Here is a 72089-nt window from a genome sequence, read left to right as displayed (position 1 = left end):
ACAGCAGGAATCCAAAGAAGCAGGGGTAGTGATTCTGTTTGCAGACAATGTGAACTTTAAACCAACAATGACCATAAATGACAAAGAAGGTCACTACATACTCTTTAGAGGAAAACTCCAAGAGGAAGTGATAACTATCTTAAATATATATTCACCAAACTCCAGAGCACCCAGTTATATAAAACAACTTTTAACAAAAATGAAATCTCAAATAATCATTGCAATAATTGTAACAGGAGACCTTAATATGCCATTAACACCAAGGGACAGATCAACCAGACAAGAAATGAGCAAAGAAATAACAGAACTGAATCACACCTGCGAACAAATGGATTTGATAGACATATACAGAATGTTCCACCCAAAAACTTCAGAATACACATTCTTCTCAGCAGTACATGGATCGTTCTCTAAAATAGACCATATATTAGCTCACAGAACACATTTAAACAAATGCAAAAGAGTTGAAATCATCCCTTGCATGTTATGAGATCATAGCGCTCTGAAATTAGAAATTAATGATAAAAGATACTGCCAAAATCCCACAAACACATGGAAACTGAATAACACACTCTTGAGTAATCAGTGCGTCACAGAAGAAATAAAAGAAGAAATTAAACGATACTTACAAAAAATAAAATGCAGATACAAATTACTGGAATATGTGGGATGCAATGAAAGCTTTCCTCAGAGGAAAATTTATTGCACTGAATTCCCACATCAGGAAAACAGAACGAATACAAATAAATAACTTGATGCTACACCTCAAACAGCTAGAAAAAGAAGAGCAAGTCAAGCCCAAAGCCAAAAGAAGAGAAGAAATTATAAAAATCAGAGCAGAAATCAATGCAATAGAGACTAAGAAAACAATCCAAAGAATCAAACTATCAAAAAGTTGGTTCTTTGAAAGAATAAACAAAATTGATACGCCCCTAGTCATCATTTTTAATAAAAGAGAAGAAAAAGCTCAAATTCATGCAATAAGAAATGAAAATGGTGAAATCACTACAGACTCTATAGAAATACAGAAGATCATCAAAACCTATTTTGAAAACCTCTACTCTCAAAGGTTTAATAACACAGAAGAAATAGACAGATTCTTAGAAACATATGAAGTACCAAAGCTAGATCGAGAGGATGTAAAACTGTTGAATAACCCAATCTCTGCTAATGAAATTGAAAATGTAATTAAGTCCTTACCTACAAAGAAGAGCCCAGGCCTAGATGGATTCACTGCAGAAGTCTACAAGGAACACAAAGAAGATCTAATGCTGACACTCCTTAAACTAATCAATGAAATTGAACGGGATGCAATCCTTCCTAAATCATTCCTGGAAGCACATATTACTCTAGTACCAAATGTGAGAAAGACCCAACTAAAAAAGAGAACTGTAGACTGATCTCCCTAATGAACACAGATGCAAAAATCCTCAATAAAATATTGGCAAATTGGATGCAGCAAATCATCAAGAAGATTATACACTGTGAACAAGTGGGATTCATCCCAGGAATACAAGGATGGTTCAATATACGTATATCAATAAATGTAATCCACCATATCAATAAAGCCAAAAGTAACAGTCACATCATCATTTCTATTGATGCAGAAAAAGCCTTTGACAAGGTCCAACATTTATTCATGATAAGAACTTTACAGAAAATTGGAATAGATGGTCTTTACCTCAATATAATAAAGGCCATTTATGACAAACCAACAGTCAGCATCATACTACATGGGAAAAAATTGAAAGCCTTTACTTTAAAATCAGGCACAAGACAAGGATGCCCTTTATCTCCACTCCTATTTAATAGATTACTGGAAGTACGAGCCAGAGAAATTAGGCAAGTGAGAGAAATAAAAAAATGATAAAGTTAAAGATAGGAAAAGAAGTTAAATTATCATTGTTTGGAGATTACATAATACTCTACATAGAAGACCCCCTAAACTCCATTGAAAGACTCTTAGATACAAAAAATAAATTCAGTAATGTAGCTCGATACACAATCAATACTCAGAAATCAATAGCATTCCTATACATGAACAACAAAATCACAGAGAGGGAAATAAGAGAAACCACATTCTTCACATTAGCAAGCAAAAAAATGAAATATTTAGGAATTACTCTTATGAAAGAAGTGAAAGACCTATACAGGGAAAATTATAATACACTGAAAAAAGAAATTGAAGATGATCTCAGAAAACGGAAAAACATACCTTGCTCATGAATAGGAAGAACAAACATTGTGAAGATGGCCATTCTCCCAAAACTGTTATACAGATTCAATGCCATCCCAATAAAAATACCATCAACATGCCTTATAGACCTAGAGAAATCACTCCTAAAATTCATCTGGAACCAGAAGAGACCTAGAATTGCAAAGGCAATTCTAAGCAGCAAAGACAAAGCAGGAGGCATCAAAATCCCTGACTTGAAGTTATACTACAAAGCATCATTAGTAAAATCAACATGGTATTGGAATCTAAACAGATCCGAAGATCAATGGAATTGTTTAGAAGATACAACCACAACTACAAACATACTCAACCACATTATTTTTGATAAAGGAGCCAAGCAGGTTCACTGGAAGAATGACAGTCTCTTCAATAAATGGTGCTCGAAAAACTGGCTCTCCATTTGCCGAAAAGTAAAGCTAGATCCATGCCCATCACCATGTAGTAAATTAAAATCTAAATGGGTCAAAGATCTGAACATTAAAACAGAAACACTAAATCTATTGGAAGAAAAATTGGGTAGAAACCTTGAAGACATAGGGGTAGGTAGAGAATTCATGAGCAAGACTCAAACAGCACAGGAAATACTTCCCAGAATCAATAACTGGGACCACTTCTTATTAAACTGTTTGCATGTCAAAAGGAATCTCCAGCATAGTGAAATGAAAACCCACAAACTGTGAAAAGATTTTAGTGAACTCTCTCTCAGACAAGGGACTCTTGTCTAAAACATAAAAAGAATTAAAAAATCTCAGACCCCAAAATTCAAAGATCCAATCAAAAAATGGGCATCTGAGATGAATATGCACTTCTCAGATGAAGAAATACAAATGGTAAATACATGAAAAAATGTGTATCGTCATGGTCATTAGAGAAATGCAAATTAAAACCACACTGAGATACCATCTCACTCCTGAAAGAATGGCCAGGATCAAGAAAACCAACAACAACAAATACTGGAGAGGCTGTGGGGAAAAAGGAACTCTCCTACACTGTTGGTGGGAGTGTAAACTGGTACAACCTTTGTGGAGTCAGTCTGGAGATTTCTCAAAAAGCTGCGATTGGAAGTCCTATTTATTCCAGCTATTCCACTTCTAGGCATATTCCCAGAAGAACTGAAAGCATCGCACCACAGTGATATATGTGCACCTATGTTTATAGCAGCACAGTTTGTAATCTCCAGATCTTGGAAACAACCCAAGTTTCCATCAACTGAGGAATGGATAAAAAAGTTGTGATATTTCTATACAATGGAGTATTACTCAGCTATAAAGAAGGATCCCATTGACATATTGATCTGTAAATGGGCACAGCTTGAGACCATACTCATAAGTGAAATAAATCAGTCTCACATGTGTGAATACTGAATAGTTTCCCTAATGTAAGTAATGATTCAAATATATAAAAGTATGTTGTAATCATGATTCCCCATTATGTGGCCTTGAAGTGTTATAAAGTTTTCACTTATTAATTGGAAAGGCTTTATTCTGGGCTTCTTGATATGGAAATATTTGAAGCTATAGTATATTAAGTTATATTTAAATATTTCAAGGAAAAAGACAGACACTATGGTAACTACTATTAAGCCGGGTTATTTGGTGGTGAAGCACTAGGTTGCTGAAACAGTCATGCTTTGCCCTGTATTGTTATGTTGTTATGTCCTCTTTTATCTCAATCTCTCCCTTAATCATTAAAAAATTATTGTTATTTTTTATGTTTTTTTTAATTAAGGGGAAAATTAAAAATAATTAGCAGGATGTATTATAGTAACATTTTTGATTTTCTGTTAACTTGTTTTGAACTCCTGTAATACTCCCACTATCTTGTTTTGACTTATTCGACTCTGTTCCATTCTGTATGAGAGTATCAAGTTTGGGGATATAGGCAACTGCTTTGAAGGCAATAAGATTCACTAAGATGCCCATTCTGGTTTGACTATTATTTCCTTTGGAAGTCCTGTAATGTTTACAATGTTTAAGTTTTATTGGTCTTGTTCTCTACTGTTTTGTCCAATCTTATAATACCTGATGAGATAGACAATTCTTTTTAAGGAAACAATAGATATTATGGTAACCATTGTTGATAACCTTGTACTCTGTTCCTACATCAGGTACTATGTCTATCCTTGGTTTTGACTGACAGCTTTGTTTTGCCACATTTGACTTTATTCTCTTCCAAAAAAGGTGATAAGTACTAAGGAGTAATAAAACCCAAAATGTGTAAATTCTGTTGTAAAAAAGAGAGGGAAAAAAGTGCTCTAAAGGATACAACTGCAAGTGTGTTTAGGGTTGTTAAATAGCTGACCATATTAATGTTTTTTGTTGGATCATTGAACACAACTGTTTTCTGTCTCTCTGTTTGAGTGTTCACTTTGTATGCTTTGATACTGTGACTTGAGCAACTATCTCTAAGACAATAATGTGTAATCTATTAACTGGTGATTTCTTACTTTTTTGTAGTTCTGTATTATTTGTACCCTTACACTGTTTTGTTTTTTTATTTTTTCTTTTTCCTTTTAAATAAAATTTTAAAAAACTTACCATTTACAATAGCACCAAAATATTACATACCTAGAAATTATTCTAACTGAGGAAATGAAAGACATCCTGAATGAAAGTTACAGCATTCTGAAAAAACTTAAGAGAATTTCAGAAAATAGAATGGATATCCACTACTCCTTCATTATCAGAGCAAATATAATCAAAATGGCCTTACTTTCAAATTAGATTTATGATTTTAATGCAATCCGAGGCAAAATTCCACAGCGTTCTATAAATCAACCATGAAAATCAATATAGAATGGGAAGAGAACCATAAACTAATCACAAAACCAATCCTGGGTAATACGTCAAAGCATCAGACAGCACATCCCAGATTTGTAGTTATACCACAAAGCTATAATGACAACAACAATTTGGCACTGCCATAATATGAGATATGAGGACTAATGGGACATAACTGAGAGTACATAATAACCCAGAGCACACACTGCTATTTGTTCTTTGAAAAACTATAGAAATATAAACTAAGGGAAAGATAGAGTCTTTCATAAATGCCACAGGCAAGAAATTTTTGAGCAGATCCCATTTCCACAATAAATAGTACAAATAATCTACTAATTGTGTTATATCAAATTCAAAACAGAACTACAGAAGAAACAACTGATGATGTGAACATGCAACATGGGTAATATTGTTCCACCTATTCATTGGCTTTATGACATGTCCATAAAACTCCAATAATTTAAATGTATTAGGCTCCCTAAAAAAGTGTCTAATCAAGAATGGGCACTGAAATGAATATATCTAAGAAGAAAGAAAATTTCCAAGAAATATATTAATATATAATTTTTTAAATTAATAACCAAGGTTAGCAAAGTAGCAGGCTAAATCATCACCACTAGAAATCATTAGCACTTCTGTGTATCAGAAATGAACTCATTGTCAAAGATAAGATGGTTGAGTGAGTTTTTAATTGTGTCTGCATCTTCAAAATCATTCTCAAGGCTCGTAGATCTGTTTTTTAATTATCTTGCTGATTTTATGACAGTAACTTTCTTTTAGGGATTGTGATGACCCCAGATTTATCTTTGTTTCCCAGAAATGCGGCTGCTATTCTAAGTCTTTTCTGTTTTCAAATGAATTTCAGGAATGTCACCAATAGTTCCAGGAAGTATGCTAATGATATTTAGATTTGGATTGCACTAAATATGTATAACAGTTTTGGGAGTATCAATACTTTCTTTTTTTTTTTTTTTTTTTTTGGTCTTTTTCATTTTTATCGGTACCAGGGATCGACCTCACGACTGGCTGCTTGCAAGGCAGGCGCTTATGCCGCTGAGCTAAATCCCCAGCCCCAAGTATCAATACTTTCAATATGTTGACAATCACTACTCATGACCAAGAGATATCATTACATTTTCTGGTATCCCCCTCATTCTCCTTTTGCAGAGTACTGTAATTTTAAATGCATAATTTATTTCCTTTAATAGACAGATCCCATGCTCATTGGAAGAAAGAGACTTTTTAATAAATGGTTCTGGAAATACTTGTTTTCCAAATGCCAAATCTAACTAGATCCATGTCTATCAACCCACACTAAACTAAAGACAATATTGATAAAAGATCTAAATAGTAAAACAGAAAAACTAAATGTACTGGAAGAGAAAATATTGAAAGCATCTGGGCAGGCAAAGTTCTCTAGAACAAAACTCAAACTGTATGGGAAGTACTTCAAATAATCAACAACTGAGATCTCATCTTATTAAAAAGTTTTCCACAGCGAACGAAATCACCAACAGAGTGAACAGACAATTCACAGAGTGAAAAAAAAAATTAACTTCTTGTCTCTCAGACAAAGAACATATCTGGAACCCATAAAGAATTACAAAATATCAGATGACCCCATTTCCAAGATCCAATCCAAAAATGGGTATCAGAGAAGACTTCTCAGATGAAGAAATACAAATGGAACACAAATATATGAAAAAATGATCAACATCACTGGTCAATGGAGTGATGCAAATTAAAACCACACTGAGATTCTTTCTCACCACACAAAAAGGTCCATCATTAAGAATCAACCAATAATAGATGCTGGCTGGACTGTGGAGCAAAAGGAGCCCTTCTTCACTTTTGGTGGAAAATCAATACGTGGAAATCAGTGTGGAGATCCTCAAGAACTATAATTAAGGGTGCTATTTAACTGAGCTATTCCTCTTCTGGGTATCTTCTTGGAAGAGTGCAAAACATCATATCAAAACAGTATATGTGCACCATATATTTATAGTAGCTAAGTTTTGGAAACAGCCAAAATGTCCAACAACTGAGTAATAGAAAAAAGATATTGTCTTTTTATACAATGGAATTGTACTCATCCATAAAGAAGGACTTGTGACCATACTAATAAGTGAAATAAATCAAATTCACATGTGCAAATATTATAGTCTCCCTAGTGTAAGAAATTGAAAAGTCTAAAATGTAAAATATATATTGTGAAATGGAAAGAAATTATTCACAGGAAAAAGGAACTAAGATGGGAGAAAGTGGGAAAAAGGAGAAAAAAGTAAAAGTACATAGTATTACTAGTAGCTACACCAGTAGTTTCCCTTTTTTAACTGAAGAGAAAGGTTTTTATATTAACTATTGTTATTGTATTATTGAGTTTTGAAGAGTTGTCTTATTTTGTTCAGAAAAAAAGAACTCAATAAGAAATAAATTATTAAAACAATATCATCCATAGTAGAATAAAAAAGAATGACCAATAAAATGACTTAACCAAGTGAGTGAAAGACCTCCACAAAGAAAATTACAGTACTCTTTGAAAAGATATTCATAAGGACATCTAAATTTGGAAATATTTCTTCCACTCTTGGATAGGCTGAACCAATATTTTCAAAATAGCCTGTCATGGTATGTATCTGAATAGCCCCTAGAACCTCATATAGTCATGGGGGCACACTTTTTAAATGTAGCTGGATCTAGAGTTTCTTAATGATGTATGTTCTAATGCTGGAATTAATGGTGTGAGTGCACCCCCCAATTATGGCAGTTAGTCTCCATACAGTATAAGAGATAGAAAGAGGTTTTTGCTTTCTCCTCATTGTTGCTTTCACTATTTTCCCCTGTCATTAACTGTTGCTCCTATGCCATGTGCTAACTTGCTTTGGATCCAGCCAATTATGAGCCAAAAATGCCACAAACTTGGTCTAAATGAACTTTCCCCCCTTCAACTTTGTGTGTTGGCTAGTTTGTCTCAGATCTGAGAAATTTATCTAAGACAGAATTTGATACCAGGGAAGTGAGGATATTGATGTGACTGTACCTAACCATATGTTAAGGGAGATTTTGTGAATGGCTTATGGGAAATGTTTGGAAAGGTTTGGAGATGCTTACTGAACAAATGGATACAGAAAATCTTGGGCTGAGTGATTCTGGTTAGAATTTAGGGGGAAAAAGGCTAATAGAAATCTTTCCAGTAAAGGCCAGGCTCTGGAAATTTCTACAGGGAATCTGGATTATATTGGCTATTAGAATTCATATAACACATGTTGTGGTTTGCAGAAAGTTTGTCTGTACTTTGCTCATGTCCAGAAAATGCCCAAGACTAAAGATAGTGGACTAATTAATCTGGCAGAAGGTAGCTCAAGGCAGTCTAATGAGGCAGTGATATTGTTCCTATTGGGGGATGATAGCTAGATATAAGCTGAGAATAAAGAACAAAGATCCCAGAAGAATAATTTAAAATTTGGATTTTGATAGAAAAAAAAAAAAAGTCCCAGGAAAGCTGTGGATTGGAAGATAGAGCACAGTGAGATCTTGATTGTGGAGAAGAAATAGAGGAATAGAAAAGTCAACCTGAGGGCATTACAGGAAGCAGCAGGACTCTACCCTTTGCAGCCTTCAACTTGCAAAAGTAAAAGACACTGCTTTGAGAAGAAAGACCCAGAGGACCATGTTCCAGAATGACAGTAGTTTAGAAAATTTGTTCAGGGCCTGGGCATTTAGCTCAGTGGCATAAGTGTGTGCCTTGCAAGCAAGGAGTCGTGAGTTAGATCCCCGGTACTGATAAAAAGGAAAAAGACAAAAAAAAAAAAAAAAAAAAAAAAAAAAAAAAAAAAAAAAGAAAGAAAAAGAAAATTTGTTCCTTGGAATAGGAGTGCTCCATAATATAGGCATTTGACCCTTACAGTCACAAGTGATGAATGCCTGGCTACTGCTCCAGCTGGCAGCAGACAAATGTGCCATACATGTTGTGCTGGGTTAGGTGCATGTAGAATACAAGAGTTGTGGGGTCAGGAATGCTTACACCCAGATTTCAGAAAGGGCCTTGAAAGCCAGGCAGTCTGCCCTGAGAGGACAGTGTGTGAAGTTGTGAGTGTAAAGCTAAAGATTATTTGGATTCCCCAGAAGTTTGGTGAAACCAGGAATATGGGTCGCCTAAGGAAACATGTAAGGAGGGAGCAGAGTGGACCAAAGATATAAGCCATGGGAGCTATAAACTCAGGTGGTGCCAGCAGCACAGAGCCTCCCAAGCATTTGAGAATTCAAATCTTGCTATAGATTGCCTCATTGGAACTATAAGATTTAATGATTGACCTACTGGATTTTTTACTTGTTTTGGTCCCACTCTTCTGTATACCCTTGTTTTTACTTTTTGGCATGGAAAAGTCTATCATTTGCTACTGAATGTTGGAAGTGTATAAATGTATTTTCATTTGTATAAGACCTCATAGCTAAGAGTTTGCCACAAGTCTCAAAGGAGACTTGGGATTTGGACATTTTAGTGATGCTGAAACTATTAGCAACTTGGAACTCTTACAGAAGGACTAAATGGCATTTGTATAAAGGGATGCACATGAGTCTTTGGAAGGCCATGGTTGCTCCACTTGGAGCCAGCCAATTGTGCACTACAGCCACTGTGAGATGAATAAACCTTTCCTCCTTTAACTTTGGGTGTTGAATATTTTGTCTCAGCAAAAGAAATGTAACTAAGACATGCCCGTGCTCCCAAAACTGGTAATGGTTTCAAAGCAATCACAATAAAAATTCTAAGAACATTACTCATAAAAAGAAAAAAGAAAAAATATAAATTCCATATTGAACCAGAGGAGAATCATAAAAGCAAAAGTTATCTTAGGTAACAATAGCAAAGCAGGAGGCACTCAGATACCTGACTTCAAGGTATACTACAAAATGAATATCTCTTATCATGCATCAAACTAAAATAACAATGTATTAATGAGAAACAATGAACCTACTGAAGTTAAAATAATTAAAACTCTTGAAGTCATATGTGTAAGCAAGGACTTTGTGAGCAGAAAGTCCACTGCACAAAAAAAGAACAAGAACCAACAAAATGCATTGTATTAAGCTAAAATGTTTCACAACAGAGAAAATAATCAACAGAGAGAAGAGACAACCTATAGAATGGTAAAAGTTTTGCCAGCTGTCCTGAGATGAGGACTAATAGTCAGAACATAAAGAATTGAAAACATTAGACTACTTAAATTATAATACACAATAAAACCCTTAGAAAATGAAACAAACATTATCAGAATAATTGTCAGAATACAAAGTATAGCTGACCAGTAAACATAGGAAAAAGATATTCAACACCCCTGCCTATTACAAAAATTAAAATTCAAACTACACTAATACTTCCTCTTACATAGGAAAAATTTCAATAACCAAGAAATCTAATGATAACAGATATTGGTGTGGCTGTAGTGTAAATACAACCTTTCTATTTTTGTGGCAATGCAAATTAATTTAACCATTATTGAAATTGATATGAATATTTTAATGAAATAAATTTAGGAATTGCATTTGACCCACTTTGTCTCCTTCAAAATATTTGTTTGAAAAGGGTTAAGACATAATAGTACATTAATACATGTATACCAATGGTTATAACAGCAAAATTCATAATAACTAAATACTGGAAGCAGCCATTAAATCCAACAACCAATGGATGGATTAAAACATTATAGTAGCTATACATAATGAAATACTACTCAGTCCTAAATAAGGATAAGGACGTATAGAAAAATGGATATACTTGAAATATATAATGTTAAATGAAAGAAATCAACTACAAAAGATTAAACACCATATTGCACTTCTCATTTGAATAAGGCAAAATATAAATAAAGAGAAAAAAGAATTGATACAAGAAACACAGATCTGTTGAAAATGGGAGGGGTTATAAGAGACTAAGGGAAAATGGATAATGGTGTTGAAGGGGAAGTAAAATTTTTTTTGTCTTTTTATTGGTACCGGGGGTCACTCACGACTGCCTGCTTGCAAGGCAGGTGCTTAGGCCTTGCACAAGCCAACCCTGGAAGTAAAATATTTAAGATGTCATGTACATGTACCAAAAACTCACAATGAATTTTAACATTCTATGTTGTGAACATTAAATAAAATAATGATATTATTTTATCATAATGATATTAATAATGAAAGGAGATCTTGACAGAGGGTATGAGTTGTGTTGGGGAAAAGGAATAAAAAAGAATTAATATGTGTTACTTACATGTACCTATTCCTGTTATAAAATTAGCATTTATACCTTTCAATTATGTATTATAGATAAAATTACAAATATGAATTAACTTTCTATGAAACCAGAATAAACCAAGAAATATGAAAATCAATACTAAGCAACAAGTTCAATGCATGCACCATCAGAATCTTAGTCTTCTAATTTTTCTATAAAACTACAATGGGCCTATTTTGGCCCTGCACAGTGACCCTGAGTGGCCTGCAGCTGCCTGCACTCCACCTAGTGAGTCAAAAGCGTGCACAATGATCTCCTTCCCATGAAGAAGCTTTGGCATGTATCTATGAGACTGTTAGGGCCCAGACCAGCATCCCACATCACAAAATCATGCACTAGAAGTTCCCTCTGGGCCTATTTAGGCCTGGCCTAGGGACCGCCCCAGTGGCCTCAAGCCACCTGCGCTCGACTTCACAAGCCAAAAGGGCACACAGTGATTTCCATCTCATGGGGAAGCCTTTGGTGCATTGTATGAGACTGGTACAGGCCTGCCCAGCATCTCACATCATCAGTGGATGTACCAGAGGGTCCTCCTGGGCTGATTTGGGCCCACTGAGCAACCATGGAGTGGCCTGCAGTCATCTGTGCCCCAACTCACGAGCTCAAAGTGCATGCAGCAATTTTTATCCCATGGAGAAGCCTTGATGGATAGCTCTGAGCCTGGTAGGATCCCAGAAACCCCACGTGGCTGGGTGCCACCTAGTAAGGTCTAAGGACCTAAACTCTGCTGGGGAAACTTCCTGCCATAGGGATAGCTATTCTCAACTCAAGAAATTACTGAGACCTTGCCTTCAGCTTCCATATGGGAATATAGGAAAACGACAAAACAAACAGCAAAATGCAATCTCAAACCTCCACCCCACCCCAAGTAAGCCTAGGAGACAAGGATATAGAAGAAAATGTAAGCCATACATCTGAAACTCCTGAATGATAGCAACTGAAGTAAAGAAACGAACCTGGGAAGATATAAAGAACTCAGGTCAGAAATAATCTCCCAGGAGAAAGAAGAAATGATAAATGTAATTAAAGAAATGCTGAACATATCTAAAGAAAATATGTAAAAAATTAGAGAAACACTGAAAATAGATGGAAACCTTGAATGAACAATATGAGAAATTAAAAAAATGCACGAAACAGATTCAAAGAGATATACAGGATTCAAACATTCCATTTAAGATTGGCAAACTACCTCAATGAAAGTGAAGACAGACTTTCAGACCTTGAAGAAATGATTGTAGCTAGTGAAGAGGAAAGAAAAGATCTTTTAAAAGTAACAAGGAATCGGGAAATAACAGTTCAACAGCTGCAAGATGATGTGATGAAAAAACCACAAGATTGATACATATAAACAAAAAAGAAGGTGACTACACAAAGGGAGTCAAGAGGCTATTTAAAGAAGGTATAGCTGAAACTTTCCCAAACATGAGAATGTAAACTGAAATACAGATAAGTCAAGGGTATGGAAATTTAAATAGCCATAATCAAAATAAAAATGCACCCAGATGTTTAATAATAAATATCCCAGAAATTCAACATAAGAACAGAATATTAAAAGGTGTTCAAGATAAGAGACAGGTCACCTTAAAGGGAAGCCTATCAGAATCATCACAGCAGACTTCTCAACACAATGAAGTCAAGAAGAGCATGTTCCATGATAAAGTGTCCTTTAAAATGCATGGAGAACTAAGATACTTCCATGACAAAGAACAGCTGAAGAACTTCATGACCACCAAACGAACCCTGCAAAGAATACTGAAAGACATTTTGGATAGACATAGGAAAAAAAACACTAAGCAAGGCAGACAATTATAGAGGGGAAATGTAAAAATTCAACAGCAGAAAGACAACATGTCAAGAATAAACAAATATGTTTCAGTTAACCATTAATGGAAATAGCCTCAATTTACCAATTAAAAGAAACAGACTGGCAGAATGGATCAAGAAACAACATCCAGCCATATGTTGTACACAACAAACCCATTTAACCCCAAAGAAAACTCATAGACTGAAAGTTAAAGGAAGAAAAACAATACTTCAGGCAATAAGAACCCCCCTCCCAAAAAAAAAAAAAAAAAAAAAAAAAAAAAAAAACGACGTAGCTTTTATGTTTGGAGACAATGTGAAATTCAAACCAGGAATACTCAAAAGAGATAAAGAAGATCACTATATACTAGTTAAGGGAAAACTGCAAGAGGAGGATATAACAATCTTAAATATATATGCACCAAATTCAGGAGCACCCAGCTACACAAAACAAGTATTAACAGAAATGAAAAATCAAATAAGCAATATCACAATTATAATGGGAGATGTTCAACACCCCAGTGACACAAAGGGACAAATCAACTAGACAGAAAATCAGCAACGAAATAACAGAACTTAGTCACACCTGTGAACAAGTGGATTTACTGGACATAGGAGTGCTCCCCCTAATAGTACATAATATGCATTCTTCTCACCTGCACTCAGGACATTATCTAAAATAGACCATATACTAGGCCACAGAACATGCTTAAGTAAATGTTAAAGAATTGAAATTGTCTGATGTATTTTATCAGATCATAGCCCCATGAAACTAGAAACTAATGACATAAGAAACAGCAAAAACTGCACAAACACATGGAAAATGAATAATATACTCCTGAGCAATCAGTGGTTCACAGAGGAAATTAAAGAAGAATTTAAACAACATGTAAAAGCAAATAAAAATACAAATACAACTTACCACAAACTGTGGGATGCAATGAAAGCAATCCTGAGAGGAAAATTTGTGGTGAATTCCCACATCATGAAAACAGAACAAACACAAAGAAACTACATGAGTCACACTTAAAACATCTAAAAAAAAGAAAAGTAAGTTAAGCTCAAATCCAAAAGAAGGGAGGAAGTTATAAAGGTCAAAGTAGAAATCAGTGCAATAGAGAGGAAGAAAACAATATAAAGAATCAATGAATCAAAGAATTGTTTCTTTGAAAATAAAATTGATAAGCCCCTAGCCAATATTGCTAAAAACAGGAAAAAACACTCAGTTTCATGCAATAAGGAATGAAAAGGGTGAAATCACTACAGAATCTATGGAAATGCAGAAGATTGTCATTACCTATTTTTTTTTTAAATTTATTTAAGAAGAAAAAGGAAAAAAAAACAGAAAAGGGGTACAAGTAATATAAAATTTAAAAAATAAACAGTAAGAAATCACTACTTAATAGATTACACATTCTCATCTTAGAAATAGTTGTTCAAGTTACAGAACTGAAGCACATAAAGTGGACTTTCAAACAGTGAGAGTGCAAGCAGTTTTGTTCAATGATCCAAAAAACACTCAGTAATATGGCTATCTATCTTATACACTTAAACATATATGCAGTTATAACCTTTAGAACACTTTGTTTTCTTTTCTTTTTTTCTGTTTTTCTTTCTTCTTTTTTTTTTTTAGAATGACAATTACACATTTTGGGTTTTATTACTCCCACAGTTCTTATTACTTTTTTTGAAGAGAGTAAAACCAAATGTGACATGTCAGAACAGAGTCAGTCAAATCAAAAGGATGGACATAATAGATAATGTAAAAACAAAATATAAGGTGATCAACAATGGTTACCATACTGCCTCTTGCTATAAGAATTGGTAGTTATGATAAAATTGAACTAATCAGGAAAGAATAAAACCAAAGCATTGGAGACATTACAGGATTTTAAAAGAAAATAATAGTCAATCGGAAAGGGCATCATAATGATGCTTATTGTCTTCACAGTTATGCTTATACTTTCGATCTTGGTACTATCAAGCAAAGCAGAATAGAGGAAAATCAGTCAAAATAAGATAGTGAGGGCAATACAGGATTTCAAATCAAGTTAATAGGAAATCAAAGTAGGTTACTATAATGTATCCTGCTATTTTTTATTTATTTTTCCCTTAATTAAAAAATAAAAAGAAAAAAGTAAATAATTGAAAAAGGGGGGCTTGAGATAAAAGAGGGCATAACAACAGTACAGCGCAGGTCAAATCATAACCATTTAAGCAAAACAGCATTTCACCACAAGATATCCTGACATAAAAATAGTTACCACAGTGTCTCTTTCCTTGAAATCTTTGAGTATAACTTCTTACGCTGTAGCACCAAACACATCCAGACACTATAAAACCATTCAAGAGAATGACATTATTATAGGTTATTTAGAACCAATTGACAGAAAATGAACAATGGTTTCTATATAAACTCCTTGTCTATAAAAGTTTTTGCTTATATTAACATTTATAATAAAATCCAATAAGATACCACCTTTTCAGACCAATGGAGACTGAAGAATACACACTTGATGGGACTTCAAAACAAGATGATACTAAATCAGCACTAGCTATTATGATGTCTTGTTTTCTCCAAAATTTCTGTTCTTACCTTCCGATCTTCTCTGCCTCATTTCTGTTGAGCTCTTTTTCTGTCGTTTGTTGTGTCTGTCATTCTTCATTTCATTTTCTGCTCCATTCATTGTGGCCTCTCTGCCACTATTTCTGGAATCTTGGTATTTTCTTTTTTTAGGCTATCCTGCAGTATTCTCTGTAGAGTTGAATTAGTGGTTGCAAATTCCCCTAGTTCCACTTTATCCTGGAAGCAGCTTGTTTTTCCATCAATTTCTAGGGACAGTTGTGTAGGATGTATCAATCTTGGCTGGAGGTTATTATGTTTCAAAGCTTGAATTATTTCCCCCACCCTCTTCATGATTTGATGGTTTGTGCTGAGAAGTCTGCTGTAATTCTGATGGGTGTTCCCTTGTAAGTGATCTGTTTCTTGTTTCTGACGGCATTTAATATTCTGTTCTTATATTGGATTTCTGGAATTTTGATTATTATATGCCTGGTGTAGCTCTGTTTGGGTTGTAGGTGGCTGGGGTCCTGTATGCCTCATATATCTGAGTATCTTTATCATTTGCCAGATTAGGGAAATTCTCTTGGATTATTTCTGTGAATAGCTTTTGTAGTCCATTTGTTTGTGTCCCTACTTCTTCTCTTATGTTCTTAATTCTTAAGTTATAGATCCTCTTGTCATCTTCTAGTTTTTGTATTGTTGCTGTTTGGTTTTTTTTTTGTTGTTGTTGTTGTTGTTGTTGTTATTTTTAAGAAGTTTTTCATTTCATGCTCCCAAATTCAGATAATCTATCCTTAGTTTCTTTCAAGCTGTTATGCCAGTTTTTGATAGTTTTTAGTTTGCTGGTAATCTCTTTGAACCTGCTTCATGTATTCTATGTTTTCTCTGTCATCTCCATCAAACAATTCTCCCCTTTTTTTCTGTTCTTCCATTCCACCATCTGTTTTTTCTTGGGCAGTGCTTAGCATTTCTCTAACAATTCTGCTTATGTCTTGCTTCAGGTCATTAATAACTTCATTCCTGAACTCGTCTATGAGGCTCTGGAGATAGCACTTTATATCTATCGGTGCTGTTTGTGCTATTGTGTGTTTCTCAGGATTGGGGGCCGAGGACACTTTCTTGTTGTTCCCTCTTCCCATATTCTTTGTTCCTTATATTTAAGGGTGTATAGAAGGCCCAGCTTCCTTCCCTGTTGGCCAGTCTGTTTGAATTGTGCCGGCTAGGTGTTCCTGCCCACTGCAGTATACTAGGGAGACACAGACGTGGGCAGCCTCTGCTGGGTCTGCTCCTCCAGGTCAATCTACTGAAGGCTTCACCTCTAGGGTGCACCTTCAGGCACTGGGACCTGAGTTGGGCTAGCCTATTGGGTCTCAGCCAGTGGCATTTCATAGGCCAGGCACTCCCCACCAATCCCGCTTGAGAGGGGGATATGTGACTGAAGTCACTGCAGCTTCTCATTCTTAGAAATCTGCCCAGTCTGAGTATGTCCTCCAGTGAAGCCTCCTTCTCTATGTAAGGGTCCCAATTTGCTTACTCACCGCAGGTCAATGCAGGGCACCCGGCCAGTCCTGCTCCCAACTCCTCTCAATGCTTCCCACTCTCCGAGCTTTTGTGCCTCTCTCGCTGCTGTGCTGACCAGGACACAACAGTGGCTGCAGGTAATCCAAATCACAGTTTCCAGTGGCGTGGGTCCAGCTTCCATGCTGAGACCTTATCTGTGCCTGTGGTCTCACCAGGATTGCGTTTCCAGATGGTTCCTTTTAATTTAGTTCATTCCTGGGTCAGAAAATAATATCCCCCCTTGCCTGGGACTTCCTGTCTGGCACCCTTCCTAGATTTAAAGTGCGGTTTCTCCGAGAGCCTCAGAGGCTGCTGCTATCTATTTGCCATGTTCTTCCGGAATCCATCATTACCTATTTTAAAAAGCTCTAGTCTTATAGCTTGATAACACTGAAGAAATGGACACATTCCTAGAAATATATGATTTACCAAAGCTGGATTAAGAAGATGTAAAACTGCTGAATAACCCAATTTCAATTAATAAAATTGAAAATGTAATTAAAAACTTACCAACAAAGAAAATGTCAAGTCCAGATGGATTAACTGTAGAATTCTATAAGACACTCAAAGAAGACTTAAAGCCACCACTCCAAAATCTCTTCAGTAAAATTGAAAGGAAAGAAATTCTCCGCAACACATTCCTAGAACCAAGTATTACTCTTACCAACACCAGGGAAAGATCCAACTAAAAAGATAACTAATGAATACAGATGCAAAAATTCTCAATAAAATATTGGCAAACAGAATGCAGCAAATCATCAAGCAGATTATGCAACATGACCAAGTGAGATTTATTCCAGGAATGGAAGGATGATTCAACATATACAAATCAATAAATCCACCATATAAATAGAGCCAAAAATAAGAACCACATGATCATTTCAGTAGATGAAGAAAAAGCTTTTGACCAGGTCCAAAACACACTCATGATAAGAACACTACAGAAATTTCAAATACATGGCCTGTACTTCAGAATGATAAAAGCCTTATGTGCAAATCAATAGCTAGCAGCATATTAAATGGCCAAAAACTGAAAGCCTTTACTCTAAAATCAGGAACAAGACAAGGGTGTCCATTTTCACCATTACTATTTAATACAGTGCTGGAAATACTAGTCAGAGAAATTAGACAAGAGAGTGAAATAAAGAGAAAGAATAGGAAAAGAAGAACTTAAATTATCATTATTTACAGATGACATGATACTCTACATAGAATACACCCAGAATTCCATTGAAAGACTCCTAGGTATAGTAAGTAAATTCGCTGATATAGCTGGACACAAAGTCAACACTGAAAAATCGATAACATGCCTATACACAAACAACAAATTCACTGACAGAGAAATAAGAGAAGCCACTTCTTCACAATATCACCCCCACCAAAAAAAAAATACTTAGGAATCAATCTAACAAAAGAATTAAAATATCTTTTCAGGGAAAATTACAATACATTGAAAAGAAAAATCGAAGAGGACCTCAGAAAATGGAAAGACATCCCTTGTTCATGGATAGGAAGAACAAATATTGTGAGAATGGCCATTTTCCCAAAATTCTTTTACAGATTTAATGGAATCCAAATCAGAATACCACTAGCATCCCTCACAGATCTAGAGAAATCATTCCTAAATTCCCTGTGTAAGAAATGGTAAGAGTATGTGAGATAAAAACTCCTCAAGAAATGCAGTGAAAGGGTAATAATCTGCTCAAAGGGAAAGGGAGGAAAAAGAAAAAGAAAGGGAAAAGAAAAAATTATATATATATATATATATATATATATACATATATATATATATATATATATATATATATATATTTGTATAAATACACAGGATACATAAGATGGTTGTGCTACAAACCCTACAAGTTCTTGGAACAAAACTGTTAACATTCATAGGATTGGAACAATTTTGCATGTTTGTGTCTGGTGATTGGAGGAAGTCTTGAAGATTGCTATGTAAAATAGCTATCTTATTTATGTTTCTACCACCTTAGTTTGAAGGCCTACGTTGTAATTGATTTGAATTCTTTGCAATTGTTATTTATTTGTCACTTTTGTTTCTTGTTTTTCTAGCAATCTGTTTTGGTTTTCTCTCTAATACAGAAAGGATAGATGTACATGTAGAGGCTTATACATGCCTAGAACTTTTCCTAAACAGTTTAAGATAATTGATTATATTATGCATAATGAAATGAATAAGTACTGTGAAGAAAAAGAGACATTATGATATCCATTGCTGATTCTGTACTGTCATGCTGTGAGGTCTAATAATGCTTTTATTCTTCATTGAGAATGTTTTTAGTCTGTTTTATATTGTTTAGTTTCAATATACATGAAGATATGGACAGCTATTTTGAAGAGAACAAGAGATTATGGTAGCCATTGTTGATTTTCCTATTGTCTGGTTTTGAAGACTGGTAACGCCTTCATTATTGTGTTGTGATCGGTTATTCTACTGGGTTTTGTATTAATTTATTGTGTGTGAAGATATAGAGAACTATAACAAAGGACAATGGTAGTCATTTTTGATATCCTTTTGTATTGATTTGAAATCTGTGAAATTGTTTTGTTCTGATCTGCTATGTTCTGTTTTGTTTTACTCTCTTTAAAATAAAAAAAATAAATCTGCAATGATTTTATAAAGCACGGAACTGACACCAAAAACAGTGTGCAAATCAGTGGCAATCTGATCTTTTAAAAGAACATTCAGTTATGCAGCCAGCAGCATGTCAGTCTCATTAAAAAGTACTCAAAATATGTGGCAGAAAAGCATAGCTTTTAAAAAATTATTGAACAAAACTAGGTAATGCAAACGCAAAATACTGATTCAAGATCTATATCTCTCAGCAAGAACTAAAACTCAAAATAGAACAGAAAAGTGAATAGGGAAGAATAGATCTATTGAAAAGCAAATTAGGAAAAGCTCTTGAAGACATAGCCATAGTGAGAATGTTATGAGCAGAAACCCATGGCACTAGAAATTGCATCACTAAGCAACAAATGGGATTATATAGAATTAAACACCCTGTGTGCAATAAAGAAAAAATCCAACACACTCAATGAACAACCTAACCAAATGGAAAAGGAACATATTTCCAGTTATCTCTTGAACAGAGAACTAATATCTACAATATATAAAGAATTCAAATATTTTCAGTCCTTTAAATAAAAGACACAATCAATATATTGGCAATTGAAAAGAATAGTAATTTATCAAAAAAAATTGAAATGGCCAGAAAACTGATGAAAAAATTCCTAGCAACTTTGATCATTAGAGAAATGCAAATTAAAGCACTAAAGTTTCAACTTAATCCAGAAAAATAACTATAAGCATTAACTTAAAGAACAGCAAATATGGGTGAGGTTGTGAGGGAAATAAACCCTTCTCCATTGTTGGCAGGAATGTAAAATGGTAGTACCACTAGGAATTTGTTTGTGGATTTCTCAGAAAAACTAAATGCAGAAATTCTATGTAACACCATTATTCCACTTTTGAGTATCTTTCAGAAAGTTATAAAGTCATACTTTTACAATGATACATGCATAATGATATTGATAATATAAATTGCAGTATCTGAATTATAGTAATGTCCTATATACACATCAACAAATGAATGGCTAAAAAGTACTATGAGTATATACACAATGGAGTATTACTTGCTCATAAAAAGAACAGGCTTGAATCACTGATAAAAAATAATTGCACATTGAGTCCATAGTTTTAAATGAAATAAAGTAGATTCCGGAGGTTTGTATCACATGATTTTTAGTGATGTGGTAGTTAATTATGATGCAAGTTTGAATAAGAAACAGTCAACTGATTGATTTATCATAGTTCTGGGTGTGTCTGGATGATGGACCTACTAAAAAGTGGGAGGACCCACCTTGAGGTATGGATTTCTTCATAAGATTGTTGTGGAAATTAAAGGAGTAAACTTTATGAAATGTCCGGTATTTTTTCTGAAATATAAGAAAAGCTAACTATACATTAACTAGTATGATTATTGTTGCAAATTTCAAAGGAATGTGTCATGTTTGAGGTTATGGAAATGTAGACCATACTAGTTTTCTCAAGATAAGTTGGAAGAATTCTTTTGCTTGATACTTAGGAGATTTCATAACAATATATAACAACCAGACATATTAAAAGAGAATAAAAGAACAAAAATGTTATATACAAGGTAAACCTATAAAATTTATAATTTATTTTGTCTTATTCCAATATCACATAACCATATAAATAATATCAGCTTTGTTTTATTTTTAAGGGCAACAGTGATTTCTAAATACCTTGTCACAAAGTAGCTACTATTGTGGCTCAGATATAGATTGTTCCCCCAAGGGCTCATGTATTTCAAAGGGGGGAGGTTTGAGGATGATTTATTCATGGGTTACTACATACATTAGTGAACATATCCATGGATGAGTTAGGTAGCTGAATGTGCTACTAGAATGTGGAGCCTGGAGGGAGGTTAGTCACTGAGGATGGGACATGAAAAATGTATTCACATTCTTGATGCCTCCCTCATTCAGTCCTTAGTTCCTGTCTACCATGAGTTGGACACCTTTTTTGACCATTCCATTTGGCCATGCTATTTCTGCCCAGGAGTCAGCTGATCATGTACTGAAAGTGTAAGCCAAAATAAAGGTCTCTAAAATGTTAGGCTTCGGCATTATGTCTTAACAATGATAAAGTGGTTAGACAGGTTTTGTTAATGAGAGTGTGGTCATTGCTGTGACTCTTTATTATCATGTACTTTAGAACCTTATGAAAATGATTCAGAAGATTTTGGAAAAATTTGGAGATGCTTGGTGGAGAAATCCTAGGATGTGTTAAACATAGCCTAATGGGAAAATACTGGACAGAATTTAGAAGATCAAAATGTTGTTAGAAATGCAGACAGCAAAGGTCAGACTCTTGAGAATTCAACCTGAAATAAAAGTGTTATGGCAGTTGGGCTATAGACCATAAATATAACACTCTTGCATAAAATTTGTCTACATGATTTTCTGAGACTTAGCAGACTGAATTTAAGTGCAGCAGACTAATTACTCTGATAGAAAAAAATTAAAGCAATAATATTGATATAGGGGAATGAAACTCCTGACCTACTGCATGTCCAGAATGAGTTTATGTTCTCTAAAATCAAAGAATAAATTTTAGGAACATAGGAATTTAAGAGTGGAATATATTTATTGAGAGAAAGAAAGCTTCTGTCTGAGAGACAGAAGGGTCCCCCCAGTGGGACCCTTCTGTCTTTCTAGGGACTTTTATAGAGTAAAATCATGAGTTTAGATGGGTCAAAGGTGGCAAAAATGAGAATTTGCAAGGTGGGCATAAGGAGGGACAGAACTTTGGTCAACCAATAAGATCAATTGCTCAGGTAAAATTGATTAAGTTAGGAGCATATAGGGGGAAAAGTCACTTATTACACAAGCAGGCATGCTTAACAGCAGTGACTCTTCCTGTAGTGGGGTGGGATGCTGACTCCTGTCTTCCTCAGTGTAACAGAGAATTATTTGAACTGTGGAGCCTTAGGATGTGGTTGTATTTCCTTTGTCTTGAGATCTGGCCCATAGCAGGAGGTGATTGTCTCTTCCAAAGCTGCAAAGTATCTGAACTTCTGCTCTGGCTCCTTGAAGGCCCAGCCCTGTTTGACTGCCTATAATATTTCTAACTATCTCAGCTGCTGATAACAATGTGATTATACTCTGATATGAATTTTGGTAGCTGATTTTAGTGAAATCTACAGTGAAAATTAGGAGTTAAATTAAAATGTTAAAAGTTTGAAGTTTTATCAGAAAGGAAATGCCCACAAACTTGGAGTCATGAAAATAATGGTTTATGAAACAATTATAGTTGAGAAGAAACCATGTACTTCACACAAGAATAATAAGAAAGATAGCATGAAACAAGCAAGGAATATGCAAGACCACACCATTCACAGGCTCAAGGATGCAAAACTATAAAGATTTTATTTGAGAAAAGAGAACTTTATTTCTCTTGCTTGAGAAAGGCTGTCTAAGGATTCCCTGGGATTTATTTCACATCACTCAGTCATCCAAGCACTCAGACACCTTTGTATGTACAGTCTAAGGCAGCTTGGCTACTGCCTAAAGTAGCAAATGATCTTGGAGTCATTCCCAGAGTGTTTACTCTAAGGAATTCATTATGCAAGCGTTATTTTATTATGGAAACTTCCATCCAGAATTCAAATGAGGGGTTGGAAGTGTATCCCTGAAATGGAAGTGAGTGAAGTTGTGAGAGTGCAACTGAAAGTATAATGGAGACTCCAGGAATTTGAAGATGCCAGAAACATGAAATATATGCTGAAGAATGCCATGGACAATGAACAAAGAGTTATCTGAAACAAGAAGCCACAAAGGTCATGTAGCAACTAGCAAATCTGTATTGACAGGGATGTTCAAAATGTTTGGATCTCACAATTCACCAAAACTTGCCTCAGATTCTGGATATAGAACTACAGTTTTCCCAGGAGCACTCGTTGAATAGCCTATCCTTCCTCCAGTGTATGTTTTGTCCCTTTTTGGCCAAGATCAAGTGACTGAATGTCTGGGATTTTACTTCCTGTGTCCACTATTCTGTTCTATTATCCACATTTCCTTTTTTGAACCACTATCATAATGGTTTTATCTCTATTGCTTTGTGATATAGCTTGAACTTGGCACTGTAATAGAAAACATGTCTTTGTTTGTTCTAGTCTGTGGTTGTAATTTCACACATTAAAGTAGAAATTATAACCAATGAAACTTTGTCACCACCATAAATCATAGCGAATGTTATATACATTATACTTTTTACAGCATTTTGGCATATCATGCATGCCCATTTTTACGTTGAAATTATCCAACATTATTGTAGATGCTGCCAGCACTAGTTTTTATTTTGTTAAACAAAAATTCATATTCTTAGGTGATGTTTTGTGCTTCAATATAGTTTGTCTTTTGTGCTTTATCCTATACCTTTACAAACATTATCCTGAAAAAAATCAAGAGGATTTCAAAGAACAAAAAATGACACAATTACCCAGATTAAAGTTTGGTTTAAATAAATTCTGTTTTTTCCCAAATGTGAGATTATAGAATGGCTGATGTAAAAACTGTCAATACTGCAACTCTTATTGCTGTCATTTTATTCCAAAGGACTTGAGACAGCCATTGAGGAAACAAAAGAATCATATGTAGTTTGAGAACAGGGCAAAAGAAATCTACATTCTTCATACATTGTAAAGAAATCTACAAAGGCATTATTTACAGGACCTCTAAATAGAATCTTGTTTTAAATCTGCGTGCAGTAAGAGTTAAACACTTGTAAAACCAAAAACACCCTGTTACTGAAATATGATATATCTGAGTGAGGAAAGGTAGAAGACTCTAATAAAAGAAAGATGCCATAATGAATCACACACAAGTAGAACATATACTGTAGCTGTGCTGATAGAAATTGAGCAACTGTTATACTGACATCAAGTTAAGTTATTCCATTCATTAACATCTAATATTCACAGTAAAACTATGAGTAATTGGGAAGTCTCATTTTTCCTGCTAATTCACCTTTTAGTTTGAAGAAAGTGATATTTAAGGAAAATGACTTACCAAAGATCAAATGAGTGGTAAGTATTTGAATAAGTATTTAAACTCAGTTCTGCATAACTCTGGAGCCAACACTGGGAAACAAAACACTACACTATTTGTCAAAGTTTATAATTCAACTGTAAATTGTAACTTCTTTTTTATTTTTTAATATCTGCTCATCATTTGGCAAGTCAAATGATATCAAAGGTAGCATCTAGGTACACCCCTGAGTTTCCAGATACTCAGCAGAATGAAGTAGAACTGCAAGTTTAAGACCAGCTTAGACAATTTAGACAAAACTTGAATCAAATTTTCAAAAAATAGTGATAGGGTGTAACTCAGTGATAGAGTTTTGCTTAGTATGTACAGGACCTGGATACAATCCATAGTATGAAAAATGCTAACAATATCACAAAGTTTGAAAAAAATGTTATAAGGAATAAAGATGGTAAATGTAAAGTGCAGCCCATATAAACTTGATAGTAAGTATTAAATTTGCTAGGTCTTCCTCTAATCTCTGTGTGTGTGTGTGTGTGTGTGTGTGTGTGTGTGTGTGCATGTGTGCATGTGTGTGATTGGTTCATATGGGGAGAACATTAAATGGCATGATGTACAAAATACCCATTCCTAAATATGTTCAAAGAGTGAGCTCTGTGAGATCAGAAATTATCATTTTTTCATTAAATTTTGTAACACGGGAACATTTGTTCACACATAAGTAGTAACCATACTAATATTTTTGAATATATGAAGTAAAAAGAATGAATAAATATTCTATATTATATAACTACATTTTGGCACTACTATATTTTAATGCTATGAGTGATAATATATATATCTCAAGATATTCTTTTCTGATTTAAACATAGATAGAGGGACACAGGGAGGGACAAGTATGAGGGGGAAAAATAAACGCAAACAAGTTATGAAAAAATGAATAACCTTGAGTAAGTTAAAAAGACCCTTTATGATTACCCTTCAAGACATATCCTGAATTAGATCCTTTCTAACTATCTCCATCACTCTTGGCCAAACTGTGATCTGTCTACACACCTGCAATAATTCTTTCTGATCTCTCTGATTCCACTAAAATTCTTCTATAGCATTGTCTTCAAAGAAGCTAGAAGGCAGAATAATTTATAGTTAATGAAAATTTATAGATAATGAAAATTATACCATATACATGCTCCTTTGAAAAAAAACCAAATCACTATATTTAGAATAAACTTGCAACATTTTATCATAGCACACAAGACTCTCCAAGATCTAAGCAATTCCTCTCCTTTGCATTCTATATCTTACCATACTTGTTTTCATCATATCTTATTCACATAATCCTCCTTAATAATCCTAATTTAGTTCATTCTTGTCTTAGAGCCTTGTCTTAGTTACTTTTCTATCTTTTTGATACAAATTACCCAACTCCCTGAATGAAGGAAGGAAAGGTTTATTTCTTACAATTTTGAAGGTTTCAGTGCATACTCAGCTGGCTGCAAGGCAGGGTGGTGTGGCTGGGGGCTAGTCATTCATGACCACTGACAGTAGCAAGGCATACACCAGCAAGAGAAACACGTCTTTTCTTCCCCCTACAGTGACACTGTATGTTGTCCCCACCCCTGGGCAGAAGTAACTCTTATGCCAGTCCTAGCACTAGACACTAAACCAATCATAAATGCTAGATTTGGCCATATCCATAATAGCACGAGGCTTGGGTAAGGCACTGACATAAATCATGACAGGCCTTTATGCTTGCTCATTATTCTACCAAAAATACCTAATTTTCTCTCTCATTTCATTCAAGTGTCTGCTGAAATGCTGTGTCCTCAAAAAAGCCTCCTACCATATTATTGGAATTATCAAATAACTTTGTCACACTTAGTCCATTTACCTTGCTTTATTTTCTAAATGTTACCATAGTATTTAGAAAATATTTAGTTTCTGATTTACTTATGCATTTTATGTGTCTCCACAAGAAAATGTAAACTGCATAAGAATAAAATAACACAGTGATTAAAAGGGTAAATCCTAATACTATTCTCCAGATTTGAATATTGACTTTATCACTTACAAATTTATATTCATGAAAAAGTTACTTGAGCTATTTGTTTCTAGGTTTGCTCATCTTTAAAACTGGAATAAGCCTGATACCTTTTTAGCAAATTCACAAAATTAAAAATAAATAAAATAATGCTATGCAAAGAGGACAAAAGAATGTCTGCATAATGTAAGTGCTATATGAGTGTTTCCAGTGTTTCGTATTCTCTATCTCAGCACATAGAACAGCTCGTGAAATAATGATGTTGAATTTGTAGGATGCGGATGTGCATGTATTATGTACCTGAATTTTCAGAGGTACTATAAATACAAGTTAAATGATAACGTTGAAAAGAATAGAAAAAAACAGGTTGATACTACATTATTTTATCTCCCTGAATTTAAAGCTATGTCAACTGACAGAGATAATGAGGAAGTCACTCAAAGGAAGAGCAAGAGGCATTATATAATCCTCAAATTTGTGAGAGATCAGATATTTAAGAAAGACATAATCAAAAGAGACAAGTGAAAATAGGTTTGTGCAGTGGTATGTATACTTGACTGAGAGAGATATTAAATAAGAAGTAATGTACAAAAACACAATAGTGAAATAATTTAAGTTGAATATGTGCACTTACTAATTATTCAGCCTTCTCTTTACTCTTTGTAGATATAATACCAAGGAAAATGAAGGTCTTGCCATTTTGGAAATAACATTCTATCCTCAAGAGTATAGAAATGAGTGCCTGCCCAATAAGCCAATTGTCCTGGAATTCCAGGTGAAAGCAAGCATATTTTCTGGAATACCTGGAGTGATAGTTAACTATTGTGTCAACTTTAGTAAGAAGTGCCCAACTTATTGGAGTACAGTTCTGGTTGCAACTGAATGGATTTACTGAAGATGGAAGACCCACCATGAGTGTGAGTGGCAAAACCCAACAGGCTTGTAACCTGAATGGAATTAAAAGGGGAGTGTAAAAGGATGTTTCAGTTTGGTTTGTTCAAAGGAGCTCTAGTCTTAGCTATCTTCTTGGGACATTAGTCTACAGCCTCCTAGCCTAGACTCTTCATAGCTACAATTCCTCAGGCTTTAAACAGAGAACTTTAAGCTATAAATGGGATTTTAAAGTGAACTCCACATGTTTCATATTTGAATAGATTTTCTAGCTCTCTAGCATGCTGACAGGCCTTTTTAATCCTTCCAAACCTGATCACAAGACATCATTATAAGCCTACTTTAAATAATATATAAATATAAATTACATTAAATCTGTTACCCTAACTTCCAGAAGAATATGGCAGATAGATAGCAGCAGCTACGGAGGCTCTCTGAGATATCCCACTTAAAATCCAGGAATGGTGTGGTACAAGGAGTCCTAAGCAAGGGGAGATACACCGTGCCGACCCAGGAATGAACTAAGCTAAGAGAAACCAACTGGAAATCCAATCCTGGTGCTATAATGGGAACAGATAAAATCTTATTGCACAAGCTAGAACCTGTGCCACTGGAAGTCGTGATTTGAGTTTCCTGCTGCTGCTGCTGCGTCCAAATCTGCTGGGCAGGGAGAGAGATGTGTGAAAGCTCTGAGAGTGGGAATCTGTGAACGGAGTTGAGAGTGGGACTAGCAAGGAGCCCTACATCAACGTGCGGTGAGTGAGCAGATGGAGACGCTTTCATAGAGTAGGAGGGTGCAACAAAGGACATACTGGGGCTAGGCAGACTTGCTGAAATAGGACCCTCCAGTGACATTAGTTGCACATTCCCCTCTCCAGTGGGATTGGTGGAGAGTGCCTGGCCTGCATGATGCTGCTGATTAAGACCCAGTATGCTAGCCCAAACCAGCTCCCAGTGCCTGGAGGTGCACCCTAACAGTGAAGCCTTCGGTAGGTTGATCTGGAGGGGCGGGCCCAGCAGACTGCCCAGGTCTGTGTCTCCCTAGTACACTGCAGTGGGTGGGAACACCTAGCCATTGCAATTCAAACAAACCATAACCAAAAAAGAGAAAAAAATTGGGACTCCTATATTCGCTTGTATGGAAGGAATAAAAAATATGGGAAGAGGAAGCAACAAGAAAGGGTCCTCAGTCCCCAATCCTGAGAATACTGATCCAGGAAAGGGAAACGCAAAGGAATACAGAAAACATGCAATATCAGACATGGCACCAATAGATATAAAGTGATATCTCCAGAGCCTCACAGACGAGATTAAAAATGAAGTATTTAATGAAATAAAGCAAGATATAAGTAGAATAGTTAGAGAAATGCTAAGCACTGCCCAAGAAAAAACAGATGGTAGAATGGAAGAACAGAAAAAAAGGGGAGAATTGTTTGATGGAGAAAATAGAGAAAACATAGAATACATGAAGCAGGTTCAAAGAGATTACCAGGAAACTAAAAACTCTATCAAAAGCTGGCATAACAGCTTGAAAGAAACTAAGGATAGATTATCTGAATTGGAGGGCAGATTTTTAATTTGGCAGCATGAAATGAAAAACTTCTTAAAAATAACAAGAAAACAAACAGCAATAATACAAAGGCTAGAAGAGGATAAGAGGATCTATAACTTAAGAATTAAGAACATAAAAGAAGTAGGACACAAACAAATGGACTACAAAAGCTATTCACAGAAATAATCCAAAAGAATTTCCCTAATTTAGCAAAAGATAAAGATACTCAGATGTATGAGGCATACAAGACCCCAGCCACCTACAACCCAAACAGAACTACACCCAGGCATATAATAATCAAAATTCCAGAAATCCAGTATAAGAACAGAATATTAGAAGCCATCAGAGACAAGAAACAGATCACTTACAAGGGAACACCCATCAGAATTACAGCAGACTTCTCAGCACAAAACATCAAATCATGAAAAGGGTGGGGTAAAGTAATTCAAGATTTGAAAGATAAAAACCTCCAGCCAAGATTGATATATCCTGCACAACTGTCCCTATAAATTGATGGAAAAACAAGCTGCTTCCAGGATAAAGAGGAACTAGGGGAATTTGCAACCACAAACTCAACTCTACAGAGAATACTGCAGGATATTATTACTTTTTTGGGGGAGAGAATAAAGTCAAATATGGCAAAACAAAGCTGTCAGTCAAAACCAAGGATAGACATAACACATGATGTAAAAACAGAGTACAAGGTTATCAACAATGGTTATCATAATGTCTCTTGTTTCCTTAAAAAGAATTGTCTATCTCATTAGATATTATAAAGTTGAACAAAACAGTGGAGAACAAGACCAATAAAACCTAAGCATTGTAAACATTACAGGACTTCCAAAGGAGACAATAATCAAACCAGAATGGGCATCTCAGTGAATCTTATTGCCTTCAAAGTAGTTGCCTATACCCTCAAACTTGATGCTATCATGCAGAATGGAACAGAGTCTAATCAGTCAAAACAAGATCATGGGAGTATTACAAGACTTCAAAACAAGTTAATAGGAAATCAAAAAAAGTTACTATTATATATCCTGCTAATTTTTTTAAATTTTTCCCCTTAATGAAAACAAACATAAGAAATAACTAAATAATTTTTTTAAAGAATAAGGGAGAGATTGAGGTAAAACAGGACATAACAATATAACAATACAGGTCAAAGCATGACTGCTTCAGCAACCTAGTGCTTCACCACCAAATAACCCGACTTAGTAGTAGTTACCATAGTGTCTGTCTTTTTCCTTGAAATATTTGAATAAAACTTCATATACTATAGCTTCAAATATTTCCATATCAAGAAGCCCAGAATAAATCCTTTCCAATTTATAAGAGAAAACTATATAAGGCTTCAAGGCCACATAATGGAGAATCATGATTACCACATATTTTTATATATTTGAATCATTACTTACATTAGGGAAACTATTCAGTATTCACACATGCAAGTTTGGTTTATTTCACTTATGAGTATGGTCTCAATCTGCGCCCATTTATTGATAAATATCTCAATATGATCCTTCTTTATAGCTGAATAATACTCCATTGTATGGAAATACCACAACTTTTTTATCCATTCATCAGTTGATGGACACTTGGGTTGTTTCCAAGATCTAGCAATTACAAATTGCGCTGCTATAAACATAGGTGTGCATATATCACTGTGGTATGATGCTTGCAATTTTTTCTGGGAATATGCCTAGAAGTGGAATAGCTGGAATAAATGGGATTTCCAATCCCAGCTTTTTGAGAAATCTCCAGACTGACCTCCACAAAGGCTGCACCAGTCTACACTCCCACCACCAGTGTAGGAGAGTGCCTTTTTCCCCACAGCCTCTCCAGTATTTGTTGTTGTTGGTATTCTTGATCCTGGCCATTCTTTCAGGAGTGAGATGGTATCTCAGTGTGGTTTTAATTTGCATTTCTCTAATGACCAATGATGATGAACATTTTTTCATGTATTTATTTGTCATTTGCATTTCTTCATTTCTTCATCTGAAAAGTGTGTATTCATCTCAGGTACCCATTTTTGGATTGGATCTTTGAAATTTGGGGTCTGAGTTTTTTTTTTTTTAATTCTTTATATGTTTTAGACAAGAGTCCCTTGTCTGAGAGTTCACTAAAATCTTTTCCCAGTTTGTGGGTTTTATTTTCACTATGCTGGAGATTTCTTTTGACATGCAGAAACTTTTTAATAACACGTGGTCCCCGGTATTGATTCTGGGAAATATTTCCCATGTGGTTTGAGTCCTGTTCATGAATTCTCTACCTACTCCTATGTCTTCAAGTTTTCTACCCAATTTTTCTGCCAATAGATTTATTTTTTCTCTTTTAATATTCAGATCTTTGACCCATTTAGATTTTAATTTAGTACATGGTGATAGACATGGGTCTAGCTTTAGTTTTCGACAAATGGAGAGCCAGTTTTTAGCAGTACCATTTATTAAAGAGACTGTCATTCTTCCAGGGAATCTGCTTGGCTCCTTTATCAAAAATAATGTGGTTGAGTATGTTTGTAGTTGTGGTTGTATCTTCTAATCTATTCCACTGATCTTCGGCTCTGTTTTGATTGCAATACCATGTTGAATTTACTACTGTTGCTTTGTAGTGTAACTTCAAGTCAAGGATTGTGATGCTGCCTGATTTGTCTTTGCTGCTTAGAATTGCCTTTGTGATTCTAGGTCTCTTCTGGTTCCAGATGAAAATTACGAGTGATTTCTCTAGATCTATAAGGTATGTTGATGGTATTTTTATTGGAATTGCATTGAATCTGTGTACCAGTTTTGGGAGAATGGCCATTTTCACAATGTTTGTTCTTCCTATCCATGAGCAAGGGGTGTCTTTCCACTTTCTGAGATCATCTTCAATTTCTTTTTTCAGTGTATTATAATTTTCACTGTATAGGTCTTTCACTTCTTTCATAAGAGTAATTCCTAAATATTTCATTTTTTTTTTGCTTGCTAATGTAAAAATTGTAGTTTCTCTTATTTCACTCTCTGTTATTTTGTTGTTCATGTATAGGAATGCTATTGATTTCTGAGTACTGATTTTGTATCCAGCCAAATTACTGAATTTATTTATTGGATCTTAGAGTCTTTCCATGGAGTTTAGGGGGTCTTCTATGTAGAGAATCATGTCATCGGCAAACAATGATAATTTAACTTCTCTTTTCCTATCTTTACCCCTTTTATTTCTCTCTCTTGCCTAATTGCTCTTGCTAGTACTTCCAGTACTATATTACATAGGATTGGTGATAAACGACATCCTTGTCTTGTTCCTGATTTTAAAGTAAAGGCTTTCAATTTTTGGCCATTTAGTATGATGCTGGCTGTTGGTTTTTCATAAATGGCCTTTATTATGTTGATGTAAAGACCATCTATTCCAATTTTCTGTAAAGTTCTTATCATGAATAAATGTTGGATCTTATCAAAGGCTTTCTCTGCATCTATAGAAAAGATCATGTGATTCTTATTTTTGGCTTTATTGATATGGTGGATTACATTAATTGATTTACATATGTTGAACCATCCTTGCATTCCTGGGATGAATCCCACTTGGTCACGGTGTATAATCTTCTTGATGATTTGCTGCATTTTATTTGCCAATATTTTATTGAAGATTTTTGCATCTGTGTTCATTAGGGAGATCGGTCTATAGTTCTCTTTTGTATTTGGGTCTTTCTCAGGTTTTGGTACTAGAGTAATATTTGCTTTCAGGAATGACTTAGGAAGGATTGCTTCCCTTTCAGTTTCATTGAATAGTTTGAGCAGTGTAGGCATTAGTTCTTCTTTGTATTGCTTGTAGAATTCTGCAGTGAATCCATCTGGGCCTGGGCTCTTCTTGGTGGGTAAGGACTTAATTACATTTTCAATTTCAGTAACAGAGATTGGGTTATTCAACAGTTTTACATCCTCTTGATCTAGCTTGGTACTTCATATGTTTCTAAGAATCTGTCTATTTCTTCTGTGTTATCAAACTTTTGAGAGTAGAGGTTTTCAAAATAGGTGTTGATGATCTTCTGTATTTCTCTTGGGTCTGTAGTGATTTCACCCTTTTTCATTTTTTATTGCATGAATTTGAGCTTTTTCTTCCCTTTTTCTAATAAGGTTGGCTAGGGGCTTATCGATTTTATTCATTCTTTCAAATAACCAACTCTTGGATTCATTGATTCTTTGGATTGTTTTCTTAGTCTCTATTGCATTGATTTCTAATCTGATTTTTGTAATTTCCTGTCTTCTTTTGGCTTTGGGTTTGACTTGCTCTTCTTTTTCTAGCTGTTTGAGGTGTAGCATCAAGTTATTTATTTGTATTCATTCTGTTTTCCTGATGTGGGAACTCAGTGCAATAAATTTTCCTCTGAGGACGTCTTTCATTGCATCCCACAAATTCCGGTAAGTTGTATCTGGATTTTCATTTTCTTTTAGGCATTGTTTAATTTCTTCTTTAATTTCTTCTGTGACCCACTGATTAGTCAAAAGTGTGTTATTCAGTTTCCATGTGTTTGCGGGATTTTGGCAGTATCTTTTATCATTAATTTCTAATTTCAGAGCGCTATGATCCGATAACATGCAAAGGATGATTTCAACTCTTTTGCATTTGTTTAAATATGTTCTGTGAGCTAATATATGGTCTATTTTAGAGAATGATCCATGCACTGCTGAGAAGAATGTGTCTTCTGATGTTGTTGGGTGGGACATTCTGTATATGTTTATCAAATCCATTTGTTCGCAGGTGTGATTCAGTTCTGTTATTTCTTTGCTCATTTTCTGTCTGGTTGATCTGTCCCTTGGTGTCAATGGCGTATTAAGGTCTCCTGTTACAATTGTGTTACTGATAATTTGAGTTTTCATTTCTGTTAAGAGTTGCTTTATATAACTGGGTGCTCTGGAATTTGGTGCATATATATTTAAGATAGTTATCACTTCCTCTTGGAGTTTCCCCCTTACGAGTATATAGTGACCTTCTTTGTCCTTTATGGTCATTGTTGGTTTAAAGTTCACGTTGTCTGCAAACAAAATGGCTACTCCTGCCTTTTTTTGGATTCCTGCTGCATAAAGTATTGTTTTCCATCCTTTGCCTTTCAGTCTGTGAGTATCCTTCTGGGTTAGATGGGTTTCCTTTAAACAGCATATGGTTGGATTTTGTTTCTTGATCCATTCTGCTAGTCTGTTTCTTTTGATTGGTGCATTGAGACCTTTTACATTAATGGTTATTACTGTTAAATGCTGGTTAATTGTTGACATGTTATCTCTCTGCTGTTGCATCTTTATCTTTCTGTTCTGTTTAATTATCTGCTTTGCTTAGTGGTTTTTTCCTTTGTGTATCTAAACTGTCTTTCAATATTTTTTGCAGGGTTGGTTTGGTGTTCATGAAGTTCTTCAGCTGTTCTTTGTCATGGAAGTATCGTATTTCACCATCAATTTTCAATGATAGTTTTGCAGAATACATCAGTCTAGGTTGGAAATCATTGTGCTTTAGGATCTGGAATACTTCACTCCATGCTCTTCTTGACTTTATTGTTTGTGTTGAGAAGTCTGCTTTGATTCTGATAGGTTTTCCTTTATAAGTGATCTGTCTTTTCTCTCTGACAGCTTTTAATAATCTATTCTTGTGTTGGATTTCTGTGATGGTGATTATTATATGTCTGGGTGTAGGTTTATTTTGGTTGTGACTATTTGGAGTTTATGCTTCACTGATCCTGATGTCGGATTCTGATCTCATGCTTGGGAAATTTTCAGCTATTACTTCTCTAAATATCCTCTTAACATCCTTTATGTTGTCTCCTTCTTTTTCATTAATCCCTATCATTCTTATGTTATTTTTCTTTGCATCAATTGCAGTTGTTGAATTGTTGTTTCCTGATTCCTTGTTATTTTTAAAAGATCTTTCCTTTCCTGTTCACTAGCTGCAATCCTGTCTTCAAGGTCTGAAATTCAGTCTTCACTTTCATTAAGGTGGTTTTTACAGCTTTCAGTGGAGTATTTTATTTCCTGTATATCTCTGTGCATCTGCATTATGTATTCTGTTTGTTTTTTATATTGCTCATCTAGGGATTCTATCTTTTTGTTTAGTTCCTCCAATTTTTTATCTGTGTTTTCTTTAGATACATTCAGAATCTCTTTCATTTATCATTTCTTTTTTTACCTGGGAGATTATTTAGAGTTTGAATTTCTTTAAAGCTTCCTGGAGCTCCTTGTTAATTTCAGTAGCTATTATGTCCAACATTTGAGGTGAATGACATATATTTTCTTCTATATACATTGCTCCTAGGGTTTCTTGAGATGGGCTGGAGGTTTGAGATTGTAATTTGGTCTTTCGATTTGTCATTTTCCTATATTTCTTTGTTTCAAGTGTTATTTGAAAACTTCGTCAGGATCTGCTTGAAATCCCCTTCTATGTTTGCAGCTACTGAGACTCTGGCACCATGCTACCCCAAGCCACTAGGCCTGCAGAACCAATGGCCCTCCTCTGCCTGCTCAGAACTCTGCAGTTCCAGACAAGATGGGCCTCAGGGACACTGTGCGCCCACCTGCCTGTTGGAAGCTCCACAGTTCTCCAATCGCAGCCGGGATGTGGAGGCAGATGTAGACGCCTCAAACCCACCTCTCCACTTCACTGCACCTGGAAGCCTGGAGGGACCCAAACAGTCTGGGCTCCGGGAAGAGTGCGCTGAGCACTCACCACAGGCTGCAGGGCCTCTGGAACCCGCAATGTTCCACCACCCGCCGAAATATCCACAGTTCTCCAGACACATGGGGAGGCCAATGCAGGTGCCCCAGATACGCCCCGCCCCTCCTCTGCACACTGATGGCTAGGTGCGGGAGGCCCAAACATGCTGGGCTCCCGGGATAGCGTGGGACCGACCACCCATTGGAAGTTCAGCAGTTCTCCAAGTGCAGCCAGGATGGGGAGGCGGATGTAGAGGCCTCAAACCCACTTCTCCACTTCACTGCACCTGGAAGCCTGGAGGGTCCGGAACAGTCTGGGATTTGGGCAGAGTGTGCTGAGCTCTCACCACAGGCCGGGGTGCCTCTGGAACCTGCGATCCCTCCCTGCTGGCTGAGATATCCACAGTCCCTCCTCTGCACACTGATGGCTAGGTTGCTATCTTCTTTTAAAGTCCTGTAATGTCTCCAAAGTTTTGGATTTATTTGTTTTGTTCTTTACTGTCTTGTTCAATTTTATTATAACTGATGATATAAGCAATTCTTTTTAAGATAGCAAGAAGCTGTATGGTAATCATTGTTGATCACATAGCATTTTCTTTTTACATTATGTATTATGTCCATCCTTTTGACTTGACTGACTCTGTTCTGTTTTATCACATTTGATTTTACTCTCTTCAAAAAAAAGTAATAAGAGCTGTGGGAATAATATAACACAAAATGTGTAATTGTCATTGTATAAAAGAAAGGAAAAGAAAGTGCTCTAAAGAATATAACTGCATATATATTTAAGTGTATAAGATAGAAAACCATATTACCAATTTTTGTTGGATTATTGAAAAAAACTTTTTCCAGTCTCACTGTTTGGAAGTCCACTTCATGTGCTTTAATTCTGTAACTTTAACAACTATTTCTAAGATAACAATATGTAATCTATTAACTAGTGATTTCCTACTGTTTATTTTTTTTGAAATTCTATATAACTTGTCCCCTTTTTCTGTTTTTTTTTTCTTTTTCTCCTTAAATAAAAAAAATCTGTTATCCTACCCCTAACTGTTACACTTTTACAATTTTAATTATATACATAGTTATTTAATAGGAACTGGTAAAAGTGGATTCTAGTAAATTTGTATCATAAACAAACAAATCCTAAATTTTTTCCTTTAGAAGCAGAAGCTTATCTCCCTGTCAAGTGTTACCCACTCTAAGTAATTGTAATAATGAAGTCACTTGGAAAGGGCTTTTACTATTTGGCAAGGAAGTGAGGACAAATATATGTGACCTAGTTATACAACCCTTTGGTTTGTCCAACGAGAAGGGAAGTAAGCCAAAACATAAGTGAATCAGAGGCTATATTTCTTATGGCTATGTATATTTCCCATTTAACTACAATTGGAGACAATGAGAAGCACAATGAAAATGAAGTTGTTTCCATTTTTATGGTAGCCCTCTCTCCAATCTTAGAATCTCAGTGTCATCTTGACTAATTTTCTTGATTCCAAAGTGTGCTGATGTGGGTATTTTCATCTGTCTCTAAAATTTCAAGAAACATGAAAAATTTCAGATAAAAGGAAGAATAAATTGACTGAAGAATCACTGTCTATTCCTATGCCTATGTCCTATGTCCTATTTATGCTGTGTTTCAATCATTAAGTTAAGAGGAAAAAATATCAAGTTGTGACTAATCAGTTATATATATATATATATATATATATATATATATATATATATACTCTATGACATAGAGCACCATCCTAAGGATATTAAAAATCAAGGAAATTCACTCTTATGAATTGGATTTTGTGCCAGTGGGCTCTTGCAGGGATAATTCCTCTAAAGCAACTGTGCTGAATCAGGGAGGAGTCTAGCCTATATAGAAATAGAAGTGAGAGGTACAAAGCAAATGACCAAATGTTACACGACTGGTTACACATATTGAATCATACATTGACATACAGTCTAGTCCTCACAGAAGTGCTCCAGGAATCAAGAGACAGGGTCCTTACAGAATGAGCACAGTTAAGGGAATTACCATAATATAGAAATTGTATTACCATAATATATAAATGTCCCTGAGAGAGGGTCTTTACTTAATGAATACAGTTAAGGGCATTACCATAATATAGAAATATTCCAGAGAGAATGCCTTCGCTGAACAAGTGTAAATCAGCCAGGGTGTCTTAAGGTATAGACAGTTACTCTGACTTGGTACTCATCTGCAGTGGAGTTGTGGACACTGTCAAGGTCAATTGAATTTAGCGGAAACAGCAGAACAGCAACTTGGTCAGAAGCCTCTAAACTGACCATGAAATATCTGTAAGTTTAAACTTTTAGGAATGTGTTCTTACATTATGACTGCCACCAATATCTCTAGCATGCAGACAGATATTTTGCACTCTTCTACATTTGACTCTATGTGTGACCATTGTAAGCTAGCCTAGTAAATTTCTGTGTCCTTCATAAATCTGATTCAGAACATGTGCAGTCCTTTGAATAGCCTTGCTCCAGGCTTACACGTTCTTGTAAGCACTGTGGAATACACATATCTTCTTTGGAGAAATACATATACCAGTCTTCCTCCATATGTTATTTTTTGTATTGTTGTTGAATTATGTTATTTGTTAACTTACTGATGATGTTAACCTCTTACACATGACTTACAAATATTTTCTGTAGTTTCATGGGTTGAATTTTCATTCTGCCAATTGTGTTGATACACAGTAGATTTTGTTTAATTTTAAATTTTGTTTTGCTCTAATTGGCCAATTTTTATTTATTGCCACATTTTTTATTGCATCCAAGAAATCATCTCTGAATCCAATGTCTTTAAGTTTTTCACCAAAATTTCTTTAGAAGTTTTAGCTTTAGCTCATATATTTGAGACTTTTGATTTTCAGTTAATTTTTGTATATGATGTGTGGTACACTATAACTTTACCCTTTTCATGTGAACATTCAAGTTTTATAGCAATATTTTAGAAAACACAGTTGTTTCCCCCACTGAGCAGTTTTTGCCCACTTAATAAAGCTATGTGATGTACAGTTGATCTTGAAGGGTGGATTCTGAAAAGCTAATTAGTTTTTTTTTTCCTTTCAGAGATAACCAACTTCTCCGAACTACCTGCTGTTGAGCACATAGCCAACATTTGTTTATTTCTTCAGTCCAGAATATATTAAAGATATGCAGAAGTTGGCTCCAGGAGGTTAAAGCCGGGTTTTCTTTCCACAAGAAAGAGGAGAATGAGTTGTAGATTGCTGGAAGTAATAAATTTGGGAGATTTTCATTACAAAAGTGGGTTGCTGCCTATGCCCTTTGTTGGGAGAAATTTATACAGCAAAGTCATATTATGGGTACAATACGGGCCAAAGTACAGTCAACCTATAGGATAACAAGTATAGCCATTTAGGTAACATTGATCCAATAGAAAGTAAGATACATAACAAGAGCACATGGAAAGAACAAAGGCATTTTGGGAAAGGAACGAGCCCAGATGGTCTGGTCACCAACCTGGCTAACTGAGTCCATACTTTTTTGTCACTCACCTTGGTGACTGATATCTACCTGGACTTTACTGAACCAGGTGATACCAATCACAGTAAAAGCCCAAGTAATTGTTTATCTTTTAGGGAGGCACATGGTGCTGGCCACTGAATTTCTATCCTGAGGCCTGGCCTTTAACGGATGTACCTCCAACCGGAGTTTTGGTGTATTTTTATCTTTTGCACTAACTCCTTAGAAGGCCTGTTCTGGTCTGACTGCCTATGAATTTCTATCTAACTTAGCTGACTATGGTACTTTATATTATATCATGCTGGTTTTATTGATGCCAAGATGGTAATCTGGGCACTATTTTTATTACAGGCAACTGAGTTAGTTAGAAATATTATAGGCAGTCAAACAGAGCTGGACTCTCAAAGGTGCCAGTGCAGAAGTTCAGATACTTTGCAACCTTGGAAGAGACAAACATGCTGTGGGCCATATCTCAAGACAGAATGCAAAGCAAACACAATCACATCCTAAGGATTGATAGTCCAAATAATTCCCTATCAGACTGAGGAAGTCAGGAGTCAGTATCCCAATCCCTACAGGAGGAGTCACTACTGTTAAGCATGCCTGCTCCTTACTAAGTGACTTGCCCTCTGATTTGCTCCTAATTTAACAAATTTTACCTGAGTAATAAATCTTATTGGTTGACCACAGTTCTGCCCCACCTAATGCCCACCTTGTGAGTTCCCATTTTTCCCCATCTCGGACCCATCTCACTTCATGAATTTACTCTATAATATCCCTACACAAGACTGAGTTTTGGCAACCCACTTGAGATTCCTTATATCCCTCAGACAGAAGCTTTATCTCAATAGATATACTCTGCTTTTAATCTCCCTTGTTCTTAAAATTTATTGTTCAATTTTAGAGAACATGATCTCACACTGGACATATAGTAGATTAGGTCATTCTGTATATCATTTTGAAGACAAGAGTATACAATATAGTAGTCATTGTTAGTTTCCTATCATCTTTTGGAAATTTTGTACCTTTTGACTATTTTTCAAAATTATTTTTAAAATAAAAAAATGAAAAGGGATATTTCTTAAATGAAAAACAAAAAATATTTATCATTCATGTAATCCATTTTGCAAAGACATATTAGTATACTGTAAATGGGAAAAAGTCTAATGCAAAAGTAAATAATTAACATCAACTAGAGTAAGTAGCTGTTAGTAAAGTAAGTCAAAGTAAGTAGTGAAATAACTTCATGATTACAATTTGTTTTGGCTAAGGAAGTTCAATTCCTACATTGGCTTATTGGCTTTGCTTTCTTCAATAAGTACAATAAACACTCTTCCTCTTAAATCTAGGTCCAAGGCAAGTCAATGCCATGGGAACAGAAAGGAGGACAAACAAACAGGCAAATCAATATTGGTGTATTGCAAGTTTCACAGAAGATTAACAAATTGAAACAGGTCTCAAAGAATGAATAACCCGTCATTATGGAGGGAAAAAGAGAATGATGTGGCATGAAGAAGGAGCAACTTAAACAAGGTTATGCAAGAACAAAGTAAATCATAAAATTCATGATTACTGTTATGGCTTAACTCTAACCAGTGTGCCTCCATTTTGTTCTGTACGTGTCATTTTGATAGAGTTAAATTTCTAATTCTTGTAAAAGCTTAAGTTTCAGCTTCTTGTAACTTCCCTACCCCCTTTCCTCATGTTATTGTAGTGAGCTGTTCCAAGGTAATTAACTCCCCTACCCACTTTCCACATGTTATTGTAAGTGTGCTATTGCGAGATAATGTTTAACCACAGGGTGGGTGTAGTGGAATGCACCAAGAGCTCCAGATGTTATTAGAACTAAGTCAACAGCTTTACAGCTTTGTGGGTTTTTTTTTTTTTTTTTTAGCTTTAAATATCCCTCCCTCAGTCTGTTAGGTGCGCAATCTCTGGGTCGATCCTGAGGGGGTGCATTCCCAGGTCTGGAATAAAGCTTTTGCTCCAAATTTTTTAATTTCTTGCTTCCTTGGATTTTATTCCAGGGTCCGAGATATCTCAATTACTTTTATAAGGTTGTAGTTTCCACTTTAGGGAGAAAAAAGGAATGAGAACAAAGAGAGAAATATGAGTAGGAACCAGTGGCTAAGAAGTTTTGACTTAACACACCATATAATTAATGAGAAATTTGAGTTAGAAAGCTTATATAGGTACAATTTTTACCTCTGGCTTAAATTGTACATCTCTCTGTAATATTTCTTTTTCGGTTCATGGTCAGTGATTGGCTAATATTCCTGAAAATTCTGGTCTTCTTACAAGAGACTGGCTAAGAAAGCATGTATATCGCTTCAAATAACCTGTGGCTTGTTTCTGTATGTTAGTGAGGAGTTTACAACTGGATAAAGATTGCTCTTGTCTTTGTTTCAAACTTTCCTGGATGCAGAAAAATGGGCATTAGGCCTATTATCACCACACATCTTTTGTTGGAAACCTAATGGAGATTAAGTGATTAATTGGAGGAGTACCATATGTTCCCTGGAAATGGCACAATTAATATGATGCAATGTTTATGCTCTGTATGTAATAGGTGGTATTGAAGACTTTTGTGTAACAAAGGCACCAGATTCAAGATAGGGGTATTATGTCTCACTTGTAGTCTGCTGCCAGGGAAATCTCTTTGCTACCTGAAAAACACTCTAGTCTCCCAGGAAGTTTTCATGGTCTCTTTTTCCATTTGTTATTGTGGGGGCCTGACAATAGCTATATATGTACCCACACTGCAAGCTTTAGTGTCTCAGAGTGTTGCCATGGTGAACCTCCAATTTCTGCTGTGACTATTCATTGCCTTGAGGGAATAAGGTTTCTAAACCCATTTGATATTTTTGCTTAATGTTGGCTGTATTACAAAAGGCTCCTACTTGTTTCCTGCTTAGCAGGTCAGGCACCATGTACTACAAGGAGGGAAGATAATGGAAAAGAAATTGTCCTGAGTTTTAGCTCCATTGGGTATCGTGCCTTCTACCTACCACTAAGATTAGCCTCTAAATATTTTTGTCAAAGCCATCAACTCCAGGATATGCAAAAATCAAAAGGCTGTTTTTGTTCCTGGTGTTTCTTGAAAGAGCAGATATAGCCCTAGGTCCCTTGCAAGTAACTGCAAGGCAATTATGACTGGCTTTCAGTAAACTACCCTCTAGCCTAGGTTGTAGGAGGACACCTGCACCCAAAGTGCACCTCTCTTTGGTTGCCTTTGTAAAATTCTTTCCATTATACTTACTATTCTGGTATTTACTGAGACATTTTTCCATAGAGTTATGATTCTCAATAGTGGGACTTTGAGCTGTGGAAAATAATTTCAGGAAGAACATGAATAAGTAAAAAATGAACGTTTTTTTTTCTATAATCCTTGTAGGAGACACATTGATGGTAAAGCTTGTAAAGGAACATGTTTCTTTTAAGAGAAAGAAAAGAAAACAAAATCATTATGGGCAGCAGTCAAAGTGTAGCTCTACATTTTGGGAATACTCTGATTCTTTAACACTATTGATCTCAGGCCTATAACACACACATCTAGAGCTTTGTATTCCAGAGTCACTTTTTGAGCATATATTCCTAGTGTCTTTCTAGTTTCTGAGTTTCACTACTAGTAACTATATCACTATCTTTTAAGTCCTTTTAGTGTCTAGACAACTCTGATTGTCATAATGTTCTTCCTTATTTTGAGTTAAAATCAGCTTCTTTGTGTAGTTCTTACCTCTCTGGTTTTTAAGCCACAAATAGTGTACCTACATGTATTTCATAACTTCATTAGTAAAAACTCCTACATTTGTCAGTCTCTAGACAAGAAAAAAAATATGTTTTTCAACCATTTCTGTAGAAAATTGAGTTCTGTGTTCTTTCATCCTTATAAGAACATCGTTTTCTAAGAGTATCTTTTTCATCTATGTCTGTATTTTCTGCTACATCCTACATCTGTCACCATTTTACCCTTCAGTATCCAAAAAGAAGTTTCCTCTGCTACTGAACCTCATTCTTTACCTGTTTTTATGTTCATACTTTCACTCTGACTGGAATATAATTAGAAGCACCACAATCAATACTCTTCTTGAATCCTCACTATATTGTTCCCCTTGTGCTAGTTCAGAGGAAGCTGGGATTCTTATTTTTGTTTTATTTTATTTATTTAATTTTATTTTAAAGTGGACAAAACCAAGAAAAATAAAACAGAAGAAACCAATAAAAATATGCCAGCATACCTTATATAAGACTTCAAATCTTACAAAACCAACAATAGTTACTGTAATGCCTTTTGTTGTCTTCAAAATAGCTGTAGATATTTCAGATATGGTAAAAATGTAATAGAACAAAATTGAATAGAAATAATAAAGCCAAAACAGTGAATGCAATAAAAGACTTCAAGACAAACACTAGTAAATCCAAAATGGCTACCATAATACATTTTGTTATCTTTCAAATAGCTGCTTCTGCAATCAGATTTAATATAATCAGACCAAACAAAAGAGAATAAAACCCAGCCCAACAAAACAATGCAAATGTTATTGTTTCCTGGCTGGGATCACTTCCTAATGAGGCACTTCCTAATTTGTTTCACTTAAAAGTATGAATCTCAGGTGTAAATGTCTCAAATTTATCTTTCTTTATGCTTAAGTAATTCTCCTTATATATAATATGCTGCTATAAACCATGGTATAATTATATTGCTAGGGTATAACACATTTAGTACTCTTGGGAAGATACCAAGCATGGGAATAACTGGGTACAAAGGAACATCTAGCTCAAATTTTTGATGAATCTCAAAGGTGATTTTCACAGTGGCTGCAGCAGTCTACCCTTCCACCAACATTTTTTTTTACCACAACCCCACCAGCATTTGTTTTTCATTGATTCCTTGATAATAGCCATTTTTTGAATGAGATGGAATTTCAATGTTGATTTAATTTCCATGTGTCAAATGACCAATTATGTTGAAATATTTTTAATGTATTTTTTGCCACTTGTACTTTTTAATATGAGAAATGTGAATTCATTTCAGATACTCATTTTAATATGAGGTCTTTAAATTTGGGAGGTCTGATAATTGTCTGTATTTACATATTCTAGGTATCTGGTCTTTGAGGAACAACAGGCTAAGATTTTTTTCCCATGTCATGGGCTGTCTCTTCATGCTTTTGGTGATTTCTTTCGTGGTGGAAAAGTTTTTTAAAAAGATGAGATTCCAGTTGCTGATTCTTTAAACTATATCCCATGCAGTTTGAGTGTTGTTCAAGAACTCTCTATACCTATGTCTTCAAGTTTTCTACCAATTTTGTCTGCCAGTAGATTTAGATTTTCTGCTTTAAATTTTAGATCTTTGATGCATTTTGATCTGAGCTTACTGCCTGGTGATAGAAATGAATGTACATTTAGCCTTCAGCATGTGGAAAGCTTATAATATCCACACCACTTATTAAAGATGCTATCTTTCTTCCAATGAATATATTTGGACTCTTTGTCAAAGATAAATTGGATGACTGTGTTTGAAGTTGTTTCTACATCTTCAAATCTGTTCCATTGATCTTTGGGTCTTTTTTGCCAAGGCCATACTGTTTTTATCACAGTAGTTCTGTGGAATGCTTTTGAATTAGGGATTGTGATCCTCTCCTGCCTTGTCTTTCTTACTCAGAATTGTTTTCCATATTCTAGGTCTCTTCTAATTCCAAAGGAACTTTAGGGAGCTTCTTTATTGTTCCTGAGGTTTTCTAATAGTATTTTGATTGGGATTAGAAGAAATCTGTCTAATAAATTCAGGAGTGTGACCATTTTACTATGTTGATTTTTCCTTTTCAAGAACAAGGGATAGCTTCACACTTTTTGACATTGTCCTCATCATTTTCTTTTTTCAGAGTATTGAAATTTTCAATGTAAAAATATTTTACTTCACTTTTAGGTTTATTACTGTTTCATTTTTATGCTAGTATGAAAGATGCAGTTACCCTAATTTCTCCCACAGTGAATTTTTATTTGTGTAAAGTAATGCTACTGACTTTTTTATTTGTGTAAAGTAATGCTACTGACTTTCAAGTGTTGAAATTTGTATCCAGCTATGTGAATGAATGTGGTTATTAAATACAGAAGTCTTTTGATGCAGTTTTTAGTGTCTTCTGTGTAAAGTGTCCTGTAATCAGCAAATAATGATAATTTAATTTCTTCCTTTCTTATCTTTATTCCTTTTATTTTTCTCTCTTGTCTAATTACTCTGGCTAATGTTTGCAGAACTTTCTTGAACAAAAGTGGTGATAGGGATATCCTTGTCTCATTTCTGATTTTAGAGTTCAAGATTTCAGTTTTTCACCAGTTTTTTTTTTTACTATGTTGGCTAATGATTTGGCACAGATGGCTTAGATAAGGCCATCTATTCATATTTTCTGTAGTTTTTTTTTTAACAAATGAGAGTTGGAGTTTTTCAAATGTCTTTCTGCTTCTTTGAGATTATCATGTTCTATTGGGTTATTTAGAATTTTTATACTTCCTTAATTCAACTTTGGTAATTCTTATGTATCTAGGAATCTATTCCTTTCTTCTGTGTTTTTCATCTTACTAGATTAAAATTTCTTGAAGTAGGTATTAATGATAATTTTTATTTCCTTGGAATACATTTTGATTTCACCCTTTCCATTCCTCACTGCATGAATTTAAGTCTTTCATTTTCTTGTTTTTATAAGATTAGCTTTGGATTTTTAAAAAATTATTTAATATTTGAGATAACAAACTCTTGGCTCTTTGTTTCTTTGTACTGTTTCCTTGGTATCCATTACATTAATTTTTGCTCTTATCTTTATAATTTCCATCCTGGTACAATCTTTTGGGTTGATGTCTCTTTGCTAGAAATTTGAAGTACAACATGAGACTATTTATTTGAGCTCATTCTGTTTTCCTTATAGGAGAATTCATTAGAATAAATTTTTTTGGACTAGTTTCATAGTATTCCATTAGTTCCAGTATGTTGTAAAAACATTATCATTTACTTTAGATACTGTTCGATTTCTTTTTTAAATTCATCGCTTAACCATTGATTTTTCAGTATTCTGTTTTTCTTTCTATATGTTTACGAAGATTTTGTGTTTTCTTTTGCCATTGATTTCCAGCTTTGTTGCAGTATGGTCAGGTAGTATTTATTGGACAATTTCTATCCATTGCATTTAGTTAAGCAAGTTCTATGCGATACTATGTTTTCTATTTTGGAGATCATCCCATGCGCTGCAGAGACTGTATAATCTTATATTGTGGGTAGAACACTGTAGATATATAGTAATTCCAGTTGTCTATGGGTTTGGTTTATTTATGTTATTTTTTTGTGATTTTTTTGTCTAGCTGCTCTACCTATGATGTGATATGAAGTACCAAGGACCCCCATTAAAATTGTGTTTCATATGTGTTTTGTATACTTGAGTATACATGTGTTTGGTATATATATATATCACATTAACATGTGTTTTATATACTTGGGTACACCTGTGTTTCGTGTATATGTATTTATGACATCTCTTCTTCTGAGCATTTTCACTTAACAAGGATGTAATGACCTTCTTTATCTCTTTTGATCAGTCTTGGCTTGAATTTCACATTGTCTGCAAATAGAATAGCTACTCCTAGTTTTTTTTTTTTTTTACCATCACATGGAATATTGGTTTTCATCATTTGCCTTTCACTTTTTGAAATAAACGTATTTCTTGAATTGAACATATTTTTGAATATTCTTTCTTAATCCATTCTTTCTGTCTGTTTCTAATGAGACTATTAATGTTCATGAAGATAATAACCATGTATCACTTATCCTTTTCATGTTAGTTTCTTGTGGTTGGCTCCTTTTTTATCTCCTTGGTTTAAGTGATTGCTTTGTCTGGTGTCCAGATTCTATTGGTATTTTTGGAATTGTAGTCTTTGTTTTTTCTTTCTAGAATATCTCTCAGAACACTTTGTAGGGCTTGTTCTGTGGTCATGACTTTTTTTTAGCTGTTCCTTGTTTTAGAAGTATTTTATTTCTCCATTCATTCCGAATGACAATTTTGCAGGATATGTCTATCTGGGCTGTGCTTCAGGATATAAAATACATCAATACAAGGTCTCCTTGACTTAAGAGTTTGTTCTGAGATGTCTGCTGTGATTTTGCAAACTATTTTTTTTTATTTTGAAAAGAAAAAATAAAAATGATGATACAGAACTTCAAAACAAAATAATAAGTTCTTGACAAAAATTATTGATTGTGTATTATTGTCTTCAAAGTATTTGCTCAGATTATAATATAGGCAAGAAAAAATGATGAAATCATGGAAGTACAAACCATTCTTTTGATGAGCTAATATAGATTAGTAGTAAAATTTTCCCTTCCTTCTTTTCTCCTTTTAACTATTCCAATTTTTCTTGCCTTTCGAGTTGTTTCTTCACTTTTCACTTTTACAGTATCTATTGTACATTTTGGACTTTATTTGCCCTTTCAATTTTTCTACATTATGGAGAAAATACAATGTTTACACACGAGAGTCTGATTTATTTCACTAATGAGTATGGTCTCAAGTTGCATCCATTTATGTATGAAAGCCTAGAGTTTATCCTTCTTTATAGCTGAGCAATATCCCATTGTATAAAAATATCACATCATTTAATCTATTCTGTGGTTGCTGGTTATTTGGATTTTTTCTAATATTTGGCTATTACAAGTTGTGCTGCTATAAACATGGGTGTGCATGTATCACAGCAATATCATGTTTTGAATTCTGCTGGGAAAATAACAAAAAAGGAAATAGCTGAATAGAATGGAACTTCCAAATCTAGTTTTTTGAGGAATCTCCACACTGATTTCCACAGTGTTTGTAACAGTTTACACTCCTGCCAATAGTAAAGAAAGATCATTCATTCCCCACAGACCTACCAGCATTTGTTATTGGTTACTTTCTTGATGATAGCCATGCTTTCATCAAGTGTAGCCTCCTGTGATTCTTATGGGCTTTCCTTTATAGATACTTTGTTTTCTCTAACAACTTTTAAAATTTTGATTTTGTGCTGAATTTCTGGAATCCTTGATTATTACATTTGTTAATGAAGATTTTTTTTGGTTAAGACTAATTGAAGTTTATATGACATACTTATCTGTATGCCAATTTCTTTTTCTATTCTTGGGATATTTCCTGCATTTATTTCTGTGAAGAGGTTTATTTAATATCTGTTCTTCTGATTCCTGGATTTCATCGACTCTGATCAACATTTTGTTCTTCTTCTTTGTATCATCTTGTAGGTTTGATTTGTTTTCTCAAGGCACCTTACTATTTTTAAGATATATTTCTTTTTATGATTGCTGGCTATGGTCATCTAGGTCTGATAGTCTATGTTTACTTTCATTAATTTGATTTGCAATCTTCAATGGGATTTTTAACTTCTTGGATATCTATTTGAATGTAGTTTTCTGGATGTGGTTCATATTTCTTTCTGTGTTGAGCGTTCATGGTTTCCACCATTTTGCTATGCTCCAAAAATTTTTATCTTTGTTTAATTAATATTTTCTGGCAAGTACTTCTTATTGTCATGCCCTGACTTTTATTAACCTCTAAGATTATTTCTGTTTTTGGTTTCATTTATAGCCTCACCCATCCCTTTTTTTTTTTTTTTTTAGTTGCTGTCATTCCAGAAAATTCAGGTGGTTGGCTTTGGATTTCAAGTATCTCTTTTTACCCTGGATTTTTCCTCTTTGATCTGGAAGTCTGTGGCTGCATTTTGCTTCTGTGTTTTGTCATTTTCTACTTTTTAAAAATTTAATATTTTTGTCTTTTGTTGCTTGTATATTTCTTATGTTAAGAGTACCTTAACCACTGTTATTGAGGAAATGTCTATTCCTTTGAGATGTCTTCTAGTTGTAGCTGTATGTTTTTGTTTGTTTGTGTTGACGTCCTATCTTTACACTTTATTAGGGGTGAGAATATGATTTTTATTTGGCTCAGCACACATTCCTTAGGTGCTGGACTATGGGGATGTTCATAATCCCAGACTACCACAGTGCTGTTATGCAATGGTAAATAACTCATTACAACAGGTATTCTGGCATCTTGGTTAAAGTAGTACAATTAGGCATAACAATAGTATCATGCACAGCCTAGAAACTGACAAAATGTGTTAACTGTTAATTTGGTATATCTACCTATATGATGAAGATCTATACTTACATACAAACATCCAACATAAACCAAGGTCTTGTATACTGTGAGTTTCCATTGGTAGAGTAAGTTTATCCTGTAGGAAAGAGAATTTAAGTGGAATAGGGAACAAAACAGAGTGATAACAAGAGAAATATAGTAGAAGTGTGGGTGAATGAAAAAGGAAGATCACCCAACATTTGAGAAGCTGGAAAAGTAGACAAGAAAGAAGAAAGGAAAATAATATAGAGACAAACCAAATAGTTTAGAGACAATGTGCATTTGTGTGAAAATTATTTTTAAATCAAGAAAAACTATTGAGGAAATAGATAGACTAGGGAAAACAAACCAAGCAATAACTGTTGAAACCTAAGCAATCTCTTTCTTAAAAAAAGATACAGGGATAAAAAGAAAAAGTTCCTCAGGTGCCCCCAATTTTGTGTTAATTCCCTATCCAGGGATGGAATCTGTACTGAATAACTCTACCAAGTCTGCAGTAACATTACTGCTGGATTCAGGGCCAAACTTGTTGGCACCACTGAATACTCTCATGCATTAACCATAAAGCAGGGACAGTGCTTTTGTCCTGTCTCCAGCCAAGGTCATTTCCCGGCTAGCATCACTGTTCACAGAGCAACAATTTTCTTTCAGTTCTTTGTAGCTAGAGCTAAAACAGGCTTTTGGGTGCCAATGGAATCAAGTCTCAGTAGTCTCAGCTCCTATTTCTCAACAGAAGTCCCCCTATTTTGTTGTTTGACTGTCAGCTGTCTACTGTGGCTAGATTATTTTCCCTAATTCCACTCCAGGTTGTAGGCAATGTTGTGACCCTGAGTCTCTTCCATTTTTGGGGTTCAAGTCATAAGCCCTTTGAAACAAAATGATAACATTACCCATCCACTGATTCTCCTTTATGTGACTGTGTTCTGAGTGCTGTTCTAGCTCATTCATCAACCACTTACTTTTGGGGCTACTCAGAAAATAGTGTCTGGTGTTTTTACTGCTGCATCTGACTGCACAAGACTTCTGTTGAAGGACAGGTCTCCTCTCCATCTCCCAGTGGAAAGGAAAGCTGCTTTCACTGCCTCCCCGCCTGAGTCATCTATGCAACTTCTCTTGCCATGCCATGCAAGTCTCCAGTCTGCAGGAGTGAGCCATTTCTTCTGTAACAATGAATCCTATTTTCTTTTTCTCGTCTGTCAGTTCCCTTGGGGTTCTCATGTGCCATGTACTCACTTTAGTTCCTTTCCAGGCTGCTGTTTTCCAGGCTTTCAGCATATTGTCCTGAAGTAGCCATGCTGCTAGCACTCAGTATTCCACCAATTTTTCCCCTCATGTCCCTTAAATTAGAAAGACAAATGAAAAAATATGCATCAGTTTCTGACACATACTAGGTGTAATCAACAGGGTTTTCTCAATCCAGTGTCATATAGTGGCAGAACCATTATGTTTTTTGAATTTTAATCAAGTGATAAGAACAGTGTCATGGGGGAGGAGCAAAGATGGCAGATAGGTAACAGCAAGCTACAGAAGTTCCCTGACACAGTCAACTTAAAATTCAACATAAGATTTCAGGGGGAGTCCTGAACAGAGGGAGATGAATTCTCTCGTCCAAAGAAGAAACTAAGGTGAGAAGAATCAATCAAATATATAGTCCCAGTGCTACTATTGGAACAGCTAAAGGTATCAGTGGTTCTGCTGCAGAGCCCAACCCTGAGGGGTGGCATCTTACCAAGCCAAACAAAATCCCACTGGTTCGACTCACTGGAGGTATAGTCACCCTGAGGTTGCGGGTCAGTGAGTCAAACAGAGAGCTGAGCTGGTGGGGAATATGCATCAACCTGTGGTGAGAGACAGGAGTGGAACCATTCTACAGAAAGAGGGGTTCCAACAGATGGCATTCTGGGAACTGGGAAGGACTTGCAAGAACAAGGGGCAGAAGTGACTTCTTCAAATGTTCCCTTGCCAAAGGTGGGGGTGGAGTGAGTTTGGCCTGGGTCACGTGACCTGGTTGAGGCCCAATAGGTTATCTGAAATCAATTCCCTACAGTGGCAGAGCACACTAATGCAGTGAAGGCCTCAGAAGGTTGACTGACCCAGGAAGGAGGCAGCACACTCTAATACAATGATTGATCCGGAGGGGAGGGGCCAGCATACACTGTTTCTGTTTGCAACTCACTAGCACACTGCACGTGGAAGGGTCACCTCGCTAACATGCTTCAGAAGAATTGTGAACAACAAAGAAAGAAACTGGGGCCTCCTAGAAGAAACAAAAACATGGGAAGAGGAAGCAACAAGAAAAAGTTACGAGGTCTCAGCCCTGAGAACATCGACTCAGAACAGGTAAATACAAAGGAGAATGAGGACAGCAAACATGCAATATCAGACATGCCACCAGTGGATGTAAAGAGATATCTTCAGGAACTCACAGACAAGTTCAAAAGTGAAATATTTAGCCAAGTAAAGCAAGATATAAGAAGATTAATAACAGAGATGTTAAGCACCCCTCAAGAAGACACAGAGGAAAGAATGGAGAAACTCAAACAAAGTAAAGAACCATTGGATGAACAATATAAAGAAAATATAGAATACATGAAGCAGATTCAAAGAGATTACTGGGAAATTAAAAACTCTATAGAAAGATGGCAAAACTGCTTGAAAGAAATGAAGGACAGATTATCCACACTGGAGGATAGGTTTGCAATTTGGAATTATGAAAGGAAAAATTAGAAAAAAAAAACAAGGAAACAAGCAGTAACAATACAAAGGTTAGAAGATGACAAGAGGATGTATAACGAGAATTAAGAATGTGAATGAAGAAGCAGGGGTACAAACAAAAGAACTACAAAGGCTATTCACAAAAATAATTAAGGAAAACTTCCCAAACACAGGAAAAGGAAATGATATTCAGATGTATGAGGCATACAGAATTCGAGCCACCTACAGCCAAAACAGAGCTACACCCAGGCATATAATAATCAAGATCCCAGAAAGTCAATATAAGAATAGAATATTAAAAGCTGTTAGAGACAAGAAACAGATAACCTATAAAGGAAGGCCGCTCAGAATAACAGCAGAATTGTTGACACAAACCATCAAGTCAAGAAGAGCCTGGAGTGAAATACTTCAAGCCCTGAAAAAAAAAATAACCTCCAGCCTAGATTGATAAAACCTGAAAAGCTTTCTCTAGAAATTAATAGGGAAGCAAATGCTTACAAGACAAAGAGGAACTGGGGAAATTCATGACCACCAATCCAACTCTACAGAGAATACTTCAGGGCATTCAAGAGAGAGACAAATGTACTAGGATTCCAGGAACAGTGGCAGAGAGGCTTCAATGAATGGAGCAAAAAATAGAATGAAGAATACAAGGAGACAACTGATGGCAAAAAAGAGCATAAAAGAAATGAGGCAGAGAAAGTTGCTTATAATCTCTAATATAGATGGCCTTGATATACTAAATTTAAAAAAAAAAAGAACCACACATAAAGTAGATCAGAAGGTAGGGTCCACTGAGATGCTATTTACAGGAAATATATTTAACATGAAAAAGAGTACATGGACTGAAAGTCAAATATGAGAAAACAATGCTCTATGTGACAGAGAACCAGAGAATAATAGGGACAAGTAGACCAGTATTTGTGGATAGGTTGTAAATACAGGTTTTAATAGGTAAAGGAATACAATGAGAGATCAAGTACAAGAGGGAGAAGGTTCTGAACCACTTAGGTCAATAGCAAGTTGTCCCCCCAATTTAAAACTGATGGTCTTGGTGAGACCCAAAAATGCACAGTGCACCCTGGGGAAGTGAAAGGGGAGGAATAGTCTTTAAAAAGATGTCAGAAGATATTCTTAATAGTGTATCAAGAATTAAATCCCATACTACTTGCACCACTCTGCTTAGATAGATTTTATTCTGTACCAGTTTGTCTAATAGCATTAGATTTGAGGGCACAGAGAGCTATCCCAAAAACGTGAGGACATAGTACAGTAATCATCTTTAATTTCCTATTAACTGAATCTGGAGCCCTGTATGACTTATACTGTTTTATTATGACTGATCTTAGTTAAAACTGGCTTGTTTGATTGCTGTTTGGTATTGACAGATTGTATTCAAAACTGATATGATTGATAGTATCAAGTGTAATAGCATAGGCAACTACAATGAAGATTACAAGACTCACTGCGATACCCATTCTGGTTTGATTACTACCTGCTTTTGAAGTGTAATACTATATAGAAAGTTGTGTTTTTATTAGTACTGTTGTGTACTCATATATTCAATTATAATATGTCTGATGATATAGCTAATTGTATTGAAGATAACAAGAGACAACACAGTAACCATGGTAGAACTCCTTGTGCAGCGGTCATACATGTCTTTTTCATTTCATGTGTTTTTAGGAATATGTTTTTATTGTTTTTTTTTTTGGCTTGCTTTGTTTTGTTCCTCCCACTAATATAGAAAGGTTATAAACCCTTGTTAATACTCATGTGTAGAACCTATAAACAGTTTTTATGAGAACTGATCTTATGACATATGTTGAAATGAACAAATACTTTGAAGAAAAAGAGACACTAAAGTTCCCAGTGCTGATCCTGAAGTTTCATAATGTGAAACCAAGAAATAGTATTATTCTTTGTTCAGACTGATATTAGCCTGCTTGAGTTTGTTCAATCTTAACATAATTGAAGATATGGATAATTGCATGTATGTTTAAGTGATAATTGCATGTACATTTAAGTATTTGTTGTATAGTTGAACAGAACTGGTTGCAATCTCACTGTTTGAATCCCCACTTTTTATACTCCACTTTTGTACCTTGAAAGAATATTTGTAAGAGGAGAATATGTAATCTTCAATTAGAAATTTCTATTGTGTATTTTTTCTTTGAAAATATGTATTATTTCTACCCATTTTCTGTTTTCTTTAGTCTTTCTTTAAATAAAAATAAAAAAAAAACATACTACTGTACCCAGTAATGATCCCAGGGTGTCATAATGTGAAATCCAACAATACTATTATTCTTTGTTCAGAAAGATTTTAGCTTGTTTTATTATGTTTAATTGCAACATAAATGAAGATATGGATAACTGCATGTATGTTTAAGTGTATAGGATTAATAACCATATTACTAAGTTTTTGTTGGATAGCTGAACAGAACTTTTTGCAGTCTTGCTGTTTGAATTCTCACTTCATATGTTCCACTTTTGTATCTTGAACAATTATTTGTAAGAGGACAGTATGTAAACATCAGTGATTTCTTACTATTTATTTTTTTCTTTGAATGTATGTATTATTTCTAACCATTTTCTGTTTTGTTTATTATTTCTTTAAATAAAATTTTTAAAAAAGAACAGTGTCATAATTATACCTACAAAAAAAACCACTAACAACTAATGTGAATGATAAAAAAGAGGTCTTGTCCTAGAAATATTGAAAGGAATCTAGATAATACTTACATTAAGATGTTATGGGAAGCTCCTGGATTTATTGATTTGATTGTTAATATTATGAATCACCCTTTAGAGTTGCTAAGGAGAATTCAGTATTACAGGGAAAAAATAGTGTCCTGATTTGTTTAAAGAAAAAAAAAAGCTGATTTTTCCCCCTTTGAATCATTGCTTGTTGATCATTTGTCTACATTACAGAGGCAATTCTGAATGACAGCACTAATAAACATGGTTGGTTTACTACTAGCATTATCTACGATCATGGGAAAATAGTGTCCTAGGCATTCCCAATTAGCACATCCTCCTACACAAAAAGCGTTCTTCATGCCCCTTTTCCAGGTAAGAAAGCAGTACAATTAGCACTCTTTAGCTTCCTGCCAAGGACCTATTTTGGACACCTTTTCAGTTTCAAGTAAAACAATACAAAGCAACTAAGCGATCCTGAGGTACCCATGCCTTGATCATAAGGAAAATGCAGTCCAGGTCTAAGTATAACATTTACCTTGAGCTCTGATGGACCAGTAAAAGAAGTGTCTGTTTCAAATCAGGCATGAAAACTATCTTGTCAATTGTCATGCCAGTCCACTGTCACAGCAGCTATGATTAAAATTTCCCCTTTAAAACTTGCAGTCTCACAGAAGAGCCACTGATTTCAAGTGTACACATAGCTGCCCCCAACACTCACACACTATGCACATTCAGATATGAATATATGAGGCTTTGTCCATATTCTGTTTGTATGTAAACTGATGCAGAAAATCCAGAATTGCACGTGGTCAAATGCTGATTAGTTCCAAACACGTAGGCCTCAGGTTTGGAATGGATATTTCAGGTTATTTATACATTTAAATCAAAGTGTGCTGTAGTTTTGTGCTGTCTTCCTAGCGTCCTTGAAGTATAAGGTTATCTGTGTGATGTTAAAGGTGAGATCCTGATAACTCTGTTTGCTCCCTGGTGAATTTGGGCATGTGAAGTTTCAGAATCTTGGTGTTTGAGATCCAGAACCATTACCACTATGCTCTTTGGAGGCAATAGCAACCTATATTCTCTGTACAGGGCTGTTATCAGTGAATAAGCCTCACTATCAGCACTCACTTATTTCTGTACTTTCTTTTTCATGTCATTGTTCTTTTTGTGCAGTACTTTCAGGCGCCATGGCTCTTTGTCACATATTTTCTCCTCATCTATGTCAAGAAATATCTTGCTCTTTTACTAGAACTGGTATATGATGGATTCTTCATCTAGCTGTCTTGTCATCCAACTTTTCCATCTCTGTCTTTAATGTAAGCTGCTGCTTCAGTTGAACACTATGCTGCTTTGTTTGCTCATGTATACTTTGGGAATGTATTTCATTTTAACAGAAAATCTTTCTCCTACTGCTGGTTCTTATATGCTGTCTTCAGCATCATCTGGTCTGCTGGGACTTGATATTTGTCATACACTGCTACAGGGAATTGCATTTGAAGATATTGTTGACATGTGTCTTTCACAGCTCATACTACTCAACAAACTTCTGGAGACTTTCAGAAGATCCATGCTACCTTGGTGAAGCTTGGAGTTGTAGTTGTTGCACTATTCCATCTGCAACTGAATCTAATTCAGAATCTCCAGGAGGTGAGATCTCTAAAATATAATTCGCCTCTTCAAACATTTTCTCTTGGGTTCACTGAACATCTACTTTCTTGAAGGAATCACTGTGCTGTTGCCACTTGTGGCAAAATCTCTGGAATTTATGGAGTTGTGGTACCCTAGTATTCACTTTAAAGATAGTTCTCCTACACTGAGTAGTCAAGCTTTTCTATAGGAGCTTCATCTGCTTCTGTGACTTCAGTGCTTTTCTAGCAATGCAACATACTTCTTGAACAGAGCTACTCTTCTGTATTCAGCATGTTCAGTGTCTGTATTAACAGTGTGATTTCCTTCCCCAGACAATTTTCTCTTTCTTGTCCTACCATCTTCAGGGGTCTTGGTCTTGGATCTGTTCATTTACACAAATCTCTTGTATGTCTAGCTCCTCTTGAAGGCTTTCCTTTCCTTGGCTGTTGGTCTCTCTTCCTCAAGCTCCCCATTTATCATTGCAGGAGTTTGAGAGTTCTCTGCATCTTTGTATTCAGTGGTTTCACCTTGTATTCCATCACACCTGGATCAGCTTGATGCTGTCTCTATAGTATGTACTCAATATAACTTCCACCTAGAGGCTCAGCTCAGTGGCTACATCACAGACAGCTTCATATAGAGAAGTTTTGGCATTAGTCCTCTCAAACTTCCTGGGAGCCCGATTTGCGAAATATTTAGCTTCTGTACCATTAATTGATTAGTTGATCTGCTCCTGGGTTTCCTTTTGTCCTGCTTCCATTTCTGCTAGTTGCTTTTTGAGTTGCACTATTTTTTAAAGCCCATTCTTTTCTCCTGGCTTTATATTGTGATTTGCAATGATAGTTTAGGAGCAGATCCTCACTCCTGATGGACCTTGACTTTCCTCATTCAATCTTCACACCAAAAAACCATAAGTAACTGATGTTGATATAGGTAAAAGTCTTTACATAAAAGACTCCTTTATACAAAATTAAATCTAGATTTTTTTTACCAGCTACTCTTTGTTCTCATTGGTTCTGTTATCCCTAAAAGTATCTCCACTTCCCATCTATAATTTGCATTAATTATCTGCAGCCAAATGCCTAAATAAATTTACATCTGGCATTTTTAGTTTTAGAAAAGTTCATACACTATTTGACATTTTCCTTTCTCTGCTATTGGCCAAAATGTGGTCATTTCCATCCACAAGACTGGACTCTCCTAGGGCAAAACCATCGAGAGTCAGGCCTGCATTTGTAATCCTAGGGTACTTCAAATATCAAAATGGGAATACCTTTGATAAAACATCTATTTCAACACTCAATATAAAAGTAGAAAATTGAAACCCAGAGAGAATATTGCAATAGGCATCTGGATGAGAGACTTATCCCAAATTACATGAAACTTTTGCTGAAACTCAGATCTGTCAACATTTAATGCAGTAAAATACTATTTTTACAACACTGAATTCAAATCATAACATTTCTCCTCAACCCATCCTTGCTACTTATGATTCTCATTTCCCTTAATGAGAATATTCTGGTTTGTACCACTTCCAAGTCACACCCAATACTATGAACCAGTCACTTTGTTCATTATTTCTACCCTAAGAACCCATTCTTATATGAATATCTCTACCAGCTCTAATACTACAACTTGGACCCAAAAGAAGATAAGCTCACCTCTAACTCACTTGCTATACCAGATTCTACTGGTAAAATGATGGTTCACTTCTTTCTTTGTGTGGATACATGTGTATTTACATGTGTGCATGTATTTGTTAAAATTTTATATCATACATCATACATATTTCTTGTAATGGGCTTATACAAATCACCATTAACACTTACGAAGTAAATTCTCATTTAGACAGTCTTCAAAATTATGATTTAGATAGATTTCTAGTACCCATGAATTTAACTATTCCTGTATTGTTGAACATTTAGGTTAGCTACAATTTTTTACAACAAAAAATTACAATACCTGAAATCTTGTGCATAAATCCATTTGCATATTTGATTATACTATGAAGATATTTTCCTACAAGTAAAATTATTTTGTCAAAAGGCACCAATATTTTCAAGCTGCAGAAAGTAACAACATCAGCTATAATATGTGCTGTGTATTTATTTTATTCCTACATCATTCACCAAGCCATGCTCTAAGAATATGAAAAGCAAAATCAAATCAGATCTTATCTTCACACTCAAAGAACTAATATTCTACAGTGAAAATCTATGGGTAAGGAGACTATTTTAATTTTATTCTTGTGTTTGTGATACATAAGAGTTAGATACATTGCAGAAAATAATGGAAAGAAAAAAGTCACTTTTAATACAGTGTAATGACTTTTGTGAGTATGCACAAAGCATAGTGTAATCATGAAAGAGGTAAAATCCTCAAGAATAGTGGTAACATGTAAAATGTTCTGGAAAGACCAACACAAAACAGATTGACTTCCTAGGTCTCTATTGACAAGGATTTTGATCAACTGAGCCTTCATCAGAAGAGGCAGAAATATGTTATGCCTAAACAAGAGCCCCAACACATATGCAAAGGAGTAAGAAAATGAAAGGACAAGAAAAACTCAGAATGGCTTCATTTATGAAGTGGAAATTGTTGTAAGAATATAGATCTTAACTAAAATAACACCCATGATACATGTGTTTTAGTTGTGAGAGTTTGAAGCCAGTGTTTGTGACACTGGTTATGACTCTTAAGAATGTGAAGGGCATATTTTTGCAAAAGTTCAAGTGAAGTAAATAAGTTGTATTGTGTACCTGACAATAGAGGATATAGCCGCAAGAGGTTGAAAGACCTCATGATTTTTGATAAGGAGAGAAGAAAAATGTAAGAGACATTGTCTGTCATAAAATCTTTAGTTTTATTTTGTTTTGTTTTGTACTGGGAATCAAACTCAGGATCTTGAACTTCCAAGGCAGGTGCTGTACCATTGAGATATAGCCCCTGTGATAGCAGTGATAAAAGCTTTAGATCACAAATGGGTAACAATACTTTAGTCTCTGTTCTCAACTTTTCAATGCCACCACTACCACTTTCAGCAGCGTTATGTTACCTACAAGTAAAATTTTGTTTTCATTGAAACATTTATGCAATTTTAAATTGTGTTTATCTGTGGATATACTTGTTCTATTTTTCTCATAAGTGATAGTCTTCAAATCATACTCTTAGCACATTTATATGCACACAGTAAATTTTAAATGATAACTTAATGAATGATAGATGCTACAGTTTGTTGAGATGTCCCTCCCCCAAAGGCTCACACAGTCATAGGTTCCTTTTATTCAGAGATGCCTCATTCTAGAGTGTGTGTGTGTTGGGGGCTTTAACCCAAATAGATTTTGAGAATCAAGAGCAAAGAGGCCAGCACAGTGATTTAAAAAAAAATTGAGTTTGATCAGAAAGGAAGACACAATAAATCTGTAGACTATAAGACAGAGCATAAAAGATCTTGATTACTGAGAAAGAACAGGAGAATAGATAATCTGAAGACATCAAAGAAAGAGCAGGACTCTATCTTTTAAACCCTCAAGATTGAAAAACATTTTGCTTTGAGAAGAGATCACCACAGTCTAGAACAACCACTGCCTAAGGAAGTCATTCCTTGAGATTTAGTTCCTAGATACTTGATCCCTACAATCAAGAGTGAAGAAAGTCTGGCTAGTGCCCCGGTTGGTGGCAAACCTTGGCATCAGCTATGTGATGCTAGATTTTGGTATAAGCAGAATGTAAGATTGTGGAGCCAGGAAGCATTCCACTCAGGATTTGGAAGAAAGTCAGGAAGGCCAGACAGTTTGCTCCTGAGAGGACAGTGTGTGAAACTTCGAGTGTGAATCCAAAGGTACAGAGGAAACAAAAGATGTTCGGAGAAATCAAAAATGTGCATCATCTGAGGAAAACTGCAAAATGGGTCCATGTGAGTGCTAGGGCTTCCAGCTATCACCACTGGAAGTGTCTTAGAGTCAGAGCAAGCCAGAACCCTTCAGAGTTCTTGCCACAGATTGCCTACAATGCTGGACGTGGAACTATAGGACTCAATGTTTTCCCTGCTATAAAGACTTGCTTTGGTACTGTTCCTTTGTATCCCCCCATTTGCAACATTTGGAATGGAAATGTCTATCATGTGCCTTGAGTATTGAAATTGTTTAACTTTTTTTTTTCCTTTATATAGTGGCTCACAGTTTCCCTTAGTCCTCAGAGGAGGCATGGGAGTTGGAATTTTGGGTAGCATGGAAACTGTTAGGAGTTGGACAACTCTTGGAGATGGACTAAATGTCTTTTACATACAGTGATGTGCATGAGTCTTTGGGTGACCAAGGGCAGAACATTATGATTGACATTCAGATGACCCCTCCAAAGCCTCATGCAGTCACAGAATTTTTTTCAGAGGAGGCTGAACCTAGAGTGTGTGATTGATTCATGGTACAATGCAGGGATTAAGACTTCTGGAATTAGGGGTGAATGATTACTGGATCAGTCTACTTATTGGATTGGCACATGCTAATCCAATCAGTAGACTGAACACAATATAAGGGGCAGGAGGAGGCTCTTCTTCCCTTTCTTTGTTGCTTTTGCTCTTGTTCATACCATGAAATGTTCTCTGCTGTGATGGTTCTCTGCCAGGCCATCTCGCATTGGAGCGATCCAGTTGAATCCTCTACAAACTGGGCTAAGTAATATTTCCCCATTTACCTTTGGGTGTCAGGTACTTTGTCTCAGCAGTGAATGTAACTAACAAATGCAACAGGTCTATGGACCTATATGCCCTTTGTATCTTGTAGCCAGCTCACCATAGACTGAAAAAAAGAGCCAAAATGAATACCCCTTCCTTTAGATTGTGGTTGTTATGTATTACAATGGGAAATTAACTAAAACAAAAGATAAGAATAATATGAGCATTCTTATCAGGAATAATACAAATAAAAAGACAATGTAAAAATGCTAATGTTCTGGAAGAAAAATTTTATCTTATAAACTGCATGAAGTTGCTCAGTATGTGGCTATTTAAAATAATTCACAGTAATTGGTGTGTGTCCTAGATAAAATGTTATTAAATTTGTTATCAGAAATTCATTAAACTTACAATCAAAAAGACTGTAGCAAACAGAAAATTCTTAGGAAAATTAGTGTTCAAACACATACAAAATTGAATATTTCCTCCAATTAAAATTATATAAAATATTTACCATGAATAAGAATTTATTATAGCATATTGATAGAAATATGAACTGTCACAGTTAAAAGTAGGAGCAAAATATCTTTTGTACCTGTTTTTTTTCATTAAAGTTGTTTCATTTCTTACATGTAGAAAGTGAAAAAAATTCATATTTTCTTCAGATTATTTAAAGGCACAGCAAGACTGTGGTAGTTTACAAAAGTGTTCTGATAATTGCTAACCAGCTGTTTTTGCTGTTTTAAAATAGGTTAGCTGAAATGATTTAAATGTAATTTATATGTAGTAGTTAACATGCATTTTATGGAACACTGTATTAACTAGCGTTGCAAAAACTAGTATTTTGGATGAACATTTTAGAAACTAATATCAAAATAGTTTCAAAAAGAAGACCTCTACATTGATAGAAGAGATATCTGAATAACTGAACATTAAACAAGACAATGAGGTCACTGAAAAAACGTATGCAAATAAAGTTTCTTAAAATTCTAGAAGTGAAGGAAGTCTTGAAATAACTCAGATAGCATTTTGTAAAGTAAATGTTACACCAGAAGAGGAGGAAATGACACAGGAATAGTATTTAATGAAATAGTGTTCAAAACCTTCACAAATTTAAAAAGTAGTAATCTGCACACCAGAGAAGTTTAGCAAACTTGATTTTTTTTTTATTTTAAAGAGGTTAAGACAAAACAGAGCATAACAGAGCAGATCAGAACAGAATAATGTAAGCAAAATAGTATTTCACCAGAAGACAACCCATAATCAACAGTAACTACCACGATGTCTCTTTCTTTGAAACCATTGAGTATAATTTCATGTACAATAGTATCAAACAAAACAAAGTAACATAAAAACATTCAAGAGCATGAGAGTATTACGGGGCTTTCAGAACCAAGTAATAGAAAACAAGCAATAGCTACTATATTATCTCATTTTCTATAGGAAATTTATTTATACTTTCACACGTGATACAATCCAGTAAGGTACAGCATGATACAGCCAACGAAAACAGAAGAACAGGAGCATGGTAGGATTTCAGAATAAGATCATCATATATCATCTTCCAGTACTGGTAATTATAATGACTTGTTTCCCTCAAATTAGCTGTTCATACCATCACAGGTAATAAAATCAAAAAGCCAGGACAAACACATTACAATTGCAATCATTCTAAGGCTTCAAAACAATATAATGGGTAATCAGGGGCTGGGGATTTAGCACAGCAGCATAAGCACCTGCCTTGCAAGCAGGCGGTCATGAGTTTGATCCTCAGTACCGATAAAAATGAAAAAAACAAAACAAAAAAACAAACAAAACAAACAAGCAATATAATGGGGAAACATAATTACCCTAAACTCTTATGTATTCTTACTATATCTTAAACTAGGGAGAATATATGGTGTTTATACATGTGGGTTTGATTTTTTCACTTATGAGTATGGTCTCAAGTTGTTTCTATTTATTAGTAAATATCTCCATGTGATCATTCCTTATAGCTGAGTAGTACTCCATTGTATAAAAATACCATATCTTTTTTATTCATTCCTCAGTTGACGGACACTTAGGTTGTTTCCAAGATCTGGCTATTACAAATTGTGCTGCTATAAACATGGGTGCACATAGATCACTGTAGTTTGTTTTCAGTTCTTCTGGGAATATGCCTAGAAGTGGAATAACTGGGTCAATTGGGACCTCCAATCCTAGATTTTTGAGGAACCTCCAGGCTGACCTCCATAGTGGTTGCACCAGTCTGCACTCCCACCAAGAGTGCAGGAGAGTTCCCTTTTCCCCACATCCTCTCCAGCATTTATTATTGGTAATTTTCTTGATCCTGGCCATTTTTTTCTGGTGTGAGATGGGATGTCAGTGTTGTTTTGATTTGAATTTCTCTAATGAATAATTATGATGAACATTTTTCATGTATTTATTTGCCATTTGTATTTCTTCATCTGAGAACTGTGTACTCATCTCAAATGCCCACTTGGATTGGATCCTTGAGTTTCGGGGATCTGATTATTTTAAAAATTCTTTATTTGTTTTAGAGAGAAGTCCTTTGTCTGAGGGAGCGTTCATTAAGATTTTTTTCCCAGTTTGTGAGTTTTCATTTCACTGTGCTGGAGATTTATTTTGACATGCAGAAACTTTTTAATAAGATGTGATTCCAGTTATTTATTCTGGGAAGTATTTCCCATGCTGTTTGATTCCTATTCATGAAATGGCTACCTACAACTATGTCTTCCAGATATTTACCTACTTTGTCTTCCAACAGATTTAGTGTTTCTGTTTTAACATTCAAATATTTGATCCATTTAGATTTTAGTTTTGTATATGTTGATAGGCATGAGTCTACTTTTAATTTTGGGGATATGGAGAGCCAGTTTTTCCAGCAACGTTTATTAAAGAGACTGTCTTTCTTCCAGTGAACATGTTTGATGCCTTTATCAAAGATAAGGTGGTCGAGTTTGTTGGTAGTTGTGGATGTATCCACTAGGCTGTTCTATTGATCTTTAGATCTATTTTTATGCCAGGACCATGATGATTTTATTACAATAGCTTTGTAGTATAATTTCATGTCACGGATTGTGATGCCTTCAGTCTTGCCTTTGCAGCTTACAATTCGCTTTGCTAGTGTAGTTCTCTTCTGGTTCCAGATGAATTTTAGGAGTGATTTCTCTAGGTACTATGAGGTATTTTGATGGTATTTTCATTAGGATTGCATTGAATCTGTATTGCAATTTTTGGAGAATGGCCATTTTCACAATATTTATTCTCCCTATCTATGAACAAGAGATGACTTTCTGAGATTTTCTTTGATTACTATTTCAGGGTATTATAGTTTTCCCTATATAGATCTTTTACTTCTTTTGTAATATTAATCGCTAAGTTTTTCATTTTTTTTGATGCTAGTGTGAAGGGTGTGGCTTCTCTTATTTCTCTGCCAGTGATATTGTTGTTAGTGTATAGGAATGCTATTGAGTTTTGTGTATTGGTTTTGTATCCAGCTATATTGCTGAATTTATTTATTATGTCTGGGAGTCTTTCTATGGAGTCTTGGGGGTCTCCTATGTAGAGTATCGTGTCATCTGCAAATGATGATAATTTAACTTCCTCTTTTTTATCTTTACCAATTTTATTTCTTTCTCTTGTCTAAATTCTCTGGCTAGTATTTACAGTACTATATTAAATAGGAACACCGATAAGGGATATCCTTGTCTTGTGCCAGATTTAAAGGTAAAGGCCTTCAGTTTTTGGCAATTTAATATGATGCTGGCTATTGCTTTGTCATAGATGGCATTTATCATATTGATGTAAAGACCATCTATTCCAATTTTCTGTAAGGTTCTTATCATAAATGAGTGTTGGACCTTATCAAAAGATTTTAGTTCATCTATGGAAATGATCATGCGATTATTACTTTTGGCTTTATTGATATTATGGATCACATTTTTTGACTTATCTACGTTGAACCATCTCAGAATGCCTGAGATGAATCCCACTTGGTCATGGTGTACAATCTTCTTGATGATTTGCTGCATCCTATTCATCAATATTTTATTAAGAATTTTTGCGTCTGTGTTCGTTAGGGAGATTGGCCTGTAGTTCTCTTTTTTAGTTGGGTCTTTCTCAGGTTTTGGTACTAGAGTTATGTTTGCTTCCAAGAAAGACTTAGGCAGAATTGCTTCCATTTCAATTTCATTGAGGAGTTTGAGGAGTGTCGGCATTATGTCTTGTTTGTATTTCTTGTAAAATTCTGCAGTGAATCCGTCTGGGCCTGGGCTCTTCTTTGTAGGTAAGGAGTTAATTACATTTTCAATTTCATTGATAGAAATTGGGTTATTCATCAGTTTTACAACTTCTTGACCCAGCTTTGGCACTTCATATGTTTCTAGGAATCTGTCCATTTCTTCTGTGTTATCAAACGTACAAGAGTAGAGGTTTTTGAAATAGGTGTTGATGATCTTCTATATTTCCACAGAGTCTGCAGTAATTTTGCATTTTTTTGTTCCTTATTGCATGAATTTGAACTTTTTCTTCCCTTTTTAAAATTAGTTTGGCTAGGGGCTTATCAATTTTATTTATTCATTCAAAGAATGATGTCTCATTTGTTGATTCTTTGGATTGTTTTCTTAGTCTCTATTGCATTAATTTCTTCTCTGATTTTTATGCTTTACTCCCTTGTTTTCACTTTGGACTTGACTTGATCTTCTTTTTCTAGATGTTTGATGTGTAGTCAGGTTGTTTATTTGTGTTCTTTCTGGTTTTCTGATGTGAGAACTAGGTGCAATAAATTTTCCTCTGAGGACTGCTTTCATTGCATCACACAGAATCTGGTAAATTGTATTTGTATTTTCATTTGCTTGTAGGTATTATTTCATTTCTACTTTAATTTCCCCTGTGACCCACTGATTGCTCAAGAGTGTGTTGTTCACTTTCCATGTGTTTGTGGGGTTTTTGCAGTTTCTTTAGTTATTAATATCTAATTTCATGACACTACAATCTGATAACATGCATGGGATAATTTCAACTCTTGCATTTACTTAAATATGTTCTGTGGTTTATTGTAGAGAGTGTCCCATGTACCAGTGAAAAGAATGTATATTCTGATGTTGTTGGATGGAGAACACTGTATATGTCTATCAAGTCCATTTGTTCACAAGTGTGATTCAGTTCTGGTATTTCTTTGCTGATTTTCTGTCTGGTTGATCTGTCCCTTGGTGTCAACAGTGTGTTAAGTTCTACTGTTACAACTGTGTTATTGCTAATTTGATTTTTCATTTCTATTAATACTTGCTTTGTATAACTGGGTGCTCTGGAATTTGGTGCATATATATTCAAGATTTTTATCTCTTCCTTTGAAGTTTCTCCCTAAACACTCTATAATGACCTTCTTTTTCTCTTCTGATCATTCTTGGTTTGAAGTTCTGCAATTAGGATAGATACCCCCACTTTTTTGGGGGGGGGGTTCCTGTTGCAAGTAGTATTGTTTTCCATCCTTTGACTTTCAGTGTATGAGTATCATTTTGGGTGAGATTGGTTTCTTATAGACAGCATATGGTTGGATGTTGATTCTTGATCCATTCTGCCAGTCTGTTTCTTTTAATTGGTGAATTTAGAACATTTACATTAAAGGTTGTAACTGTTGTGTATTGGTTTATTGTAGACATGTTATGTTTTTGCTGTTGCACCTTTATCTTTCCATACTGTTTAGTTGTCTGTCATGTTTATTGCATTTGTCCTATGTACATCTAAAGTGTCTTTCAGTATTCTTTGCAGGTTTGACTTGGTGATCATGAAGTTCTTCAGCTGTTGTTTGTCATGGAAGTATCTTTTTCTCCATGCATTTTGAAGGACAGTTTTGCTGCATACATCAGTCTAGGTCAGAAGTCATTTTCCTTTAGTGTTTGAAATACTTCACTCCATGCTCTTCTTGACTTCAGTGTTTGTGCTGCGATGTCTGCTGTGATTCTGATAGGCTTTCCTATATAGGTGATCTGTCTTTTCTCTCTGACACCTTTAATAGTCTGTTCTTATGTTGGATTTCTGGAATGGTAATCATTATGTGTCTGGGTGTAGTTCTGGTTTTGTTATGGTTGTTTGGAGTTTTAATCCTAATGTCAGTTTCTGTTCTCATGTTTGGGAAATTTTCAGCTATTACTTTTGTAAATATTCTCCAGATATCATTTGTGGTGTCCCCTTCTTTTTCATTTATCCCTATCAAACTTAGTTGTTTTTCTTTGAGCCATCTTGCATCTGTTGGACTGTTATTTCCTTATCCTTGTTATTGTTAAGAGATCTTCCCTTTCCTGTTCATTAGCTGCAATCTTGTCTTCAAGATCTGAAATTCTATCTTCACTTTTGTTGAGGCAGTTTTGACAGCTTCCCATGGAATTTTTTGTTTTCCTGTATATCTCTTTAAATCTGATTTATGTATTCTGTTTATTTCTTATATTGTTCATCCAGGGACTCCATCTTTTTGTTTTGTTCCTCTGATTTTTTAACTGTGTCTTCTTTAGACCTGTTCAGCATCTCTGGCATTACTTGGATCATTTCTTCTTTTATCTGGAAGATTATTTCTTGTTGGAATTCCTTTAAATCTTCCTGGAGTTGCTTCTTTGTTTCGGATACTATTATTTAAGGTTTATCAGGCATATGACATGTATTTTCTTCTATGTACATGGCTCCTATGCTTTTTTGGGATGGGCTGGATGTTTGAGATTACATTTTGGTCTTTCTTCTTGTCATTTTCTTATATTTCCGTGTTTCAAGTGTTGTTCCAAAGCTTCCCCTGGGTGTGTCGGAAATTTTCTCCCATGACTTGGGCTCCTGGGACTCCTCTGGTAATGTAGCTCACCCCATGGGCAGCGAGCTCCCCAGATTAAAAGAAGGTTGCCAGGCTAGTCTCAGGTAAGCCTGAAGTCTTCTCAAGCCACACAGATCCACCCTCTGGCAGCTAACTTGCCAGGCATGGTCCAGGCAGGCCCAAATCCCACTAAGCCCAATCTAGTGTGGCTGCAAGCTGAGTGGGCCCCAAACCACCTAGAGCAAGGATCTCACATTCTCCTGGGGATCAAATGTTGTGTAACCATCCACCTCCTTGGGTGGCAGATCTCCCCAAGGTGAAAGAAGTTCACACCCATGGCCTAGGTAGGCCTCAAACCTCCTCCTCAGGACTACACCCTCCTCCAGGTTATGACAGTAATTCTGGTGCTCTCTTGTCCAAGAAAAAGTCACCAGCAAGGCTTGCACAGGTTCCTGTGGCTTGGCCCAGCTCCCTCCTCCAGATGGGGCAGCTGCGGTGTGATCGCTGGCAGAAAGAAGGTCTGACCAGGTTCTTGGGACTGATTAAGCTCTCTCATCCAAGTGGATCAGCTGCATCATGCTCTCCAGGCAGAGAGAAGGTTGCCAGCATGGCCCGATCAGATTCACATGGCTGGCTCATCTCCCTCCTTCAAGCGGGGAAGCTGCGGTGTACTCTCCAGGCAAAGAGAAGGTCACCAACAAGCCAGCAAACTTAAAGTAGATAAACTCAAAGAAATTCAAACCCTGAGTGGGAAGGGTCATCTAGCCAGCATGCATCAGAATTGTAACCAACAAAGAAATAAACTGGGACCTCCTGGAAGAAGCAAAAAGGATGGGAAGAGGAAGCAACAACAAAAAGTTCCCAGGTCCCAACCCTGAGAATATTGACCCAGGACAGGTAAATACAAAGGAGAATGTGAACAGCAAACAAGCAATATCAGACACAGCACAAGTAGACATAAAGAGATACATTCGGGCCCTCATAGATGAGTTCAAAAGTGAAATATTTAGTCAAGTAAAGCATGATATAAGAAGATTAATAAAAGAGATACTAAGCACCCCTCAAGCAGACACAGACAGAAGAAGGGAGGAACTCAAACAAAGGAAATAACCATTTGGTGAAGAATATAAAGAAAATTCATAGGATATATGAAGCAGGTTCAAGGAGATCACCAGGAAATTAAAAACTCTATGGAAAGATGGCAAATCAGTTTGAAAGAATCTAAGGATAGATTATCCAAACTGGAGGACAATTTTGCAATGTAAGAGTATGAAAGGGAAAACTTTTTAAAAAAATAACAAGGAAGCAAACAGTAACAATACAAAGGTTAGAATACAACAAGAGGATCTTTAATTGAGAATAAAGAATGTGAATGAAGAAGTTGGGGTACAAACAAAGGAACTACAAAGATTATTCACAGAAATAATTAAGGAAAACTTCCCAAACATAGGAAAAGGAAATGATATTCAGAGGTATGAGGCATACAGAATTTCAGCCACCTATAACCAGAACAGAGCTACACCCAGGTATATAATAATCAAGATCCCAGATATTCAATATAAGAACAGAATATTAAAAGCTGTTAGAAACAAGAAACACATCACCCACAAAGGAAGGCCCATCAGGATTACAGCAGACTTCTTGACACAAACCATCAAGGCAAGAAGAGACTGGAGTGAAATATTCCAAGCCCTGAAAGGAAATAACCCCCATCCCAGATTGATATACCCTGCTAAACTGTCTCTAGAAATTAATGGAGAAACAAGATGCTTCCAAGACAAAGAGGAACTGGGAAAATTCGTGACCACCAATCCAACTCTACAGAGAATACTGCAGGTCATTCTAGAGAGAGAGAAAACACTAGGATTCCAGGAACAGTGGCAGAGAGGCATCAATGAATGGAGCAGAAAAAAGAATGAAGAAGTTAAGCAGAAAACTGATGGCATAAATGAGCATAACAAAAATTAGGCTGAGAAGCTGTTATTCAAAACTGATATGATTGATAGTATCAAATCTGAGAGTATAAGCAACTACACTGAAGATGACAAAATGCTATGTTACACATTCTGGTTTGATAACTGCCAGTTTTTGAAGTTCTATATTATATGCAAAGTTGTGTTTTTATTAATACTGTTATGTATTGATATGTTCAACTATACTATGTCTGATGATATAGCCAATTCTATTGGAGATAACAAGAGACAACATAGGGACCATGGTAGAACTTTTTGTACAATGGTCTTATATGCTTTTTTTTTCATTTCATGTGTTTATAGGAATATGTTTTGTTTTGTATTGCTTTGTTGTGTCCTTCCCTCTAATATAGAAAGGATAGAAATACATGTTAAGACTCATGCATGTGTAGAATCTATAAACAGTTTATGAGAACTGATCTTATGACATGTGATGAAATGAAGAGAAACTTTGAAGAAAAAATGACACTAAAATACCGAGTGCTGGTCCTGGAATTTCATAATGTGAAACCCAGCAATAATATTATACTTTGTTCAGAGTGATATTAGCCGGCTTTGGTTTACTCAATCTCAACATAATTGAAGACATGGATAATTGCATGTATGTTTAAGTGTATAGGATTGATAGCCATATTTCTAAGTTTTTGTAGTACAGTTGAACAGAACTGGTTGCAATATCAGTTTGAACCCCCACTTTATATACTCCACTTCAGTATCTTGAATAACTATTTGTAAGAAGACAATCTGTAATCATCAACTAGTGATTTCTTACTGTTTATATTTTTCTTTGAAATTTTGTATATTTCTGCCTGTTTTATGTTTTGTTCAGTCTTTATTTAAATTAGATTTTTAAAAAAGACACTAATGTACCCAGTGCTGATTATGGAGTGTCATGATGTGAAATACAGCAATACTATTATTCTTTTTTCAGAATGATTTTAACCTGCTTTAGTTGTTCAATCTAAAAATAAATGGAGGTATGGATAACTGCATATATATTTAAGTGCATAGCATTGACAACCATGTTACTAAGTTTTGGTTGGGCAGTTGAACAGAACTGTTTGAAGTCTTGCTCTTTTGAATTCCCACTTTACATGTTCCGTTTTTGCATTTTGAACAACTATTTGTAAAACGACAATATGTAAACATCAACTAGTGATTTCTTACTATTATTTTCTCTGAACGTAGGTATTATTTCTACCTATTTTCTGTTTTGTTTAGTTTTTCTTAAAATGAAATTTAAAAAAAAGAAATTGAAACCCAAATTCATAATGATAAAGCTGCCTGAAAATAAGATATTCAAAACAGCAAGAGAAGAGTAGGTAAATATAACACACACAAGCAAGATTTCTCAAAGTATTTATAATGGATTTCCCATTATAAACAATGAAGGCTGGAATTAAGTAGAATGAGATAATCAATGTGGTAAAAGAAAAATATTGGCAGAGGTGATTCAGCATGGCTGAATAGAGAAGTCGTGTCTGAGAAACTCATTTGATCAACTAAAAACACAGACAATTTGAAGAAGAAGAAGGATATATATTATGATGCAAAAATCAATTTGAAATAATAGACCTGTAGACTTAATAAAATTTCAGTATTGTTAAAGAGTGAAAGCGGCCTGACAGATCTGGCCTGGAAGCCTCCACCTTTGCACAACATGAGGACAGCCATTTTGAGAACTTCCTAAGTAGCTGGCAGGATAATAAGTGTGGCAGATTCTTGGGGGCATATATGATTTTCCTATCCAAACTGTGAAATAGCTGCTGCTCAGCAGCATTTTTATCAACTCACACTAGGGTCTAGTGATCAGTGGCATGAGGTTCTACCTCCCAACATTGCCAATCTCAGACTTAGAGAAGATAAATAAGCAATAACTGTGTCTCCAGAGTCTTCGATACTAGACATTAGGTACGCCAGTGTTCTGAAGTTTATTCCATGTCAATTGAGACATGCTTCTG

The sequence above is a fragment of the Cavia porcellus genome, unplaced genomic scaffold (genome assembly GCF_034190915.1).
Source record: "Cavia porcellus strain 051 isolate PalLab524CR breed Dunkin Hartley unplaced genomic scaffold, mCavPor4.1 scaffold_3, whole genome shotgun sequence".
NCBI classification, from domain to species: domain Eukaryota; kingdom Metazoa; phylum Chordata; class Mammalia; order Rodentia; family Caviidae; genus Cavia; species Cavia porcellus.
Note: the sequence above shows the minus strand (reverse complement) of the source record.